Below are 72089 nucleotides of genomic sequence, written 5' to 3'. Positions count from 1 at the left end.
ATTTTAACTGTTTCTGTTCAGGTGACCAGTGGGCACCGTTCAGCGTAACTATTATCCTTGTGCCGATGTTTATACTACGAAACAAAGATATTAATCTTTTTTTAAATCAACGAAGAGCGGTCCTGGTTACAATTTAACTTAGTGTTGTGCAGACCAGTCAAAAGTTAACTTAGGAACAGGTCTGGTTTTGATCGGATTTGTCCAAGTTAACTTTGTGGCAGGACCGGTTTCCAAGTTAACCTATGTTAACTTTATGACAGGACTGGTTCCGAAGTTAACTTATGTTAACTTATGACAGGACTGGTTCGAAGTTAACTTATATCAATAGCGGACCTGTTTCCAAGTTAACTTTTTGGCAGACATAAAACAGTCCTAGGACCAAGTCCGCTTTTCAAGTTAACTAGATTTTTATGACGTCAACATTTAAGGGAACTTTTGTGATGTCCACGGCCAGTAATGACGGACAAATAGCGAAAAGGTGTATTGGCAATCAGTACACAAGATTTGTCAATAAATTTTCATGTGATCGTTTTTAGTCCTCCTACAAAATACAACTATTTCCGTTTTAGATAATTTGCATAAAACAGTAAAGGATAAATCTAAAGAGTCACAAATGATTAATGTAAAGTCTAGAGAGTGAATGACCCATGAACTATGAACCGACCAATCACAAGCGGTTTTAAATCTTTCTGCTTCAAACCGGTTGTTGTTGTATTTTGTAGGAGGACTAAAATGAGAATATGAAAATTTATTGACAAATCTTGTGTACTGGGGGTTAGGGGTACTCTAAGGGTAAATACAATGCATATCATCTGAAAGCTAAACTTTTCATGAATCGAATGGTGTATGTTACAAAAAAATTAAGACTGAATTGACAGAGAAATAAGGGTTTTAAGCGGAAAGGTGAAAAAAGTAGTTGGGTACCTTCTCGTAAATATACGTTGATAGTGGTTCTTCCAATGGATAGAAACAAGTGCCTGTGGTCTCTTCCCATGGATAGAAACAATTACACCCAAGCCTCATTTCCTTCTTTTTATAATTTGTGTACGTAAATGCTGGAACATTAGCAGATTAAGGGGATAGACCCCCACATGGAGCTTCATATATGAGATAAATGCATAGACTATTTACAAGAATCACTCCAAAGGACCAATCACAGGCCCCCTTTTTTAAAACCTTGAAACGCACCTCTAGAAATATATGTATTGGCTCCGATTATGATTAAACACACAAAATGAATGCACAAGTTTCATCTAAACAGATTAATCGTTCTTACCAAGTGAGTATATACCGCGTAACAAACAGTTTTCTTTGCTCTCTGACTTTCCTCTTCGTTTCAAAATTCATGTTTTGGGTTATTATCTTGAATATTATTATAGATAGAGATAAATTGTAAACAGCAATGATGTACAGCAATTTAAGACTAAAAAATAAGTCAAAATGACCAAAATGGTCAATTGACCCCCTAAGAAGTTATTGTCCTTTATGATCAATTTTTCACAATTTTCATAAAATTGAAACTACACGGACAAGTTCATTATAGATAGAGATAATTGTAAGCAGCAAGAATGTTCAGTAAAGTAAGATGTACAAACACATCACAGTCACCTAAACACAATTTTGTCATGAACTGTCTGCTTCCTTTGTTTAATTCACATATACCAAGGTGACCGTGAGCGACACCGGCTCTTTACAGCCTCTAGTTTTACTCAAAACTCCTCACCTGCCTATTCTTTTTAAATTTCATCCTAGCCCCCCTCCCCCCCATAAAAATCAAATGGTAGCTCCCTAAGCTCTTGTTTGTGTAAAGTAGGTATGCAAGAAATCTATATAGAATGAAGATGTTTTATTAATAAAATTATGTTCTCTCTATTTAGCTTGCTATCCAAGCATCTTAAAAATAATTCATTATATTGAAATGAAAATTCAATGACTTTCTATCAAAGAATCTGGATCATATTCTGAGATTTAAAAAAAATGTTTCCTTATTAAAAATTCATTTTAAAGCAGAAAGATAAATTTGTCCATTTGACTTGGAGTTTCACAATTGTATGACATTATTTTGGATCTTTCAATTTAAAGATAAGTGGATATCGATAGGGGATTAATAAAGGAATCAAAAGAGTAAAAAAATATGCAGATCAATGTGCTTGATTTCGAGATATTATCCATTGAAATTTTGGCGGGAAAATAGTCTCTCTTGACTTTTCATAGCTATTTCATTGACAAGTTTACATTCTCAAAACTATCAAAAAATAATTTAAATTTTATAAAACTTTTTCAGATTGCTTATCATTATACATGTAAAAGATTTATAAAAAGATAAATGGGGGTCAATGCCATTTTTTAAGGCATTCAAATGAATAAAACCTGAGGTTTCCGAAAATCTGACAAAAAATCAAAAACATGGCAAGAGAACTGCAATGTGCCTTAACTAACCTCGATCTGAAGCTAAACCCAAGTTATAGATTATCGATCTTATATATCTATAAAATTTCTGAAAAAAAATGATTCTATTTATAATCAGGCTCTCCGACCAAACATGATCTTTTCAAGAATATACATGTATGATATCTTTAAAAAATAAACCTACCAGCCCCCCCCCCCTTTTTTTCTAACCTTCCAACCATAATATACATTATATATTACATTTGTTGAACCTTATGAATTAAGCAGAATAGAATGTAAGTGAAGCAAAGCAGTCATATTCCAATTTGAAAATAAACACCCTCTATTTATGTATTTTTTTTACATAAGTTTCTATTTATGCAATTTCAGAGTGGATGTTGCGAAGGATAATATGTGTTTCCGTGGTAACAATTGAAGTCAACAACACTTGACGATTGTAATTTAAAGTTTGCGTTAGCTTTTATGTATTTTTCTTATCGGTTATGAAAAATTCAGGACATTTGAGCTCTTAAACTGCAATATTCTGCAAATGAAAACTCCGTTTCCAAGGAAAAAATCGGTTGCTATGGTGATAAAACTAAAAAAAATCCCACACATTTTTCTATCAAATTTGGTAAAGTAGTATCCAAACATCATAACTACAGTACTAACTATTCTGTACACATTTGCACTTTTCTGAAAAACACCAGAGAAAATGTGGTAATTCAGCAAAAATCCCAATTTCAGAAAAGTTGAAAATATACATTTTTTCACAAAACTTTATAAAAAAATTACAAATTTGATTGACATGCAATCTTCACTAAAATGAAGCTTAAACCAAGTTCTATTAATGTAAGATATGAAAATTAATGAAAAATGCACGATTTGATTCATATTCAGGCTCTGAAATGTGGTGATTTAGCTGATTTTTGAAAGATTTTACCATGTTTAACAACCAAAAAATAGAGTGTCCGTTACCATGGCAACCACTTATATTTTCCCACTCAAAATTTTTTTTCAGCATTTTTCATTTATTGCTTCTACTAGACCAATTTTAGAAAAAAATCTGAAACCTTCATGTATCGCACTCTGCCTGGTTCTTACAAAGAGCTGTACGTAATATTGGAATGTTTGCTAAAACAGCTAGTTGATACATCTTTGTATAGATAAAGTAGCTAAAGAATGGTGACTAATATTAAATGTCTGTTAGATTGATGAGTGTAATGATTGCAAAACTTAAAACATGTAGTCATCAAATAAATCAATAGTAACAGAATGAATTAAATAGGGGAGGAAATCACAATGTTTTATTACATATAAAAATACCAGACTATAAAAATATTAAAATATCTAACTGAGACCTTTTATTAAAGCGGGATCGAAACTAAAGTCAATTATGGTCGTCAAAATTTAACATTCTAATATAATAATAGGAAGTATAACAGCAAAGTCACCTAAATTCTCATTATAAGAAAATAAAACATGTCTTAATTCCTTCTATTATATATCATTAATCATATTCGATTTTTTTTAAGGTATGATGTGTTTAATATTCACATAGATCGTTATCTATGACCAAAAACCAAAAACAGTTCATGACTTTCGTTTATAAGTATTTTAAATCATTCGAACCTTAATATTAAAAAGGAAACTAATTTTGAAGTACACAACTTATTGAAAAATTAGCATGAAATTTTTTGTTTGTTAAATCTTGAAAGAGGGACGAAAGATACCAAAGGGACAGTCAAACTCATAAATGCAAAACAAACTGACAACGCCATGGTTAAAAATGAAAAAGACAAACAGAAAAACAATAGTACACATGACACAACATAGAAAACTAAAGAATAAACAACACGAACCCCACCAAAAACTAGGGGTGATCTCAGGTGCTCCGGAAGGGTAAGCAGATCCTGCTCCACATGCGGCACCCGTCGTGTTGCTTATGTGATTACATTTCCGGTAAACAGTCTAATTCGGTTAGTCAAATTCATGAAAGGGAAGGGGATTGTAGTTAAGACGTAAGGAACATATCCGATATCATTTGTGAAACGGTTATTCCATAACGGTCAACCAACTCGTGATGGCGTCCGTAAAATTTACGAAGGGATGATTTCAACTTCACCATTTGGAACTCTTGATTTAATAGCTTCCTTGTGAGCAGTAACCCTCTATCAAGAAAATCATGATAGGAAATGCAAGCACGGGAATATCGTATCAATTGAGAGATATATACCCCGTATGCAGGTGCTGCTGGAATGTTGCTACTTAGAAATGGAAAGTTCACAATTGGAAAGCTGAAATCATCTCTTTTGTCGTAAAGTTTTGTCTTCAACCGACCCTCATTGTCAATTTCTAGATGTAAGTCAAGATATGAAGCTGACTTAACTGTATCTGTAGTATGTATCCTTTATCTCCAATTCGATAGGATAGATGCGTTCCACATAGTCACCAAATTTTGAATTGTTTAGTGAAAGAACGTCATCTATATAGCGGAAAGTAGAGTTAAAGGATATTGCTAACTTCTTATCTTTCTTCCTAAGAAGTTCCTGCATGAAGTCAGCCTCATAATAATAAAGCAACAAGTCAGCAAGTAGAGGGGCTCAGTTTGTTCCCATTGGGATGCCGACAGTCTGTTGAAAAACACGTCCTCCGAACGTAACAAATATGTTGTCAATCAAGAAATCAAGCATCTTGATAATATCGGTTTCAGAGAATTTTTTGTTTTAATCAGAGTGGTTCTTTACAAAGTAGGATTTATCCCTCCCTAAGACAAGATACTTGTATCTACGTTGGCCATTCTTTTTTATGAAGCAAAGTAATACCAACTCTTTTAATTTGTCTTTAAGTTTGGAATGTAGAACACTTGTGTAAAGAGTAGAGAAGTCAAATGTTTTAATACTGTTACAAGATGAAAGAGAGTTAGATTGTATGTACTCTAAAAGATCTTTGGAATTTTTAAGTATCCACATCTGATTCACGCCACCTCTAGAATAGGCAGTTTCACAATAACTTTGAAGCCCGTCTTTGATTGCTGATAAAATGGATGTTAACAATTTAGAAAGAGGTTTTGTGGAGCACTTGGAAGACCCAGCAATATACCGCTGTTTGTAAGGACACTTATGTAGTTTAGGTATCCAATACAGTGATGGAAGATCCAGTTCTTCATCTTTGGTTGAAATACCAAAGGAACAAAGAACAGACCTATGATTATCCAGGATTTTCTCTTTGGTAAGTGTCATGAGGGTATATGTTGAGTTTCCAAGTGAATTGTCTATACCTAATTCGTTTATCAAGCAATTAATGTAATGACTTTTACAGACAAAAACGATGTTATTTGGGGCTTTGTCTGCGGGACAACAACATATTTATCATGGAGGTCGGATAGGTGTTTAGCAACATTTGGGTCTTTAAAGATTGACGTAGCATAGGCATTGATGGACCCATTGAAGTTATACAGTATTATTTATTATCGGACAAGTGACAGTTGATACGATCATATAGCCCAAATCACCTATAAAAGTTATTTAATTGGTTAATTAACATTTAACAGTTATCCACAAGCACAGATCCAATTAATACTGTTTGATATGTTCCATGTTTTTCTTGATATTTGTTTCAAGCCTTTAACTTGTGCACTTAGGTTAAATAAGCAGATATATATTAACATAGGACATAAAATTCTGCATTGATATCTAAAGATCAAATAAAAGTTTACTTTTCTTACTAAACAACCTAGAATCAATTGATAAATACAAGTAGGATTGAATGACTCTACATGTCTACGAAAATTTGGAGCGTTTGTGCTATGCAATTTGTTAGTAAGTATGTTTTGTACAAAAAGCCATCTGTTGTTTGTAATAAAAAATGACACATGATCTAATTATCATTTATTTTGTGTTTCTACCTATAAACTGCATCAGCATAAATAACAAATGTTCCAACAAAAATTCAGAATAATCGAAAATCTATAAGTAATATCATAGATAGTACTTCAAGCATAGTTCAATCCGAAATATTCCTTGATATTCATATAAACATATTTGGTTAAAGTTATTAACTATCAGAACCCTGCAAAATATATTGGCAACAATTAATGAAATGTAAATCAAATCAGATTTAAAGTATCAGATAAAACATTATTTACATATAGATTAAAAAGGTCCGGTATTTTGAAACTGCTTTATCTAACTTAAGTAGAAATTGCATCTAATGTTTCAACATATAACAATGGTTTTTTTTTGTATCTTATAACTTTTGTGACTTTTAAAACAATTTGTTAAGTTTAATCATTATCTGATAAAACATACTTTGTTTAATATTTTATACTTTGCACAGCTGATAATTTATAATATGCTACTAAACTTTTTTTAGTCAAAACTGTAAACATAATACCCATCCGTTGGTCAACGCAAAAGCGTGCGAGCTTTGAAAATTGATCTTCGTATTATAAATAAGATTTGAAGACATTAATACCACATTTATAAGATTGCAAATGGAGAATAATCTTCAGAAAACTACGACTGTAGGGCACCACATATTTTTTTAATATTTAGCCTTTACATAAGCATCATTCTCGGAGTAAAATCGATGGCGTAAGTTAAATATTGTATATATATGTTATAGTACTAATGACTAACAAATCGACAAAATTGCACCAAGACGGAAAACAATGTCTTGAACATTTTTTATTTGTAAAGCTGTCACATTTATAAATAATAGAGGATTATTTAGCTTATGCTTATGCTATACAGTCTTCCCGTGAATTTTATTGGATTCGTAATGCATTCAAATTGTTTGCCTTATTTCTGGAGACCCAATAAACTCATCATAAATACTAGGATTGAAATTGCAACAGACGTGCTTTTCGTCTACAAAAGTCTCACTAGTGATGATCGAATAAAAATGTTAAATAGACCAACAGTACGAAGTAGCTAGAAGAGCATTGAAATCCCCAAATTCCTACAAGTTTTGCCAAAAACGATTAAGATAATTTATTCCTGAGGTAATATTCCTGGTAGTATATTTTAAAATATATTGACTTGTTTGAATTTTAGTCTTGTGATGTCGAAATACAAATCTGCAGCAGTTGTTTTAGCAAACCATGATACATTGAATTTATTTAAATAAGGCACTGGTAGTTGATCGATTTTAAAATCTCAGTTTGTTCATTAAGAAAACAAATCAGACAATAAATGCAATAATTGATAACTACGTCTTAAGTTTATAAATGATAATAATGTTTAATAGGGACAGAGAGAAGAACATGATTAATATCTGTTTTATTAGTTTTGTCTGTACATATTGTTTCCTTATAGAAAGAATAGTAAAAATGAATAAGGTAAAAAACCTTATCTGACACCACTCATTTTCGAAACATTTCTTATTTCAAAATTGTTTGTTGTGTTGAGAGTTTTTTAATCGCAGTAAACATAGTTTTCATTGGAAAATGACCATTGTTATATTATTGTTTGTTTCTGTGTGTGTTGCATTTTAGTGTTGTGTTTTTGTTGGGTAGTTTTTCTCCTCTTATATTTCATATTGTTCCCTTAGTTTTAGTTTGTAACCCGGATTTGGTTTTTTTCTCAATCGATTCATCGAACAGCTGTATACTACTGTTGCCTTTAAATATATCTCATAAGTAATAAGAAGGCATCATGTTTGAAAACTAGATACCTGAAAATTTATCCGTCAGATGAGATGATACTTTAAAACAATATGCAGTTTTGGTAGCATTGATTACGTAATATGTCAAAATTAAACATTTTTTTACTGATCAATTGATTTATGATGTCAATTTACATAATTGCCAAAATTTATTTCAAGGTGATGTTACGACAATAAGGACGTCCAATATTGATTAATATATTCTATATAATCGCCCCATTACAATTTATGGGATTATATCCCAAAGGAGCAAAGATGCAAATATTAATAAAAAGATCGATATTTTTTCTTTATATTGATTTTTTCGGGTGGATATTATGTTTATAAATATAAATAAAATGATAATATGATTGCAAACAAGACATCTCTCAACCGGAGGAAATCAAAGAGATTATCAACTATACCTTAAAAAATTAGCAAAATTACGAAAGGACGAATGCTAAACAGTTGAAAAGACAAAAGCATTTATAAAGATTGATTTATGCACAAACTATAAACGAAAACAAACATATGATATACAGAAACAAGAAATAACTATATTAAGGGGCTATCATTGTAATCCTAAGCGATATTTGAGTCCACTCATCATTTAAAGATAAACAACATGTTTTGAGTTCAAAAATTTTCTCTTTTTTTTACAGGGAAGCAAATTTGTTGCCAGATGACAATGATTTGTAAGTTCACTGATCCACATTAATATTTACGTTTTAAGATTGAGTTAAGCCTTTCAATTGATATTTTATCGTGTGCTTTTCTATGTTGTGATGTTATACAATTATTTTTGAAAAATGGAGAAGGCTTGGTACCATTTAAATGTTTAATCACACTGCAAATGGTTGCACTTGTCCTAAGTATGGAATCTGATGTACAGTTGTTGTCGTTTGTTTATGTTATTTATACGTATTTCTCTTTTCTCGTTGTTTTATATAGTTTAGACCGTTGGTTTTCCCGTTTGAATGGTTTTACACTATTAATTTTGAGGCCCTTTATAGCTTCTTGTTCGGTGTGAGCCAAGGCTCCGTGTTGAAGGCCGTGCATGGACATATAATGGTTCACTTTATAAATTGCTATGTGGATGGAGAGTTGTACTATTGTTTGTCTGTTAGTCCTTTTCATTGTTAACTATGGAGTTGTCAGTTTATTGTCGATTTATGAGCTTGACTGTCCCTATAGTGACTGTCGTCCCTCTTATGTCTCATTGGCCCTCATACCACATCTTCTTATATCTAATTAGTAAGAAAATACATATCATTATTTTGAACACTCATTGTACTTTCGATATTGACAAATTATTTCTACCATAAAAAAAAACCCAAATGCATTACGATATTGAGATGTGTTAAACTGTACATCTATACAATATAAGGTCAGTTTCAGGACAATATAAATGTTTTGTATGAGACTGAGAAACTGGAGAAGGAAAAGGTTCTACCGAGCCATTCTTCAGTTTTGCATATTTAAATTAAAACATTGATAACTTTTTACATCGTAACACAAATGTCAAACTTATTTTCATCCCTTAATTGACACCTGCTTGTGGAGAAAGTATTTCATGATGAAATTGACATTATACAAAATATAGCTATGTTGCTATATTTAGGAAAAAAACACAGGTAGTTGCAATATGAAAAATGAGGCATGTGTTATGAAGGAGAATCAGAAGATAACAAAGTGACATTCATACTCATCAGTGAATGACAACATGACAACGCTAACGTAGAAACAAACACGAAAGAGACAAACAACTGTATACAAAATAGAGAATCAAAGAGCAAAAGTAACCCCTAAAAAGAACTGAGGTGATCTCAGATGTTTCGAAAGGGTAAGTAGATCCTGATTCAAATAGGAAATCAGTCGTGTTGCTGTGAGAAAATACGTTTATGAGTCAAATCAATTAACAAGGAACACGCGATATCACTTAATGTGTATTCCCGTTTGAATGGTTTAACACTAGTAATTTTAGGGCCCTTTATAGCTTGTTGTTCCGTGTTGAAGGCCGTACATTGACCTATAATGGTTAACTTATTTTAAATTGTTATTTGGTTGGAGAGTTGTCTCATTGTCATTCACACCACATTATTCTATATTTTGAAATTGAATCACATTTTGTAATGGCACAGAAGAGAATAAAATAAACAGTGACCGGTAGATGTCATAAAGTCATTTAGTTATGTGGTTGTACCCTGATCATATGTTATCTATTTATGCCCCATTGATGGGCATTCTGTTTTCTGATCCGTGCGTCCGTTCGTTCGTTCGTCCATCCGTCTGTCCTGCTTCAGGTTTAAGTTTTGAGTCGAGGTAGTGTTTGTTGAAGTTGAAGTTCAATCAACTTGAAACTTAGTAATCATGTTTCCTATGATATGATCTTTCTAATTTTAATGCCAAATTAGAGATTTTACCCCATTTGCACGGTCCATTGAACATAGAAAATGGTAGTAATGATTGGGCATCCGTGTACTTAGGACACATTCTTATTATCTTATTACAGAATTCACATTATAATTAATTCCCATCGTCTATTCGAACTTTTTATTCAAACAATAACTATAAGTAGTTTCAATCTTACATATAAAATTAAGGCGATAGTAATTTGCAGATTTTCAAATCAAGCAAATCAATAAAGAAAAGACACGTAAGATAGTATATAACCAACAGCTGCTATACTCAGACGGTATGGATTCTTGACGTATTTGATAAAAAAAACTCATATCAACAGTGAACACATCATACTTCAAACCATTAATGCAACAATACTTAATCTCCTTATTTTAACTTTAGTAGGTTCACTTGCTAACTGAAAAATGCAATCATTTTTTCAGATAAATGTAAAAATTAAAATTAAAGTAAGAGGCAATACATTTGTTTTACTGTTTACATATTTATAACTGCACAACACAATTACCAAAAAAATTGCTCGACATTTTATTAATCATATCTCACACAACTTTTTCAGGCCATTCATTAACATTGGACGAACAATGTACGTATGTCTAATGTGTATTAAGTTTAGTTTTGAAACTTATTGTAAACACTTCTAGTATTACTATGCAACGTTTTAACATGTTTTTAATATTATCAATACAAAGATACAAATAACGAGTCTACGTTAATATGTTTGGCTTATTTGTGTTGAAAAGTTGTTGTATCATTGTCGAACACCAGATATCTCCATTTATTAATAAAAAATGATGAAAAACGCTGTTAAAGTATCGTGAAAATTTTAGTCAGCATTGTTTATATCAACAAGACAATAAATCTATTAGAACAGTTTATCATCTAGACTAATTTTGTGTACAATTCGTTCTCTTTTCCTTTCATGTAACCGAATAAGATTTATCCTCAAATTTGTACTTACTCGACAAACACAACGGATGTCACACATAGGACGGGATATGAAAACCATTTTGATCGCATCAAGATCATCCTCACATCTATTTACGCCAATTAAGTAATGATCAGTCGTTTCGCGTACAAATTCATTAGCATCTTTCAATTGATTAATCAAAACTATGATATATTTTCATCTTATTCAACATTTTCAACAAGAGGATAAATCAAAAGCAAAATTTGTCGCAGGGAAAAATTCAATATTTTTTTTGAAATTACTATTTTGTATTCGAACATTTAAACGGTGCTCGAGTAATTGAAATTCTGGTTGTTATCAGTATATATTGACAATAATAATTGATACAACCATGACTCAATGACACAATTCAATTCAATATACAGCCCTTGCACGGTCGGGGTAAAGTAAATAGAAATTATGCATTAAACATTTTTTGCATTCTTCATGAAATGGTCAAATGTACAACATTATAATTTTCAGATCCCCTACTAATGATTCATCCGACATAGATTTAGAGGACAAAAGGTAAAACATACTTAATATAATTTACGTAAAGTGTTCCAAGAGATCGACTAAATATAACATGGCTTACATCAAGGGATAAGGAGACGATTTTATAACAGATAAACAAATAAAGTAACTAATTGCCTGATGAAATTTAACAACCAAATACCACAATATAAAAAGAAGAAACGGTATGAATGCCAAAGAGACCACTATTCACAAGAAAACAAAATGACATTGAAATTAATAATTGACGACGTATACCGCTTAGTCAGTTATAAAAATCACCCAAAATGACAAATGTAAAATAATTCAAACGAAAGAACCAACGGCCTAATTTATGCACAAAAAAATAAAAGAAAAACAATATGTAACACAGCAACAAATAAAAAACCACTTAATAATAGGCTCCTGGATTGTGCCAGTGTCATCAAAACGTGGAACAGTGGGCTAACCGTACAACATAAAAACAAAATAAAACAATCAGTTGAAAAAGGCTTAGCTCAACATATTGATACAAATAGAAATACATCTAAAATAATCACAGAGTTGACATGGACAGGTACTTGTACATTGAACAACAATCGGACAGATATGAGAGTGCTAAAAATTACGGACAGCTAGTTTTAAGCCAATAACAACTAATTAAAAATCATTAAGTTAAGAATAAATTGTCAATCCGTTCACATCCAAAATCCAATGGATTTTATGTTAAGTAGTTATCAAAAGTACCAGGATTATAATTTTTCACACCAGACGCGAGTTTCATCTACATAAGACTTATCAGTGACGCTCAGATCCAAAATTGTAAAAAAGCCAAACAAATACAAAGTTGAAGAGCATTGAGGACCCAAAATTCCAAAAAGTTGTGCCAAATACGGCTATGGTCATCTTCTCCTGGGGTTTGAAAACTCAGTTTTTCGAAAAATTCAAAGTTTTATAAACAGAAAATTTATAATATGACCATATAATTGATATTCATGTCAACACCGAAGTGCTGACTACTGGGCTGGTGATACCCTCGCGGACGAAACGTCTACCAGCAGTGGCAAAAGACGTCAAAGACATGACATTGTATACCTAATATTTATTTTGCTGTTCATTTACTGATAAAAAAATCAATATTAATACCAATTAGAATAATATTCAAAGATCTCAATGTTTATCTTACATACATTTGCTTCTTACTATGTGATGTACGACTATATGATTTTCTTAATGACGAATTATTAATCTCTATTTCTGAAATTGTGTAAGATCTGGATATTACTTAAGAATATAACAATGCGTCATGAAGCCAAGCAAGGATAATCACCCTATCCTGTGATTCGATTTATATTCATATTTTTTTTCTTATTATTGTTCATAACTTAACTTATAAACTCAGCATCAGTACACTACCTGCCAAAATAAGGTTACCTTGATGTCTGTTTATTTTTCCCTTCCTGATATTTTTTTTAAAAAGATTTTGGCTTAACGTAAAGGCCAGGTGTTCATGGTAATCGTATAGGAATCTGACAACACTATTTCAAGTATTGATGTAAGCAACTTTATTGAACACTTCGATTGATACAATCTTTAAAAAAATAATGGAAACATTTTTCGTTAACAATATAAAACATGGCACGTTGTTAAATCCTTATAAGAGAAGCATAGATGAAGAATCTGTAAGTTAATTAATAAAAACATCTTTTAAAAATACGAAGATTAGGTATAATGCCAATTTTGAGAGTAATCTCAATCCATGTGTTCGTAGATAGTAGATGTTTTTGTGTCCTGTTAAATTGTTCCTTTTAAAATTGTTATACGATGATGACTGATGTACCCATATTTTGACTATTTTATTAATTGTGACTGTTTATTTAACGCATCATGTAAATGTAGCGGAATTTGATGAGACTGTTATTAAAGTGAGAGGGTTAGTGCTATAGAACCAGGTTTAATCCACCATTTTCTACATTTGAAAATGCCTGTACCAAGTCAGGAATATGACAGTTCTTGTCCATTCATTTTTGATGCGTTTTGTTTTTTGATTTTGCCATGTGATTATGGACTTTCCAAATTGATTTTCCTCTGAGTTCATTATTTTTGTGATTTTACTTTTTTCTCAGTTACTGAAACTGAAAAAAGAAATTAAAAGAACTTCCTAACTCCAAGGTTAATTTAAAATGTGGAAGTTCATAAAACGGACAAAATCAAAAGCAAGTTAAAAGCCAATAACAAGTAATACTTGTTGATGGCCGTATGGTGACCTATAGTTGTTAATGTTTGTGTCAGTTTGGTCTTTTGTGGATAGTTGTCTCATTTGAAATCATACCACATCTTCTTTTTTATAATAACACAGTTCATGTATCTAAGACTAAAATATCAATCAGTACACATCTAACTTCAACTGATTATTTAATGGGAGAGCTAAGTTTGCTAGAAACCTATCAAATGTTTTCAAAAGACTGTAGCTACGTACAAAAATTAGAATAATTTACCTACTAAATTTTAAACAGAATATACTTTCAGATTAGCTCCGAAAACAGCCTTTAGTAGACAACCATTTTAATCCTAATTAAAAGAGTCATTTTAAACAAAAACCTCAGTGTTCAGCTACATTTAAGTACGTCATTGTACAGTCAGTCTAATGTCTTGTCATATTTTATTTTAAAGCATAAAGACAACAATCAAAGCTGCTGGTGCACTAATTAAAGTTCCAAAAACGATTGCAGATTCAATTAAAATCACTGTTTTAGTTGAAGAAAAAGAGGACAACAACACGCTTCCAGATGGTTTGTCTTGTGAGCAACGTATATTTACTGGTCTTTACACTGTAAATGTAGAGTATGCAAATCAAACAGTGCATGGTAAAGAAGAAAATCCTCATCAGCCAAGCGAAGAAACTATAGACGATTTCGTAACGTTTCAAATACCTCTTTCTGAGGAGAACCGTACATGTGCAAAGTATTATAAGTTTGCGTGTCTCTGTAGAAAACAGAGCAAATGGTATTCTGTTGCAGCTTACTACAATGAGGTATTTCCTTTTAAATAGAAATTGTATGTATACGAATAAAAACATAACAATCAACTACATTTTTCAAAAGTAATAGACAACCATCTTTACAAAAGTCATCAAAGGTAATTTAGCATTTGGCACAATTTTTTTTCAAATTTTGGATCATCAATGCACTTCAACTTAGTACTTGTTTGGCTTTCTAAATATTTTGATTTGAGCGTCACTGGTAAGTCTTATGTAGACGAAAAACGCGTCTGGCGTACTAAATTATAATCCTGGAACCTTTGATAACTAATCAGTGGTATATAAAATGATTTTAAGATACATAAGCAGTAAACAAATATAATACGTTGGAGATACTGTACTAGTTTTAATTCACATCCGGAATGATTGAGAACTTAGGACGAGCCCTTAAGTATTAAATAAACAAACATTTTATTAATTGCAATAGGTACAACCAACAAATCATCTGCCGCGTTTCAAAGTTGTTGATGAATATTAGAACATTGAAAACAACACGTTTGTTAATTCCTTGCGTCCGAAGCGCTTTTCTGGATTTACTTTCATCAGGAACGCTCAAAGCCAAACATTTGAAATCCGAAGATGTATAAGCACCAACATATGATAGAGGATCTACCAAAAAATAACTTACAAATTAGATACAAATAAAGGACCCAATGCGATACTCTTAACAACAAAAGTCTAAAATTAAACATGAGCATTTCAGTATGACTAACGCTCAATTTAAGTCGTAAGATTTTTGGAAAAGAGTCCCTGACTTTTATATAGGGACATTTGTTGCATAAAACACTCATTTCGTTTTAATCTAAATAGCCAGTAAACCCAAGGACAAAAGCCTACATGTGATACGGTAAGCACAAAATAATCGTTGTGTTTATAAACGATTCATCGAAGAAGACTAGATTACGACTTGGACAATAAAAAATGACTGAAACACGTACAACAGTCCTTAAACAACAATATAAAACTTTAATTTGAGTATAATGAATTCTATAATGTCAATTTCGAGGTAAAATCAAGTGTTCTGGTATGAGTCTGTTTGAAATTAAGCTCCAATTATTATGAAGGAGGACTGCGTATGTTTTACAAACATTTTTAAGAGTAAAAATATTCGTGAGTCATACACAAATCAGTATAACATTATAAGTGATTTTGTTAAAAGAGTCGCAGATAAGCTGGATATATATAACTTTGTAACGAATAAGGCAGATATTCCAATATACCTCTTTGTATGCAAAATATTCTTTCATTGAAGCTAAGATAGGAAACAACCCTATACAACTTACTTTTTGAAACTTTACCACGATACCAAATCACATATTTTTGTATTAAAATATTTGAAAGTACTAACATTTAAATTCGAAATACTTTTATAGACTAGGAGCTTTTATTAGCATTAGTCTTTGAGACGAAACGCGCGTCTGGCGTATATACAAAATTTAATCTTGGTATCTCTGATTAGTTTATTTAATCATACAGTTAGATATGTTTTGCAATATATAAATGTTATTCCAAAAAATACGTTAAGTAAAATCTTGATTTTGTAATTAATGAATTAATGTTAAAAAAAGAAGTTTCAACGAAAGCTTCTTGACAGCGGTCGTAGGGGACCTATTCCTGCTATTCCTTAATCTAAATAAGATAGGGTTTTTATAAACATTAAGCTAGTTATATTCAGGTAATTATTCTTAAAACATCATGATTTTCATTAATGTGTGATTTGAAAATACTCTTACTTTATTAAGTTGGTCATGATAATGGAATAACTGATAATATACTTCGAAATACTAAGAATTTTCTACCCAAGAAGAATAGATTATTAAAGCTGTGTTTAGCAAACTGAATTTTGAGTAAATGCTTTTCAAGTTTTTACGTTATTCAACTGTAAAAAAAATCATTCAAATGTCTGTCGTACAAAATATGTATTATTTTATAAATGATAATTTAATTTCATATCGCTTATGTTTCCATTAACCTTCATCATTGAAAAATTAACCAAACTGCTGTAAATATATAACGCTAAAATTATCAGAATTTGCCGCAATATCCGTCTTTATAAAATAAATTATCTCAGAATAATAAGTTTTGATTGAGCAACAATTGAAAACTTTGATAATTACAATTACACTTTGTTTGTTTGCAGGATGTATCCTTAATCAATTGTTACACTCTAGAAATATGAGGTTAATTAACCAACACAGAAATAATTATCTGCAACTATTTTTATGGTTAACAGTAACAGTTACGAAATAATATGCATACAAACTTGCCTTGAGGTACAAAACAGTAAACTAACAAACATTTGCGTGCTTTTGTCCATCGGATTGTCATACAAGTGAGAGGTTTAGCTAGCAATAAAACCAGGTTTAATAAACCAATTTCTTCATACGGGAATGTCTGTACCAAGTTAGGATTGCTTTTTAATGTGTTTTTTCCGATTTAACCTTATGCTTTTGTTCATTCTCCATAAAAGTAATATGAATGGTTTTCTAAACCAACAAATTACCTTATTAAACGATATTGTTCTTTTTTAGTAGAACGGTAATGTGTATTATGAAAACGTACGGATAGCAAACAGATACCGAATAGCAAACAGATACCGGTTGTACATACATTACCTTTGCTATGTGTATACATAAATATCAACATTTCAGGATGGATTTGTGGAATTTAAAAGCAAAGGGTTCCGATTTCAATCTTTCTGCATCATTGGACAGCCAAGGGGCGATAGCTTTGTTATTCCTAGCACTGGAGTCAGATTTACATCACGTTTGGACCAAAGAGTTAAAATAAACTTCCCAAATGGATGTGTTACTAAGGATACGTTGGTTGATATTAAGGTATCTTTTTGTCTAATCACAGAATAAGTGATATCAGGTTTTAAAATAAAATAACTTTTACTTTAAAAAAAAAATGCGCACCATCATTTTCGCCTATTTTTGGAATAAGATTTGTTTTTTAAAATAATCATCCTATTTTTGATATACCTATAATGTATGTTTGTTTTGATCACACATCGTTGTCAATATAATGGAATTTATGCGACTGTCATAAAAGAAAGATGTTTAGCTAGCTATTAAACCAGCTTAAATCCATCATTTTCTACATATAAATGCGTGTACCAAGTCATGTATGCATTCGTTTGATGTGTTTGTGCTTTAAATTTTGCAATTAAATTAGTGATTTTTAGTTTTGAATTTACTTCAGATTTCGGTATTTTTTTATTTTTGTTTTTTAACGTAAATAAACAATTTTACTGGTACGAAGTATATTTTACAATCGTTTATGTATGCAAAGGGGCAACATTTATAAGTATTATCTTAAGAGTTAAACCTATCGACGACTACACAGTTACTGAACAACATCTGGAAACGTAAATAACATGTTTGCATTTCAAAGAAAAATATATATGTTATGTTATTTCTTCAGGTATTCCCGTTGCAAAAAGATATTTTACCAAAGCTTGACAAGTATTTCCTTGGGGAAATAAATTTCGTAAGCGTAAGCGACTGTATTGATGTCGAACATGCAAAGGGCTGCTTTACTGGGACCCCTATAGAAATTTGTCTGCCATTGCATGATCTTCCATTATCTGAAGGAGACGATATCGATCAAGGTGACACCGAATATGTTTTGTTTGAAGCTCCAGCTAAATCATCAGATCTCAAGCAGACAACTCCTAAACAACTGACAATGCTGGACGATAATATTGTTTCATTCGTGGTGACTGGCTTCTATCGGTATATTATCATGATTTACTTTTTAGCTTACCTGACCCGAAGCGCCAAGTCAACTTTTCTCATCACTTATCGTCCACCGCCTTTCGTCCGTCATCCGTCGTCCGTCGTCCGTCGTTAACTTTTACAAAAATCTTTTCCTCTTAATCTACTGGGCCAAATTTGACCAAACTTGGCAACAGTCATCATTAGGGTATCTTGTTTCAAAAATGTGTCCGATGACCATGTCAATTAACCAAGATGAAATGTGTAAGGTGTTTAGTGCAAAGGAGTAATATGTATGGGGTAATGGCAAAGGGCAAAGGGTAAATGGTATAATATTGTATGTATATGCCTGTCCTAAGTCAGGAGGATGTAATCCAGTGATTGTCGTTTGTTTAAGTGTTACCTATTTGTTTTTCTTTTTTTTTTTGTACATAAACTAGGCCGTTAGCTTTCTCGTTTGAATTGTTTGACATTGTCATTGCGAGGTATTTTATAGCTGACAATACGGTATGGGCTTTTCTCATTGTTGAATTGAAGGCCGTACGGTGACCTATAGTTGTTAATTTCTGTGTCATTTTGGCCTCATGTGGAGAGTTAACTCATCGGCAATCATATCACATCGTCTTTTTTTTAATATGGTGATTGGTGAAATGGTGTGTGGTTTTGGTAAGAAGATTACAATATCTAAGGACTGTATTCCTGAAAACAAATATCTAGAGCAAATTTGACATAATTATAATTGTTTATCAAGTTATTCGTTTTTGGGATGATGTCCCTGAATTGGTAATTTTAAGAAAATATTGCAGTTTTTGGTTATTATCTTCCATATTATTATAGATAGAGACTAACTGTAAACAACAATAATGTACAGCAAAGTAAGATGTACACATAAGCCAAAATGATCAAAATGGTCAATTGACCCCTTAAGGAGGTATTGGCCTTTTATAGTAAATTTTAAACATGCATGTTTCGTAAGGTTAATGTTTGTGCATATTTACAAAATCTTTCCCTATCAAACTACTGGACCAAGTTCATTATAGATAGAGATTAGTTCGCCATTTCAATCCCTTAATGTTCAATATTATTAATTATATTATCTCTAGTCGTCAATCCTCCATCAAGATTTTGAAAAAAATAATCAATATTTTCCCTTTTTAAGATTTTGTTTTCTTAAATTTTGTTTTTTTAAATTTGCATCTTCACAGCTGATCTACAAATGATCTATAATCTGATTCTGCGAAAAGAACGTATTTGTGGTGCCTTTTAATTGATTTGAAATTCTAATGATAATTTCCTACCCGGTTGGTCGAATTCTTGTCTGACTAATAATTGCAGTAAGCACACTAATGGTGTCATTATTATATGCATACAGAAGGGTTTATCTTGATAAAAAGAAATCCAAGATTCTTGCAGGAGACAAAAACAAATCTAAGAATTGAATTTTTGTTCTTAATTCAAATTTCATCTAACCGTATCAATTTGCAAAAACATCAGCTTTAAACTTTTAAGGTTCATGTGGTTCCCTTGGCTAAAATGGCTGCTTTTTTACCTCAAAATTAAATCTGAGAACAGACAAACATGCGCATCTGGAAATATTTAAAAGCATAGCATGCCCTAGATAAATGATTTTCTAATGCATTGTATGTTTTTGAAAATTTGAAACTGAACTCTATTTGTATTACATTTTTATTCGTCCCTCCAGAAGAGGATAAAATAAATAAACAGTTGAGTTTCATTTGATATGATGCAATGGATAATCCGGTTAAGTTTATAATTTTGAAAATTATATCTAAAGTTTATTGATCAAGGGCATGCTATGCCTTAATACTTTCCAGATGCGCAGGTTTGTCTGTACTCTGAGTAAATTTTGAGGTGAAAATGCATTGTTATTTTTGATTAAGGGTTCACCTGAACCTAAAATGTATCAGAATCTTTGAAAAAGCTTAAAACACAGTCTATACCACTTTCGGGTGATGGTCTTTACAGGATAAATGCTCATGTTAAAATTATGCTCGATTTTAAGGCTTCATACAACATATAAAGGTGACCGCCTGTAAACCTGCACTATTAAAATTCACCAGGCGTTTTCGAGATCGTCATTATGCCGGATAAACTGGAAATAATCTTTGTTCCGTAGGTCTTAAACACAATTCCCTTATTACAGCTGTGCCAAATCAGATTAATTATCAATAATAAGAAATTTAATTTGCCAAATAATTCATGCAAAATAGCCTCATATTTTTACAACCGCTCGCTATGAGAGCTACGAGACGAGAACATAAACGCACAAATGATGTTCACTTAAACAATAGTTTTTGACAGAAATGCAACGAATTTGAAAATGGTCTATTGGCATACATTGAGAATAAAACAAAAACTAATCGAATATTTACCTGATTGAAGAACTTGGTTTTATGTTATGTTTTGTTTATATTTATTTTGTTGAATTATCGTTTCAGCAAAATTCTTGTAAAGAAAAGGAAAGAGAAAAGAAATGAAGAAATTGTGTCAAACAACCTACGAACTGCTTCTGGTGATATGGCTATATGTAGAGTTTTGTGTTATGTGAATACAGGAAACAAGAGGAATGGTTCGATTGAAGTTTCCCTTGAGATTGTTCGGTCTTTCGAAGCTGATGATGTTGCCGATGACCGTTTGAAAAATGGGCTCCGCTTGTTACTTGAATGTCCCTGTAGTGATATAAAACTGCAAAACAATAGCAAAATTCGAGTTAAGTTAAGTGGCATATTTACCCTGAAAAAGGGAATTGATAAAAACTACCTAGTCATGCATTACAATTCAGCATCTAAAGTTAACATTCGAATGTTTCCATTAATCAAAGTTCAAAAAATAGACGGCAATCCAGATGGAATAATTGAGATATTCCACCACGTTAAAAATCAACTTTTCCATATAATCACACTAGATCCATGGGGGCGAAAAATGCTTTTGCTACAAAAACAGGAAAGCACTATATATAAAAGGTTGCACGAAAGGAATGAAGACAAGGAAAGTCCGACCAAGGAAAATTCTGCTCAAGGTAAAAATTTGAATTTTACTTATGTATTAATTTTGTGTTGTATATGTCTTCTTGTTTTGGTTTTGAATTAAAAAAAGTCATTAATGATGTGTCTTTTGTAGACTAAACGCGGTTGACTTGTTACAAATTGTAAACATGGCATCTTTTCAAATATGATATGTGTTTAACTAAAGCTGTTTAATGGTCGTTATTGTGCGACAAAAATACAAAAAAAAGCAATTAAGGCTACAATTATGTTATTGTTTTGAACAATCAACTCGTTATATGTTAGTTATAATACACATATAGGATGATAATGCTTAGCAGTTCGGATCAACAGATTCCCAGCTGTACAATTGACTAACGCTTACGGATATGGTTGAACAATAAATATTTAAACACAATATATCATCATTCCAAATGAACGTTTGATAAAGATTATTTATTCAAGCAAATATGATTATAAATGCAGGCAACATTGTCCGCCCGCGGCTCCATGGAATGTGCGTTTGTATTTAGAATGCAAATACGTCATACAGAAAAGCAAATGGTTCCAATGAGTAACCTTTCTAAGTTTTCTCCTTACAGTAATGATACGTCTGTTTCTGTAACCGTTTTTGCGAATTTTCCGTTTTTGAGGCTTTACAAGTACGTTTTTGGATTGGCCTCCATGCTGACATACGAACGCCACTGATGAGTCCTGATGACTTTGATTTTCTTATAAATATCAATTTCAGTATAAAAAATCGATATTTTGATAAATAAGTGTTCATGACAACACAAATTTGATTTATTTCATATTTTGAAATAAAAAAGTAGAAGAAAATTGAGAAGTTATTAACCATGCCGTGATTCCTTTTTTGCCTTTTCTGTCTTAATGAAATGATACTTGTAAAGAAATTTGAATAAAATATCTTTCCATGTTTTTCATTCAAACAATATTTTCTTGATTTTTTTCAAATTTCAGTCGGTAAATCCCAGCAAGACGAATATTTCGATAGAATAAACATCGCTGCCATCGCCGATGTTTTAGATGAAGATCAAATATACAGCATTTCAACCCAAATTGGACTTCCACATGATCAGTATGAGAATATGACAAAGGAAATTGGATATTTAACACCACTTTTCAAGAAAGCAAAGTATTTATCAACAGCCTTACAAATGCATGACGAATCCAAGGTACAGTTGACAAAGTTGAGAGAGGCTTTGTTTGCAATCGATAGAGAGAATCTAGCTTTGAAAATAGAAGCTTTGTATTGGAGATCAGAAAAACTGTCCAAAAAAGTGTTGAAGGGTCATATTTACTGAACATTTAAGTTTCTTCATTTACAAGGGATAAAATAAGTCATTATTTTCATGCTTGTTTCGTAATGAACTTAAAAGACTGTTAATAGATTCAAGTTCAGTTCAATGTACTATTATTTCACAACTCACGAGGCTTTCAATTGGTAAATGGCATTCAACCAGCTATGGTATTCTCCTACTTTTGTTGGCGCCTTTTACAATATATTTGTTGAATGTTGACTGTTTGAAACCTAAGTCTGTGAGGAGAACATGATCTATTTATTTATTTTGTTTGCCTGGAACCAACTTTCATTGACTATAAGTACTCTTAGAACGATACTTTATGTCTTTTATATTTGTGTCTGTTGTTTTCGTGCTACCGACCAATTAGATGAACAAAAACCATGTTTATTGCTTATAAGTGTATTTGTACACCAGCTAAGGTGAGGATTGCGCGCTCAAATATTTTTAACATCAGAACATTCTATGTAATTATGTGTATGTCCCAAAAGAGGAGCATTTGATTGTTTAGTCATCGATAGTTGCTGTTATACTTGGTTCGTTTTTGTTTTCACATAAAGCTTTGTTGGTTGGTTGATTGCGTTTGAATTATTTTGTTAGTTACAAAGTTTACAATTGTTCCAATAGTATGGTTCATCACTTCAATTACATTGAATATCGATCGAGGCGAAGCCAAACACAATATAAATTCTATTTGGCTGACAAATTCCGCATTTTCACAATTGCACACTGTGTAACGAATTTGACCTGATTTCGTTTTATCACCATTTTTATATTCAAATTCAATTATTAGGACAATATTCACCAAAAACATTTAGATATTTAATTTTAAACTGAGAAAAAATCAAAATATTGGGACTGCAAAGCAAACAAAACAAGTATTTGTCCACGGATTTCCCACTCGCACTATCATTTTTTATGTTTAGTGGACCGTGAAATTGGGATCAAACTCTTATTTGGCACTTAAATTAGAAAAGTCATATCATAGGGAATATGTGTACTGAGTTTCAAGTAAATTGGACATCAACTTCACCAAAAACTACCTTGACCAAAAACTAGACTGCTTTGAGGGTAAAACATTTAGAAATAGCCCTACGGAAGAAATATACGACACTGTTTTATATTATAACTGTCAGAAAGTGTTTTAAAAGTGTCACAAAAACTGTAATACAGATTTTACAAAAAATATTTAGATCGACCAAACGGTGTAACAAAAATAAAATATTAGCTGTTGTCACATTCATACGGAAACAGTATCTGTAAATGAATAGTTAGAATGTCGTTTCTTAAATTTTGACAACGAAACAATTTATTCAATATCTAGCTGTAGATATACAATTTCTTGTAAAAACGTATTACCAGAAAAGACATACAGATTACAATTGTTACAAAACAATCACATATAAGACTGTTATGATTATCAGTATTTGCATTAAATAGTTGATGTATGTAACAGAGTTCAATTCTTGGTAGTTTTTGGTCATAAAGGTCATGAACTATTTGGTTCTCATGTTTCTAATGCTTTCAAATATTCGAAGTTTAGCATTCCTGACGAAAGTTCATCCAGATATGTGCTTCGGGCACATGAAATTTGTAATATATACAAATTTGAGGATAAAAAATAATTTATTCTAGTAATGAATTTTGTTAATCTACTTTTCTTATATTGTTAAAAGTTAATCTTTGTACATTTTAATTGTATGAGACTTCGTATCAAAGCATTTTATACTGTAGTAATGGTTTTAAATGACTAATGAGTACTAGTTTAGTCACTTTGTAACTGTGTCACGTGTGGGAAGAAGATTAATTAATGATGAGAGCATTGGTTAAATGTTGAAAGATTTTAGTGAATGATCATCGAAAGGAAACACTAGACTTTTCATCGAAAGTTTGTTTTTATATAATTTTAATTGTTACAATAGTTTCTTAATATGCACCACTTCTAATAAGCGATTTGCGTTTTTTTCTCTAATGAACTGATTTCATATAGAACTTTCAAAGAGAAAATAAAAACGTCTTTCAAAGTTTGTTAATTCATTTTTAGATATTTTGATTATGACAAATTGGTCGCTGAATAATAATTTGACTCTACGCTTATATTTCTTTTGCCCCAAATAATATTGTCTACGTTTTGTTTACCTTTTGAGAGTGATAATCAAGGGCTTTATTGAATGGTTAATACATTTTTCAATCGGATAATTCTTCTATGGTAATGCATTTCCATCTCGACAAAATGACGTTTAACGAAGAATATTTTTAATCAACGTTTCAGATTTGACTATAGTGCAGCTACAGTTGACTTTTTCTAAAATCGACCCAGTGGTTGAAAATAAACTCATCATATATACCAGGATCACATTTTGTATCTACGCCAGACGCGCTTTTTGTCTACAAAAGACTCATCAGTGACGCTCGAATCGAAAAAAAAGTTTAAAAGACAAAATAAAGTTAGAAGTTGAAGAGTATTGATTACCACAATTCATAATTTTTTTCAAATACAGCTAAAGTTATCTATTTCCGAGTTAGAAAAGTCTGAGTATTTCAAAAATATAAAACTTTGTAAACATTAATTTATAAATATGACCATATCAATGATAGTTCATGTCAGCACAGAAGTGCTGACTACTGGGCTGGTGATACCTTCGGGGAATTTAAACTCCACCAGCAGTAACGTCGACCCAGTGGTTGTAAATAAACTCATCATAGAAACCAGGATCAAATTTCGCCAGACGCGCTTTTCATCTACAAAAGACTCACCAGTGACGCTCGAATCCAAAAAATAATAATTTAAAAGGCCAAATAAAATAAGAAGTTGCAGAGTATTGAGGACCACAATTCATAAAAGTTTTGAAAAATACAGCTTAAGCAATATATTCCTGAGTTAGAAAGCCTTTAGTTAGTATTTCAAAAAATCTGTTTTTATTGAAAACAGTTAATTTATAAATATGACCATATCAATGATACTTCTTGTCCGCACATAAGAATCCACTAGCAGTGGCATCGACCCAGTGGTTGTAAAAATACTCATCATAGATACCAGGATCAAATCATGTATCTAAATTACTCTCTATGTAAATATAATACAAAAGGTAATTGATGACCTCAATTTAGTATTTGTTAAAAAAAATCTTCCTATCTGTCACAAAAAAGAAGTGCATTTTTGAGATTTCATAATGGCAGCAAACTTTAGTATCATTATTCTTTCATACTAGTACTTTTTTTTTTTTTTAGAAATGACTCATTTCACATTGTGGGATTGTGCGTAAATCACACATCTTACTTCTGAAGAAATAGAATAAACACTTGAAAAAGGTTGTGCATCCGTCGCGTTTTTTTCTTTACAATCAATGTTGATAAGGACGCTCAAACCTAAACATCCGAAAAGGCTTCTGAAGACGGTTTGTTTGTTTTTTTCTTGTTTTTGTTCCTTGATGTTGCTTTTTCTAATTTTCTTTTTTAATTCTCCCTTTGTATCTCATCCCTCTGTTTTCTTTGAAGTTTATAATGTTATAGGAAATCCTTAAATTTCAATTGTTTACAATTCTGACCAGTTTGTACTAACGACGTGTTAATGTTGACGTTATATCAACAAATTTGCGACATGTACAAGATGACGATAAAGATCTGGAACAGTAGAAATTACATCATTTAACTTGAGGAGATATGGTACATTAGCTGAAAGACTGAATCATTTATTTGACCATAGTGTTAAAAAACTAACAAACTATTCAAGACCATTATCCTTACGATTGGAATTTTCACCATTAAGTAAAACAAAATGGACGAATTGTTTCATAGATAACAATAAAAGTATACCCGATAGAACAATTATAACTCATGTTTTGTCATAAAGATATTTTGGAATTCAAGGTCAAATAATTTATAGATGTTGAATTATTTTATCGAAACCCATTGAAATTATATAATCATCTAGTGTTACAAGATATAAAATGATAAAATTTCATTGAATATAAAAACACTTTTGTGTGGAAGGATTGCCATTGCTGTGTACGTCCACAGAAGAAAAAAAGAACAAGATAGAGATGTGAATAAGATAAATTGAGAATGGAAAAAGGAATTTGTTAAGAAGAACAAAAACGCTCAAAGAGCAGTAAAACAGTCCAAATCAACATTTACCAATGAGTCTGCAACACAGCAAGCGGGCTTCAGTTGGCCTATAACAAAATGTGTACTAGTTAAGTGAAAATGGACGTCACACTGAACTCCGATACATATAAATAAATAAAAATTACCAAAAAAACCCACACAAGACTAAATAAAGTAAAAGGCAAAAGTATTCATCGCTGTTTAAAAGTCACAAATCGATTAAGATCAACTATAAGAGGAAACAAAATTAACATCAGGAACACTAAACGTCTACAAAAACAACCGCTTACATACATAGAAACGAAATATTTGATAACAACTGCCATATTCCTAACTTAATACAGGACATTTTAAGAAGAACCCGAATTTATGGCTAGCATTATCTCCAGCTTATATGAAAACCCATTATGTTTATACTAACAAAGTCCAGAGGCTTCTGACTTAAGAAACATGTCTACTACCACCAACACCGTACAGTGACATTCAAACTAAAAATGTCCCTAAAGTATACACTTTATGTTTTTTCATGTCATTGTAACATGACTGTTCAGAATGGATTCTACTCATTGTTGAAGGTCGTATGGTGATCTTGAGAGTTATCTTGATTTAAGTTTCTAATTCCTGTTGGAATTTTATCTCATTGCATTTGTACCATATATTTTGTTTCTATACCAAACAAGAGTTTTAAAGCTAATTTTAAGAGGATATAACATCTATACCATCACGCAGAATAATCTTTAGAAACTACAAAACAGGGATGTTCTACAGATGTTTTGAGTGTAATTAATTTACTAAATTTTACAACAAAAGTATGTGCTCGATTGTTTAAGTGTAAACTTTTTATTTAAATGTAATACCAATCTACAAGCACCTTCTTTTAGAAAAATAAATCAACAGGAATCACAAAAACACTCGGGGTGTTCTCATGTGATCCTGAAGAGAAATCAGAACCTGATCCACATGTGGCATCCACCACATCACTATTAAAGGTCTAATTCGGTAGGTAAATTTCGGGAAAACAGACGAAATTGTATATACAACAATTGACACTTATCCTTCGTCATCGGTACAACAGATGTTCCATAACGGCCAACCAACTCTTGATGGTGTCCATAATTTACAGGTCAAGCATAAAATACACCGAAGAATATATCACTGCCATGCTGGACTTTTTAATTGACAACATATTTGTTGAATTTGGAGGTTTGGTCTTCCAACAGACTATTGGAATCACGATGGGAACCAATTGTGCTCCTCTACATACAGAATATTTGTTTTTGCATTCCTATGAAGCAGAATTTATACAAGGGCTTGAACAGAAAGGAGAAAAGAAATCATCCCAGTCTTTTAATTTCACCTTTCGGTATATTGATGATGTACTGTCTCTTAATAATAATAGATTCAGTGATCATTTAAATTTAATATATCCAAGTGACATTGAAATTAAAGATATTACCAACACAGATAAATCTGCTTCATAATTAGAACTTTTTTTCGAAATGACTACTAATGGTAGGTTAAACACCAAAATTTATGACAAACGCGATAACTTTAATTTTCCTACAGTCAACTTTCCATTTCTGTGTAGCAAAATCCCAGCGGCACCAGCATATGGAGTATATGTGTCGCAATTGATACGTTACTCTAGAGCTAGCTCAAAGTACGTTGATTTTTTTGAACGAGGAATACTGCTTTCTCAAAAGTTGCTTAGACAGGGCTATGAATCAATCAAATTAAGGTCATCACTCAAGAAGTTATACAGTCGCCATCACGAGCTGATTTGCCGTTATGACAAAAGAGTGTCAGAAATCATGTATGATATTCTTCCTCAGTCATAAAAATCTTCCATCATTACCGAACTGTACAAAGAATAAACACGACTGGTGCTGTATACGGTGTAGGAAATGCTTACCCTTCCGGAGTACCTGATTTCACTCCCGGTTTTTAGTGGAGTTCGTGTTAATTGTTTCTGATTTATTATTTTTAACTGTTGATATAAATGTCCTTTGGTTATGTTAGTCTTGATTTACTCCTTGGTTTTGATTGTTATTGTCTCACAAAGGTATGATTTCATTATCACCACATGTAACTTCGTTAAATAATTTAATTGTGAGCAGCAACTCTCTATCAAAAAAAATCATAATAGGAAATGCAAGTTCTGGAATATCGTATCAACTGTGAGATAATACTTCGTAAGCAGGCGCTGCTTAAATGTTGCATTTTAGAAATGGAAAGTGCAGAATTTGGAAGCTGAACTCATGTCTTTTTTCTTTTGTATTATAAACAGACCCTCATTGTCAAATTCTAATAAAATTCCAGTCATCAGTTTTTAAAATATTGTTGATGCTTACACAAAACGTATTGAAATAAGGATTTTTGATATTGAAGTTCAAATTATTAAAAAAAATATACAGCTGTCATCATAATATTGTTGATTGATATCGTATACTAATGTTACAGATAACTTCGGATATGTTTGTAGATATCTTTATCACTCAGCGGCTTTATTCTGCGTTTGAAATGAAGGTGCCACTAGTTAAGCAAAAACTGTTTACCTTTCTGAAATTAAGCATTGGTTTTGGATTTGGTAAATGGTTCCTAATTAGGAGTGTATCGTTACATGACTATTTGTTCGCCTTTTTTTTCGTTAGATGCTATTGCTTTTGTCTGTTTTTGTTTTTTTAAGATTTAGTCTGATCTTTTTTTTGTTGAAAAAGCTAATGATTTCTTTGTTTATAGTTTGAAATAGTCCAAGTTATAAAGTATGTTTTTATGTCGAAAAGATATTTGTTAAATTGTATCTTTATAACAGTTGTAATGTGAACAAAGCCGGTCCTGGGGTATACGAGAAAACAACCAAACGTTAAACACACGTCAATTAGATTGAAAAAAAACCTACAGAAATCGAGAAATTGTCCTCAATAAATCACAGAATATAGAAAAATGAAGAACCCCCTATCAATGATGTATTCGGCATAGGCGTGACTTTAATCTTCCGGTAGATAGCGCTACATTGATATCACAAATGTAAGCTCAATCTGCCAAGGGTGAAGAGAACGGTGATGGATCGTAACCCTTGGCTAGCAAAGATGTATCTGAGATAACTTGATTATGGTTGCTGGTTTTACCCAAGTAGTTCAAAATATGGTGTCAAGACAAAGATCATAAGAACATCATTGTTTAATTTTAAAACAATTGAATTGCATAACAATATTACAAAAACAAAACCCAGAAAGCACCCTTTTGAATGTTGCATAACATAATCATATCAATCATTTAACAAGATACAAATAACATCTGCCTAACTCACTTACATTTCATACACATTGCAACTATTTACACACGTATTCATAAAAAGAACAATCAATGAATAAACCGTTTAAAATACTAGATAGAATTTTCGGTGAATGGAAGGTTACATTTTATTCAAAAGCTTTCTTAACTGGTTAAAAGTTAACGTTACTATACACAGTTTCTCCCTCATTTATAGCTAGTCTTGTTCGATTATGTTTGTGTCAGGTTTTACATTTTCAACTATTATGAGTGAAGAACACGAACATGTAAAAGGGACCTAACTCTTCCTGAGAAAAAAAATGTTACACATGACTGCGCATCTCAAATAAACCTATATTAGTTTTACGTTTTGACTGTTCAAGTGTTTGGGAAATTCAAATTAGTATATCAAACCTTTTTGTGAAGTTATAAAACATTAAAATCATCTAGCATGCACGGGAATGATCCTGTCTTACAGCTACTTTTTAGCTTCTCTACCTATTTTTTTTAGTTTAATTTTATCAGACGCAAAAGTTAGCATTGCAATTTAACATCAAATTGCGAGGCGATTCAACGGCTAAATATATTTTTTTTTCATTAAAAAGAGAAATAAAAATCAGCATATGAATAAATGGTTAATTTTAAATGAGTTTACTAACATTGTTGGTTTATATGAACTTCTGTAATTATCCGAACTCATTTAGACAAAATCAGTTTTAAACAATCTTAATTAATTTAATTCAATATCTTCTGACAGATAACTAACCTCATGAATAATATATTCATGGCAAGCAGAGACATATTATTCAACAAATATAATTTAACTCAATAGAACAACAACAAAAAAATCATCATTTGGCAATAAACAGATACAATAATGCGATCTATTTGAAAATGTCTTAAACTAACATTTACAACATATTTGCACGTCAACGAAGTATTAATGCAAGTAAGAAATCATGCATTATGCATACACATGTTCCTATGCAATAATAAATGGGATATCTAAATATTCGAACATCACTATACTGCCTTTGTCAGTCTTGAAAACACATTTGAATTTTTTTTTATTGATCAGCATTACACAACACAAAATACATGGCACTATTGATGAATTGAGGGAGTTGGCGGATTTAAATCATACCCTGTTACCATAAAAATGTAAAGACCTAAATAAATGTTTTAAAAAGTGTAACCATCACTATTAAATAAATAAAACAAATAATTCTACCAACAATTAAGTGCCATTTGAAAGGCAAAATGAAGTTTATTCTCTTCAAATCAAATAAAAATTATCGTGTGATACATATTCTAACGAAAACCTTGGTCAACACATGATGATGTTGTCTTAAAATTATAAAGTTACTATACAAATTTTCCGTTTCGTCATAAGAATGAATTATATTGGAATGTATCAGAGCTGGTTGCTTTTATACTTATGCCAGATATTTTTACATATTTTCTATTAAATGGTTACTATAATATTACTTAACAAAACTTTCATAACACTTGGTTCAATATTGACCTTTCAGAATCATAGTTCTTTGTTAAATTTTTTAAACCATTTACCCCCGTTTATTTACATTGTATCAAAACTTTAAATATAAATGGGCTAGGTAATCATCACTTTTGAATATTTGACAATAAATGTTGTGATTGCGTTGTCATTAACTACTTTTTTTTTCAATTATGTAGATATCAGGAATGAAAAAAGATATAAGTTTATGATTAATGGAATTGACTGAACAATGTGTAATCATGCTATCAAACGTAAACCAAATAATTGTATGATCATTACACATCAAATTATACACAAATAAATACTGCAGATTGGTCACAAAATGGTACAAGATTCAATTTCAATATCGAAAACAAAGCTTACGATTTATTAATTTACTAGCAAACACTTGGATACATACGTTCAAGATAATATTAAGAAGGTGGATTTTAAGAGCTCATAAATATACACAAAGAGAAGTTCTGATTTTGATCAGAAACATACATGAACGATCGTTGGTTTTGATGAATGGATGAATGCGTAATTATCTTTAATATTTCTTGCAAAAATGATGGTGTAACACCTTTAAGATAAAAAATGACATTCTTTTGAGAGGATTGTTTTGTAAATCAATAGTTAAACAATAACGGAACTAAAATAGAGAGAAAATATATAGGGTCCGTGTCTTAGTTTTTGAGATATAAGCCATTGAAATTTTGGCGGGAAATGATTCTCCATAAATTTTCATACACTAAACAATGGCATCATTTTTCTTACAAAAGTATGAAAAATGAAAAAAATACAAGGATTTATCTCATTATCAAATATAGCTTTTACATTATTTTTAATAAATAAATGAAACGAAAAGGGGTAGGTATAAGCAGGGTAAGTTGGTGATGACACAACATTGAAAAAAACCGGAAAATTCCGAATTACTGACAAAAATGTAAAATAAAGAGGAGCAAACATCCTTAATATTTGGATAGGTGAAAAAATGAAAAATATAATAACAAATACAAAACAAACCAAACCATCAAAAATGTGTGAATTGTGAATGACAGTGAGAAAGACTAATGTTTATAGTACTATCAAAAATTATAATGGTTAAACTGCCAATGTTGTGTGACTATCTGACTGTTACACGCACGCATTATTGGACCCTGGCCATCATGATCTAGACAAAATCCACTTTTTATATGTTTCAGAAAGCCACTCTGAAAAAAATAAACGTTCAAATATAAATTAATGAATATTATTTCAGTTTCGAAAAATGATTGATAGTATTTGAACAAGTATCGACCAAAATAGAAAAAAAAATCATAGTCTAATAAATGTTTGAACATTATTGAGATGCATTTTATATGATTAAAGTCAAAGACATGATATACCATAACCGTATAAAACCCGATTTCAATTTTATCTACGGACCATAATTATTTAAGACCTCAGACGAATCACGATAAGAATATTTTGATTAATCCCGATAATTTTCAACCAATTTGACGCTATTAAATGGAAGCCGAAAATGACCATTTGATGCATGACGGTAAATGGCATTCCCTCATCTATTACGCGACAATAATGAACCAAAAAATCTTCTTACATCAGAATACTAGCCTCATACGCGGATACCAGAAATAAGAAAGAAGACTGATCTGCTGGGAATCAGAATAATTTGTCCATGTAAAATAACATATCTTCCTCTGGGTTGTAACCTTGCGAACTTTCCTCGTTCAGATTTGAATTAACTTAAATTTCTTTTGATTTTATCCGCTTATGAATGTTTGCATTAGCTTTTAAATTTTCAAATATTTTCTTGCTTCTTGCATCATTGAAGAGACATTACTCGATCTGGTGCAGTACAATAAGTACCAGAATAACGACATTAAAATAGCCCAATTCATCACCCGGTCTCAACAAACGGTTGTTCCTTTCATCAACGGACCTAGAATATATATATTTGTCCCATGAATTATCAGGGCCTTAAATACGGTCTTTTTACTTCGAAATTGACCTTATATGGTCAAATGTATTACGTGCACCTTCATTACTGTATTTTATCACCAAACTACTGACCTTTGTATGGTCCCATTGATCACGTGGACCTATAATGCAGTCTTCTAAAATTGGTCTGGTATTTTCTTGCATATCTTTTACAACTACACACTGTAACGATGTTCGAAGAAGTTTCTCTTTGGTCCATGAAAATCCCTGAGTTAGGTTTAAAAAGTTAAGGTACTAGTATGTATCAAAATCGATATGAGTCCAATTTTAAAAAACTACAACATAATCACTTAACCGTGACAACAGTTGTTGGTGTCAAAGTACGGTTTTCAAAAACATATATATCTATTTAAGGAGGTAGACCTAGGTTAAGGGAAGTAACTCTTAAAATCATCAGTACGTTTGTGTTAACCATTTTCATACTTATATTCTAAGCTTCTATGTTACATAGATTATTTCCAATCTGTTTCAGGTAAATGCTTAAAATACATTGATTATACTTGACTTTTAAAAACGCATAACTGATTTAAAGAGTTATCTCCCTGAACCAAGGTCTATCCCCTTAAGGACTTTCCAATCAAGGTATTTGGAAAAACATTAAGATTTTTTGTCCTTGAAGCTTTTTTATAGACTTTTTATAAGGTTTTGTGCTCTTTTAATTCGAGCGTCATAATTGATACATTATAAACTACATGCACGTTTGGCGTTAAAAAAAATAAAAACCTGGTATAAATGACGAGTCTTTCTATACAACAACAAAAAAAGCATCAAAAGATTCGATGCTAGAAAATTGTGTGAGCCAGAAGTGTTTCGTCTACAAAAGACTCATCAGTGATCAACGAAGTCAGTTCTAAAAACATTAATATGTCTTGGTCAGCTGTGACAAAAGAAATAGACTTAATGACGAACAATCAACTAAGACTGGAGTCCTTTGCATCACTAAACTGTTCTTTAACTATATAATATCACCAGTAAAAGTAAAATGAATTCATGATAACCATTCAATATTTATAGTCAAACATTATAATCAATTGGAAACTAAAACTAATATGATCATGCAAACTGACACTCTCTACTATTATTCCACAACCTCCAAACGAATATACCAAATATTAATAGTTAACCTCTATATATTCCGAATTTTGTTCAAATCTTATAAAATATACTAAGGTTTAATTATTAAAAAAAAAAAAATCCCGATAGTTACCTATGAAATTAGACTTATTACCGGGTGTGTACTAACATGAGCATTACGACGAGTGTCACATGTGGAACATGATCTGCTTACCATTTCAGAGCACCTGTGATCACCCCCTGTAGGTTTTGTGTACTGTTGTTTGTCTATTTATCGTGTTTTTTTCTTAAAACATATTGAGTGTTCCCCTGGTATCGTTCGCCTCTATTTCTTAAGCTTCTTGTAATAAATCCGTTGCAGCGCATTTCCTTCTATCTATATTTTGATGTTTTACCTTTCACCCTCAGTCATGTTGACACGCCTTAATACTGTGCAGGACAAGGTCTATTTAAACCACAAAAAAAACAGTCACACATAGCGAGTGTGTATACAAATCTAAACGATTCGATGCTAGAAAATTGTTTGAGCCAGAAGTGTTTCGTCTACAAAAGACTCATCAGTGATCAACGAAGTCAGTTCTAAAAACATTAATATGTCTTCGTCAGCTGTGACAAAAGAAATAGACTTAATGACGAACAATCAACTAAGACTGGAGTCCTTTGCATCACTAAATGTTCTTAAACTATATAATATCACCAGTGAAAGTAAAATAAATTCATGATAACCATTCAATAAATTTATAGTCAAACATTATAATCAATTGGAAACTAAAACTAATATGATCATGCAAACTGACACTCTCTACTATTATTCCACAACCTCCAAACGAATCTACCAAATATTAATAGTAAACCTCTAAATATTCCGAATTATGTTCAAATCTTATAAAATATACTAAGGTTTAATTATTAAAAAAAAAAATTCCCAATAGTGACCTATGAAATTAAACTTATTACCGGGTGTGTACTAACATGAGCATTACGACGAGTGTCAAATGTGGAACATGATCTGCTTACCATTTCAGAGCACCTGTGATCACCCCCTGTAGGTTTTGTGTACTGTTGTTTGTCTATTTATTGTGCTTTTTCTTAAAACCTATTGAGTGTTCCCCTGGTATCGTTCGCCTCTATTTCTTAAGCTTCTTGTAATAAAACCGTTGCTGCGAATTTCCCTCTATCTATATTTTGATGTTTTACCTTTCACCCTCAGTCATGTTGACACGCCTTAATACTATGCAGGACAAAGTCTATTTAAACCAAAATAAAAACAGTCACAAATAGCGAGTGTGTATACAATCTAAACGCTAATGCCGAAATATTTTGATTTTCCAGCAAGGATCAGGGAAATATTAACAGTGTTACCTGAGTTGCTAGTTTGTAATGGCATATTTCCACATAAAGCGCTTCCGGAGCTTGAAATAAGTAGCTATGATTGTCTAAACATTGATTGTTCTGTAAATTGCGTGCCTACAAACGAAACAATAGAAACTAATTTTCATCAATAATTTTTTTTCATGATTTGAATATTTTTAACCAAAAAAAAATACAGGAGCATGTTAGTCGGTGGTTGTCGTCGGTTTGCGTCTGACTATATCCGATGGTCGTTTATTTCAAAGTATTATAGCATAATTATCTTTTTCATGATGACGTTTTTTTTAATATTTACTATCATGTTTTGGGTTTTCTCATTGTTAGAGGCCAAACCGTGTAGTTGCTTTCGCCCTTTTTTTCTTTTTTTACTCTGGTTGATAGTTGTTTCATCGGCAATCGGACATCATATCCTTATTTGACGACGACGATTACGATGGTAATGGCGGAGAAGCAAATAATGAAAATTTAAAAGGCAATTCTACAGGGGATTAAACGAACAACCTTTTTATCGTCACGATAATAATCGAAAGTAAACTTATTCATCTTTCTTAATACAAATAAAAGTAACGTATATCGACAGAACGTTCCGCTACTGTACCATTATAATAATTTTAAGAGGAAATCCCGTTTTTCTTTTTAGATTTCCGAAAAGCATATATACTGCAAGGATCATACCATATGTCACCAATTTCAGCATGAGCTAGTATTGCATTTACTAAAGTTTTGTTTTGTTCTTGTGGTAGTTCAGATTACAATATTGACATTGCTTCTATAGGTCATACTGTTGTATATCATTTTTCGGAAAACCTTTGTAACAGATCGTGTAGTCACCATTCGAAAATCTTCTCTTACTGATAATTTGTGAGTTTTATAATGTCGTAGAGTAAGACAATTATTACAGCGCTTTTGTATGAAATGTAGCCATTAATGATTGAATTTTAGGAGTAGTTACACAAAGGTTGTCACTATTTTAGGATGAAACTACTTAGGTTTTTTTTGGACAGCATGAGTTCTGTTTCTCCTCTTTTTGTTTTATTTGTGTAGTGATTTGGACAGCGATATACTACAAATGCCTTCGAATGAAGTTTGTGTTATCTGTGTTTTGAAGTAAAAGTTTATATATCTCTCTGTGGCTTATGCACTTTGATTGTAACCTTTTTACTTTTTTCTATGCATTTTTTGGCTAACACCTGCAAAATACTTACCGATCCCCAAGCAAATACATTATGATCAAAGATAGACAGTTCCTGCCAGACATTCGTAATAAACCAAGTGAAATTTTTACACTGTAATTTTTCCTTCAGCTTAAATCGCTCCGTTAAATCACCAGCATTAATAGTCTGCAATGAAAACAGAAAGAAATTAAAGAATACACGGCCAACCAAATCAATTTATAAAAAGAGTGTCATTATATAGGTTACACAAACATATATTTGAGAATACAGCATATCCTTTTGGAACAAACAGATTATACACAAAAAGAATGACATATGTATCATTTCAATGCATGCTTTTGAAAACTCATGATTTTTATAAAAATAAACTCTTCATGGGTAAAATCATTTGTAGGTCGAGTTCTGATTTTTTTCATGTTTTTGTGAAAACTTAAGATAACTGTTTACTTTTTTAAATCATGATATATGGTTTGCGATTGATAGGTAGTGTTCTGATTTTGTTTATGTTTTGTGAGAACTTTAGTTAACTTTTTACTGATTTAAATTTTGAAAAACGTGTGCGCGCGATAATTCAATATAGAGACATCTAAATTTAATCATACCGCCATTTCGGGAAAATGATCATAAACAAACTGTTTGTGATTTGGTTCCATCCACACTTCTACTGCCCGTTTGTAATTGTAAACCTCAATATTCCTTCTACCCCCGGGGAAGTCATAGGGCTGCACACGTGCTATATGTCCGAGATGAGAGCAAGGGAGATGAACAAAACGTCCACCACACATCCATACCTTAAATAATAATCAAACCTCTATAAATAAACATCTATATAATGATAAGACAAATTGTTAATGTATTATATATTTTACAGTAATTGTCATTCATATTAACCAGCGTTGCAAAGATAAGAAAGCGTCGATTAGACCATACTACCCGATTGGCAATGTCATTAGAACATAGAAGTACTCGTAAGGCCTGTATCTGCCCAATAAAACTTTAAACAAAATACATGTATGGTAAAGAAATAAATGAGACAACAAAACAATACACTTTTGTTCAGTTTCCTTGGCAATTTGTTCTAGTATTGTACATATAGACATCATATTTCTTACACTCTGCGTAATTCCTATAGGGATAAGGAAAATATAGTCTTCACTTCAAACATAATTAAAAATGTGTGCATATCCAATATACAATAAATACATACCCTCCAAGACATTTCTAGATTTTCACCACCCCATACAGTCATGCCTTCATCATAAGCACCAATCTCACCAAAATATTTACTGTCTACGGCATAAGCAGCACCAACCATTACCGTACCTCTGCAATATATTTATTAGAAGAAAATGATAACTAAATGCAAATTAATTGTTTTTCGTAAAATTATACTCAAAACATAGGCAAATTAACTCGTCTCTGATATGTTTTAACGATTTGACATCCTTTCCTTTGTGTTATGGAGTAGAAAGTCAAATAATAAAAATACCGAAAGACGTTGAAAATTCAAAACCACATTCCTTTCCTACGATCGTTCTAATGCTAATGACATTTACAATTTTAAAAATACACAATTAGAAATGTTCAAGCATAGTTTGAATGATAATATATTTAATATCATGTACATGCATTACCTAAGAACCCTCACCAATATTGAATGTTGTTTTTACCTGTTTAGTTGGTTTTGCTCTAGTGATAATGACATGTACAACTACAAAACGTACCATGAGAAATGACCAAGCTTAGTTTAGATAACTATATATTATATATCTTGAACATGTATACATAAAAACAGCAAAAATTGCTTATTTCCTGCGTGAGTGTTAATCTTACATTAAGTGAAGTTGTAGATTGTTTTGCAGTTGTTTTGCAGTAAAACTGATATTTCCAATTTAAATTTATTGTGAACACCATTCACGTTTCAGAGCACTGGCTACTAAGCGGCTTGTTATGTCGAATGAAAGTAATCAATCATATTTTAATTTAATGACTCATTATTTTATTTTCAGAATTTATCAGAAGTTATCTGTCTAGCAATTCCATTGTTTAGCCTTTCAGAGTTTTAAGAGCCGTTGTAGAAATTGTAATAAAAAAATCATATATGATACATTAAATTGACCTGTAAATTGTTCTAATACATGTTAGGATAATATAAAAGATAAATCTTAAGTTAAAGTACATTTCCTGATATCAAAATATTTACATACGGCCTTACGTCTTCCTCTGTTGCTCCAATCTGATCCTGTCTGAAGAAAGTTTCGAAAAACACAAGTCTCCAATCAAAACCATATCGAGTCATATAACCCTCGTTAAAACGATATTCAAAACTTTCCGCATTCACATAATCAAGTACACCCATAGCTATTGTTTTTCTGTCCTTTTTTACCTCTGTAAGTAGGGGTTGTAACCTGAAATAGAATGATTGATATAATAAGAAAGAAAAAAGGAATTTCAAGGAATATCACAGTAGTTTTCCATTTATTCCTACGATTGAAATAGATATATATAGTCAAGCGTTTGGTTTTGTCAGGATTTATGAATTTTCCTCATCTAAAAATACCATTGAATTAATCATATAACCATTATACAAAGGAAGTGACATTTTCATTTCTATTTCTACTCTATTTGTAATAGTAATAAGAATTTTCTAAGTCTTAAATCCAAACACTAGGATTGTTACTAAATACATTTACTAGCAAGTTGTGGTCATGACAGGGTTTCCCAATGTACAAAGTAACCCCTGGAACCTTATCATACTTCTCACAATGCGAACTTAAACGGTACTACAACTTAAAGCATTACCAGTTGTAAGATGTTCATAAACAGAATGCACCAATGGTGTTCTTGGATTATATTGTAAATGATGCATGAACACTTTGAAATTTCATAACTTCTGTTGCTTCAAAATGTAGTCGATTTCAACAGCTTCCATATCCGTCTTTGTATTTTTATACATGCTTACCATCACTTTATATTGAATTATTATACCGTAGTGCCACTAGTCTGATATAAGATTTTTGTATAACTTAAATATGATTTAAATGCTAACTTTGTAATAATCTTACCAGTCGATATTAACTTCCATATGACTGTCAAAGAACACAACAACTTGTCCAGTAGATTCCCGCCATCCTTTTAACCGAGCCTTGATTAACCCTAAACGTGAAGGGTTGCGTAAGACCTTAATTATGCCTTTCGGAAAATTGTCATTGATATACTCATCTAGTGGCCTTTTCAGCTCAGCTGTAATATTAAATACTAGTAGTTATATCACATGTCATCTGTAATTATCATCATTCGCTAAGGTTTTCATTTGTTAATGACTAAAACGTAAGTAAGAGAAATATCTAAATGAGACAGTAACAAAAAAGAAGAAAATATAAAAAAGATGTGGTATAACTGCAAAAAAAACACACTTTTCACAAAAATTGAAATCACCAAAACACTGAACTCGGAGAAAAATTCAAAACGGTAAGTCTATCCCTAATCAAATAACAAAATCAAAATCTCAAACACATCAAACAAATGGATAACAGCTATCATATTCCTGACTTGGTACAGGCATTTTCTTATGTAGATTAAACAAGAGACCAAATGACACAAAAAAGATCACATATAGGTCACTGTTAGGCTTACAGCAATAAACAAGAAATAAACCCCTGTCCATTAGAACATCTACGGGTCAAATATGCTATTTAAGTAGTGTTTTTATTGTGTAATTTATTTTAGGGGGAGGGCATTTTTGTTTTTATCTTTATCCAAGATTGATCATATAAGTCAACAGATGCATTGCTAAATTGCTAAGTTACTGCTGAATCATGGTTGTAAAAACGAACAAAAACTTTTCCTTTATTCTTCCCATTCAACAAAAATATTTTTATTATCAACTGAATGTTATTCTTTGTTCTTTTTAGATTTTTAGTTAGATATATTTGACAACAAAATATCTACAGACATTTCAACATAGCTAATCTACCTCTCAAAATAAATATGCAGCCTAAAAAAAAATACAAACAATTGATAAAAACCAAAATCGGTTGGTTGTTGTGTTTCATATCCCACAAGATAATTTCAGTGTCGAAAGGGAATACAAGGAATACACATATTTGTACAGAAATAGTGTAAAATAATTATTGAATATGAAATAATAATGTAAATATTTGTCTTATTTGTGACCACGTCTTATGTTTGTTGACATTGTTAAGTCTGGTTGTTTTATCTATGGTAACACTTCATTTTTATCTTTGAACAACCTGTCTCCCCAGATAAAATGTGTAAACGAGAAGATACAAATCTTAAACTAATAATGACATGCGATTGGAGAATCGATATTTGGTTTATTAAAATAAATAGTAGACTAGATTTTTTCAACCTGTGATACTGATTTATACTAACAAAACTCGTAATAAAAAAAAATAAAAAAATATTTGTTCTCATTTAAAAACAACTAATTCATTATTATTTAGTCAGACAGTGAGTCCAATTATAAAACAAAAATAAAGCAGCATTATATTAACATCTCATATTTAATTGCGTCCCCCCATGAGACAAAATACAAATGGGAGATGCGAAAAATCATTTTTATCGTCAATTAAATGTTAGAAACTTATATTTGTAGATGATAGTTTGTTGAATTCATTGACAATCTTTACAGACTGAGAAATACCATATGAACACCTTAAACTGTTTTTGTGTTTGGGGCTATGATATTGACGTGTACCACTTATTTGGTTATCCTCAAAACATGCACAATACATTCCAGATGACAAAATTAAGCCTCTAAAATGGGTTCCTGCAAGCATGGTCGTGTTGAATTGAAAAGGTGGTTTTGTGCATATATGCTAATGAAAATGTCTTAGAAACACTCAATGAAGATTTCCATAAAGGATGCGCTAATCTTATCAATTTTAAATTATAACATATGAAAAAGTTTGCCTCATTTTGTATTGGTTATCACAATTCTATGACCACATCATGCAATGATAAAGGGGTGGGTGTATTTACCACGTGCAGATATGTATACAAAGGCAATCGCTTCTCGATGAATATCTTTAAATATATATTTTGAATTCAAGTAGATAGTATTCGATTTACGAAATTTTGAAAAGAGTTATTTCCCTTTAATTGTTATGATGGAGGTCATCATCATTGCTATTGTATGATGGAAATTTTTATAAAAAAAAATCGTTTCTATGTTTGTTGGCGTTTGTTTTTGTTGCACTTCGGTGTTACTGTTTTTCGTTTATTTTCCTCTTATATTTTAGGTTTTTAGCTCGGTTGTGTTTTTGTACCCGAATTTGTTTTCCCTCAACCGAGTTATGACTTTTGAACACCGGTATACTATTGTTGTCATTATTTATCATCAACATTTAAATCAACCAACCCATCTGACTGTTGTCATCTACCAATATAATCTCTTGAAGTAAATGTCTAGGAGTTCTGTTTATAATGCTGTATAACGTTCGAATTAAAATCGATGGCCATTCGTCATAAAATGGAATTATGATACTTGTTGTAGGGAGATCATGCGCGTAAGTCCTATACTTACATCTGAAATTAGAGAAAATAAAAATCGAAACATGTTACAAATATTACTTATACAGTTTGATTTAGTTTTATTAAAGTTTATCTATGACGACGGTGCATCATAATCCATATGTCAATAGAAGATACGGTACAAAAAAGGCAAACACTGTAGGCGGACACAAAGTCAGACTTTACATGCGTTTTCTTAAAGTGCGAAGCGATCAATGATTTGTTTCTTTCTTGTCGTTACTCAGAAAGGAACATTTGAAATGTCAAGTTTTAAGACAAGTACAAATATATAAGTCATTGTTTGCTTGTGGATGACAGAATGTCACAAAGACACGATTTGTTGTACTTCCGAAAGACAATAGTTAAATGTATGTTGCATTTTTTTCCACCATTTTCTACATTTGAAAATGCCTGTACCAAGTCAGGAATATGACAGTTCGTGTCCATTCGTTTTTGATGCGTTTTGTTTTTTGATTTTGCCATGTGATTATGGACTTTCCAAATTGATTTTCCTCTGAGTTCAGTATTTTTGTGATTTTACTTTTTGTTCAACTTGAAACAATCATAATATCAACAATTTATCGTGTTGTTCTATTGATTAAGTTATGTCGCTAACATTTTTTTCAAGCAATTTCCCTGCGTCTTTTACTTAAAAGTAAATAACTTCAGTCAGGTTGTTAATGTTTTGTCGATCTTTGTCAATATAATGGAATTTGAGGCAACTCTCTTAAAAGTGAGAGGTTTAGCGCTTTAAAACTAGGTTCTATCAACCATTTTCTACATTTGAAAATGCCCGTACCAAGTCAGGAATATGAAAGTTGTTGTCCATTCGAATAATGTGTTTTAACATTTGATTTTTCCATTTGATTGGGGACTTTGCGTTTTGAATTTTCCTCGGAGTGAAAGAATGAAAAAAAAATACAAAACTCATCACAGATATAAACTTTATAGTTTTGTTTACCCGATGTACATTTTGATTACAAAAGACTAATGACGCGAGAATAAAACGAGTTAAAAGGCAGGAAATGCATTTCCAAAAGAGAAACATTCCTGTAAATTTCTTATTACAAACATAGTATGACCTACCTACTAGTTCAGAAAGATCTTTTGAAACAAATTTAATTAACTTTTGAATTGGGCTGTTTATTCAGAAATATTAGTTCGTTACGTAATACAAATTATATTTTGATGAGGCTTTAACAAGTTTGTAATCCTGCAGTATGACGTAATATTAGTGGTTGCTCAGCAAACATAGGTCTTTTGACATGTAATTGACAGATGACATGTTTAAAAGAGTGTTCTTTGCATTGAACCACTACATATCTATATCTGCGTTCCACACGCAAGTCTAATATCTAAAATACTTTCCTGACGTATACGATATGGCTTTATGCTTGTTATTTGGTTTTTCTATCGTTTATAAAATAAAGAACATGACTGAAATTGAATTTCATAACATGTTTATTATCTATATTTACGTGTTTTAACAATTAACTGTACAGTAGTTTATATTGAACAAGGAGGTCAAACACACATTGAACCAAAATACAGACATTTGTTATCCTCTCTTTAATCATCAAACTATGCCGTCAATTGTTTTTATTAATAAAAAGAATGCATCTTTTGACGGAGAATGTGTCTGAGAGACAATAACCCGACCGAAGAGCAGAAAGCAGCACAAGACCCCCAATTGATCTTCAACACGGCAAGAAAATCCTACCCTGTTGTTTCTTCAAACTTTGCTTAAACAAATGCGCTGGTAGTTTCCCCCAACTCCCGGTAAAATTTCAAGAAATCTAAATACAACAATGAGCATACCAACAATTATAAAGCTATATAAGTACACCAATCTATCTTACCTCCTAAACATTTCTACGAATATGATTGGTTAAAATGGACCTCGTGGATACCGTGTATATAAAATATTAGGTTAGTAGGGAGGCGGGGCTTATTTCATACACGGTCAGTAGTGGTGTTACATCCCTTTATAAAAGCAAAACGGTACTGAGAAAAAAAACTTAAATGTTTCAACAGACGAAGAAGTTGATGATTAAGATTGACATAAATTCATAAAACACATTCAAACCTAACAGGTTGTTATTGTTTGCATCCGTTTTTGTAGGATCAATGGAAGTAAATTCTTAATGCTAACAGTATTGAAAATTCTGAAAGGTCACTAGTCTAAATTTCACACGTAAAGATAGTCGGTAAGATAAGTTCATTATATAGTGTGCTAGTGACCTAATACAGTATATATGTGGTCAGTAAATTCCATATGGAGATTCGAGCTTCGCTCTTACCCCTTATGGAATTTACTGACCCCGAGGGTATCACAAGCCCAGTAGTCAGCACTTTTCGTGCTGACATGAATTGTCATTGATATGGTTATATTTATAAATTTACTGTTTACAAATTTTTGAATTTTTTGAAATACTAAGGCTTTTCTACCTCAGGCATAGATTACCTTAGCTTTATTTGGCAACACTTTTAGGTATTTTGGTTCTCAATGCTCTTCAACTTCGTACTTTATTTGGCCTTTTAACCTTTTTGAATTCGAGCGTCACTGATGAGTCTTTTGTAGACGAAACGCGTCTGGCGTATATACTAAATTTAGTCCTGGTATCTATGATGAGTTTATATACCATATAAGGTCACAAGCACACTACGTAACTAATAATATCAAGTAAGATATGCTCTCTTTCTCTCTCTCTCTCTCTTTAGTTAATTAAAAGTTATACGAGGTGTATGATTACCATTATAGTGTACAATGTAATTAAGCAAACCGGAGGTTTAATATAAACAACACTAGTTTACAGATGCTCAAATCAAATAAAGCGAATTAGAAGGCTCATCAAAATATCAAGCTAAAAACGTGAAAAATATCGCTTCAACACCAAATTAAACGAAACCTGATAGTAGAGTGTGCTAACCGATGAGTACAAAATTCCAAAGCTGGAAACGCAAAAATAAAGTAGAAGAAACAGAAACAAAGACCGAGACTAAGGTCTTTTGACTAACTGTTAGATGCTATTTGATTGATTAACAGTACTTAAATAAATGTTTGACTGGCATTATTTAAGTCATCTTATCATTTTTCATTTGTCAAATTTGAATAAATCAGTATAATGTCAGGATTTATCAATTTCCTTTTTTATGTGTAATTGTTTTGATCATTTAAAATCATCAAAATAAATTACTTTTTATATTATAAATCAAATCACTAACATATTTATAAATGAAAAGGTCATAGTATGTGTGGGAACATTTCGTGCCAAAGATAAGGGATTATCTGAACATTAAACTCCCTGTGTCTTATAAACTAAAACAGCAAATATGTCCATGAAATATAATGTATTCAAATTTAAGCTTACACATATTAAGATTAACGAAACGATTATTCTGCACCATATACGCATATATTTTGATTCGAGCCTCACTGGTGGTGCTTTAGCACGCAAAACTAGCGTCTGTCGTACATAAGTTTTAATCCTGGATTCTACGATGAGTTGAGTTTAAATTCCCTTTTCAATTAAAAGTATAAGTTACATAAATTTCGATATGTTGACAGTTTGATTTCTATACCTAATAGGCACTTGAAAAAAATGTATTTTACTTTCAGATCTCTTTTTGCATTACTGTTGACTTATTTGTTGACTTTATAGTTTAAAGTTTACCATCAATACACTCATCAATCAAACAGACATGCTTAATTGTCACCTCCTTTCCTCAATATATTTATCTATAAATATCTACAAACAGATGTATCAACACAGCTGCTGTACAAAACAATAACATTCTAATCGGGTGGGTGAAGTCAATCTTGAAATTACACGGACGAATAAATGCAACAGTAGTATACCGCTGTTCGAAAATATGTTTTTAAAAATCTATTGGTAGTTGTATTTTTGTTGTTGTTTAGGCATATAAAAAAGAGATATTGTATATGATATCATAATAAATAAAAACAGAAGAATATAGCAAGCATAATATCTGGCATTTTAAATGGTCATCATTAATCACCAAAAGTGTAATTAAGGTTGTCAAAGACATTACTAGTACTTAAAAGAGCTTTGCTTTTTTTCAATTTACATGCAGCCAAAATTGAGTCCTTTTTGTTCGTATAGCACCGTTCTTATTTATTTATTTATACATCCTACGCTTTCTAATTCGATCTTACATCGAGAGTGTTTATGAAAACTAATGTGCCCCTCGAATGGTAATGAAGAATTCTAAGAGAAGAATATGAGATTATGTTCATGACGAGACGAACATATCAGTGATAATGCATCTGTAACACAGATATTCCATAGCAGTGAAACATACCCTTCTGACGTCTGTTTGACTTTCAAATGGATGACTTCGACTTTACCATATTTAAACTGAAATGCAATAACTTTCGTGTAAATTTTTATCAGTACCAGGATTATAATTAAATACGCAAGACGCGAGTTTCGTCTACACAAGACTTATCAGTGACGTTCAGATCAACTGTTATAAAGTACAAAGTTGAAGAGCGTTGAGGACGCAAAATTTAAAAAGTTGTGCCAAATACGGCTAAGGTTTTCTATGCATAGGACAAGAAAATACTTATTTTGTCGAAGAATTCCCAAAATTAAACAAAGTTTTGCTAAAAACGGCTAAGGTAATTTATTCCTGGGATAAGAAAATCCTTAGTCGTAAAGCAATGATTATCTATTTAAATAATCTTTTAAAGACACGTAAGCCCTTCAATTTCGTACCAATTTCAAGATACTTTATATACAAACTCCGTTTGAATGTTAAGTTGAATAAGTACTAGTGTAACTTTTTTGCGTCTTTCAATGTTGCCCTATTCTTAGTATATTATGATTTTTTCTATAACTAGAAATGTTGACGTTCTCAAGTAGAGCGATGCTTGCACATGTTTCCTTCATATATTAAACAATTTTGATACAAACAAAGCAATACAGTTAATCAGGTATCAAGTAACATAAATTGTTTGATTTCAGAGTGAAAAAAATCAGGGTTCATGTATGTCCTAAATAAATACCACAAAATTACGGAGGAAATTCAAAAAGGAAGGTCCCTAATCACAAGGACAAAATCAAAAGTTTTAACACATCAAACGAATTGATAACAACTGCCATTTTCCTGGCTTGATACAGGCATTTTTTAAGAATGAAGTTTTATAAGTCTAAGCTTACTACGATTTGTTTTAATGTATAAAGGATAATTTGTACATAGATGATCAAATCGAACTAGCATTTTAAATCTATGCCTATGTATTTAAATTATTATTGAAATTCATAGATAAAAAGATTTTCCCCAAAGTTGTGCTTTTTATCAAAAACAATTTTTTTACATCGGGTGTTAATTTTGAATATCATATTGCACTTACATATAAATATTTTTGTTGCAATCTCAGTAAAATTTGATAAATTGAAATAAATTTAATTATCTTTTGATTTGGGATAATTATTCAGAAATATTGGTTCATTACGTAACAAAAATTATATTTTGATCAGGCTTTTAAAACAATTTTGTAATCATACAATATGACGTAATATTAGTAGTTGCTCAGCAGATACGGAACTTTTGACATGTTATGGACACATGACATGTTTAAAAGAGTGTCCTCTGCAGTGAACCTCTGCATATATATAAATATACACCTGTATTCCTCACGCAAGTCTCATATTTGCTTTCCAAACGATTTTTCAAAGTCCAATAACAAAAATCCTATCCTGACGTACGTGATTCTACTTTGGGCTGGTTATTTTGTTGCTATCGTTTTTACATTGAAGACTATGAAGACCATTGAAAGCATTTTAAAGCAGGAAAATGAAAATAAATGTAGATTTATTATAAATAAATGGGTTTAATTAGTTTAAAGTTCATCAGATTTTGTCATTTTAATGGTGGCCATACAAGGGTTTTCCTTATAGGAGTTGACTCCATTGTCCACATCTTTTAATGTCAAGTGTATTATTGCAATTTTAATAAAACATTCGGTTCGTACTTTTTTCCAATAATAATATATATAAAAAATTTAAATGCTCAAAAAAATACACAAACACACAAACATAAGTTAAGAGCTATATACATCTACTTGTTTTTAAAAAAGGGTGTCGCACGTTAAATTAGATAAAACGTAAAACAACAAACAAATACCAAAATCCAAGGAAATTTTAAACGTAAAGTTTCTTAACTAATGACAACATCAAACAAAATGGACACAACTGTTTTATTTCTGACTTGGGACAGGAATATCTTTATGTAGAATATGCCCATTTAAACCTGGTTTAATAGCTAGCTAAACCTCTCGTTTATATGTCAGTTAGAAAAGAATAGTTTTAATTTACTGTAGCTTTGGCGGTAAACGGTGACTCTACCTTACAGAATATTTATGAATTAAACGGACTTGAACTGTGTAGGAAGTTTTCGTGCCAAAGATAAGAGATTATATGAATATTAAACACATCATATCTTAATAAACTAAAACAGCGAATATGATTCATAAAATATGAAAGATTTTTTTTTATGTGCACTTATATTACTATGACATTACGCACGGTATTGGTGCAACTTAGCGACGTTCCTAATAAAACAACGATTTTGATCGCATTGTTCCACGTAAAGTTTCAAACGTAAACCTTATATCCTATACTCATGTGAAAGTGCCGCTTAAAGTAAAAAGATGTTCGAAGTTGCTTCTTTATAAGGTTTTATTTTTGCAAGCCGGTGCAAATGCAAAATTCCATTGAATTAAAACAAAATTTTAGATACATGAACAATTTTTAATTTTTGCGAAAAATTGTCTGCAACAATAACACAAAATGACAATTTGATGTCTTGTAAAATAATTTAAATATATATAAAAAGAAGATGTGGTATGATTGCCAATCTCCACAAGAGATCAAAATGACACATATTTCGTTTTTTGTTTCTGTCTCTTTTCCCCAGTTACATGTTTATATATATGTTGGTTGTAATTTGGTAATTTCTCTCCCTCGATTAATGTTTATATTCAAATTCTTCTTGATTTGTCTTTGATTATATGTGAAAGATGAAGGTAGTATATTGCAAGCTATTTTTCTTTTCATAATCTACTTATTGTATCAACGTTTTAATATTGGGCTTATATACTACACGCTAATATAAAAGTCCCATTATTTGGTTTTATTTAATTTTTCTAAGGTGTACTTTTTCTCATAAACTTTTTCTGAGAATTTTCATTCATGTGTATAGCTTCGACTCTTTTAATAGCAACGCTAGGAACTACAGATACTACATGTATCTGGCTTAGGAGGATAATTAAGACGATCTCACTTTTGATCGCATATTCTTTTTCAATGTATCTTGCTTTTATAAAGTGGGAGTGTGGTCACAAGTAAGTTATCTCTGTGTTATACCTTCGGGGCATTGCCTTTGTGAAATATCGGAGTTAAATATTTCGACATCCGTTATATGAATGAATTAATGCAGATATGTATTTTTATGCATATTAAACGAGAACTTTATTTTATACAGATCAGACCATTTCATGAAATTATGTTATGATAAATATGCAAGAAAATTCGTATACAGGTTAACGTTATGATAACGCGAACGTTATATTAAGGTTACGGGGACATTTCATTGGACATCTTAGATCGTTTTGGATTTTCTACCTGCAACTCAAACAAAAGTTCATATCATATCATTTTAAAGAAAATCAAATGTATTTTCCATTCATATCAGTTAACAGGTGTTAAAAATTTGAGATTTAGTAGAATTTCGTTTGATAAAAAGCTCTGAATTATTCTTTGTGCTATTTTGTCCATCGGGAAATTTTATTGGACCCGGGAAAAATGACTATGTTTTTAAAATAAGACCGCAGTTACATAATGATGACTTCAGATAGCTTCTATGGGACATGTATTATTTTTCTGATATTATTGAAATCCATTTTCGACCGTTACTTTGTAAGTACACGTTATATCTTATGAAAAAGAAGACAGAAAGTTTTTTTACGGGTTGAGCAGCTAATTGGGACATTTTTTCACATTTTTATTTAAACTCTTCTGACAATCTTCCTTCTATTACAGTAAAAAACGTCTTTTACTTCATATAACGTATAATGTCAACAATACATTTGTAAAATTTTAAACCGTTCTTCTTACTAATGAATCCGCACTGGGATTTCAAAGACGCACATAAAACAAAATTGTAACAGCAGGACACCATTAAAATGACGTTATAGGCATCGAAATGAGCAAAGTTTTTCATTAAAAAATATCAAAAGCACAAAATCATCTATGTTATTGATTTCTATGGTTCATTTCCTTTCGATTGATATGCATAAAATGGCTATTTATTGTATATGATAAGAGATTTATTTTGAATAACCCGCCTTCTAATCCATATTTCCAAAGTGACACCAATATCGTGCGCAACGTCTTTGCGGTTGTTGTTCGTATTGTAACTGGATAATGTTATCTTACGACAACCGGTATTAACTTTTGTTTCAATCCAATTTTCAATCAAAAGCAGCTTTAAACTTTTACCCAAATTTCAATATTTCCACATTTTTCTCTTTACATAATGCATATAAATCTTTGAAAACATTTTGATTTACTTTCGGATTTTGTTTTCTTTTACAACATTGTACATGTATTGACCTTTTTGGTGATTTAATAATTTACGGTTTACCTCATTGCACCCATCAATCAAACAGCCCTTTAATAATTGTCACCAGTTTTCAGTTTATGTATTTATACGCAGATGTATCTTCACAGCTGTTGTATAAAATCTGATGTTCAATTTAGTCTTAGAACAAAATTAGCATCAACAGATGCATCATCTTTCGAATTAAAAAATCAAAATATTATCAGCAAAAAAATCAGTTTCATTGCAAAAGACATGATAACAAGAATGTGTCCATAGTACACAGATGCCCCACTTGCACTATAATTTTCTTTGTTCCGTGCACCATGAAATCGTTTTCAAAACTCTAATTTGACATTAAAATTAGAAAGATCATAAAAAAGAGAACATATGTATTAAGTTTCAGGTTGATTGGACTTCAAGCTCATCAAAAAGTACCTAGACTAAAAACTTTAACCTGAAGCGGGACAGACGGACAAACGAACGGACGAACAAACAGATGCACAGACCAGAAAATAAAATGTTCCTCTACTATGAAAGGTTGGGCATTCCAATCTCTGTCCTTACTTGAGTTTCCGGTTAGCATTATTGAGGAAGATATATATGAGAAAATAGCTTTTATCATAACGAAAAAGAAATATCATTTAAAACATACATTATTATCATGTCAAGCATATAATAAAGGAGCACACGATGTTTAAATAATAACACCTGTGACACTACGTTATCAGGTAAATTTAATTGACTTATATCTAATTGACTTTATCACAATGACCAAGTTCATACATTCTACCAAAGATTAAAAAAAATAAAGCAGTTTGTTTACTTTAATGTGTAAACAAGTTTCCGGACACAGAACATGCAGAAAACAACCCGCCCTGTCATTCTACTAAATTCCAACAAATTTGATTCAGGATTGAAGAATTTTTTCAAGCATTTTCAAGTTGACTAGATTAACCTCTCCAATTAAGCTACAACACTAGGAACTTCTGTAAATGTTCTTAGTTCCAATTTTATAGGTATATAGATTTGCCTAAAACATTTTTATACCAATATCTAGATAGTGATAAATGTCTTTATGATGAATTGGGGATTAGGATAGTTCCGAAACGGAAACGATCACTGTACATACAGATTACATAATTTAGATACATAGTAGGTCCCGAAAAGAGAAGTTTCGTTATCCAAATTTATATAATTAGCCAGTCATTTTTTTTTCTTTGGGTTGGAGGGGGGGGGGGGGGAGCGGGGGTATTTCAAAAACGAAGTTTTGTTTATTTAGTTGAGAAGAGACGGGAACGTTCACTGTATATCCCACAAAACAACAGCTGATAATACTTCTTTCCGGATATTCTGTTTCAGTATAAAGGACAACTTTGTAAATGATTACAAAAGTGTATATCGGACCAGAATATTCATCTTTCATGTGTGACAAGATAATTCATTTTGAACTAAATGGGGGCCATCCTCAGAATCAAATGATTGTCGCCTTACATATCAAACTGATTTTTTTGAAAGTTTATGTTAAACTTATATGTCAATTATATACTGAATATTAATAAATAACTTAACATTAGTTGTAACATTAAGTCAAATAACATCATTATGTAAAACAATAATGTCTCCAGCATCGACTGTTAGATTATAATTACAGATCAATACACGGAAGTGTTAACATTTGTACAGGAAATATGTTCAAAACATTTACAATTGTATGTGTGATAAGACAATATTATTTATTTCTAAGATCTGCTAGGCTTCCACCTCAGAATCAAACGGTTGTACTCTTACATATCACGAATCTGATTTCGTTAAAATATATAATAAACAGGTCAATACAGTGGCAAAATCCGTATCGCATGCTGTTAATAAACTTTGAATTTTTCGAAAAACAGTAAGGATTTTCTTATCCCAGAATTAGATTACCGTAACCGTATTTGGCACACTTATTTTTTAGAATTTTGGGTCCCCAACGCTCTTCAACCTTGTACATGTTTGGCCTTAAAACTGTTTTAATCTGAGCGTCACAGGATGAGTCTATGTAGACGAAACGCGCGTCTGGCGTATCAAATTATAATCCTGGTACCTTTGATAACTATTAACAACAATCAAATGAATTCTGCAAGTGTCTATGCCATATGAGATAAGCACTCGGGAATAGGCCATGTAGGCAGTTTAATAAGTGAATAAGTTTGACAAGTATGTATATTCCCGCGGGTGTTTACAGTATATTGACCATTATTATGAAGCAATGAGATTCGTAAAACTATATGGGTATCGGGGATAACCTTGCATGCATGAATGATTTCACACATAACTTGTGAAGATCAAAAAAGTTGTTGATATGATAATTTCGAAAAGTGTCAACTGGTGCAGTTAAAGAAAGATTTGGTCACAAATATATTCGGACACCTTTTTCGATTCATCATACAGGTGCATGTTATAAATGCGAGTAAAACAGTCCCAGCGGTGGTTCATAGAGATGAGATTTTGTATTTTGTCCATGGATTTATGATTTTTGAACAGCGGTATACTACTGTTGCCTTTATTTACCGCAAATAGAACAGAAGCAGAGAATACCTAATGTATCGGCAAATATTATAATATCGTGTTTATTTTTACAATCAGTTTTTTTTTTAAATTAATGTATTAAATTTGGTGTGACAGTTGCATGCCTTTCTTTTTGAAAAAAAATAACCGTCTTCAAAAATGGAAAAATAACACGTTTAATAATTTATTGCGTCCGAAGCGCTTTTCTCGATGTACCTTCATCAGGATGAATACCAAAATGTATGACAAACGCGCCGCTGATTTTAATTTTCATATTGTCAACTTTCCATTTCTATGTAGCAACATCCCAGCGGCACAAGCATATGGAGTATCTGTGTCTCAATTGATACGTTAGTCTAGAGCTAGCTCAAAGTAAATTGATTTTGTTGAACGAGGAATACTGCTTTCTCAAAAGCTGCTAAGACAGGGCTATGAATCATTAAATTAAGGTCATCACTCAAGAAATTTTACGGTCTCAATCATGAGCTGATTGGCCAATATGACAAAAGTGTGTCAGAAATCATATCTGATATTCTTCTTTAGTCATAATTACCTTCCATCACTACCGAACTGAACAAAGAAATAACACAACGGGTGCCGTATTCTTCCGGAGCACCTGATATCACCCCGCTTTTTAGTGGAGTTCGTGTTGTTTCTGATCTATTATTTATAAATGTTGATGTAAATGTCCTTTGGTTTTGTGAGTCTTTGTTTACTCCTTGGTTTTGATTGTTCTTGTCTTATATAAAAACGAAAAACGAGAAACACGTATGTACCACATAAACAGACGACAACCACTCAACATCAGATTCCTGTAAACAATTGCAGCGGGATTAAACGTTTAAATGATACCAAACCTTCGCCGTGCATTTATGATTGTTATACACCGTTTTGCGTGTCAGGGCATTTATTAAATTGTTACAACTTTCAAATAGTGGTAGCAGTCGTACTATAACTGTGACAGCTATCTCTAATCGTTGTTGCAGTCGATTTATGTTAGAGACAAACACTTTTAAAGTTTGAACAGTTACAAAATAACTGCAACAGTGAAATTCAACAACTGTTACAACATAAACAAACATTTTTAGTCTTAGAACGACCGTTACTGGCATAGACAGTTGTATTTTCGTCCAGAAGTGTATAACAGATTGATGAAGCAGCGAATAGGTCAACTTAGTACGATCTTCAACACGGAGCTTTGGCTCACACATCGAGGGCCCAAAAATTACTTTATAAACCATTCAAACTCGAAAACCAACAGTTTCATCTATATAAAAAAAGGAGAAACGAGAAACATTTATATAATATGAACCAAACCACCAACCCTAACCACTGAACATTAAGTTGCTGATCAACAAATGCAACGAGTTTTAACGTTTAAAAAGGTGCCAATAGACTACAATAGCATTTCATCATTTGCATCTTACCTGTGAGGTCTAGAATCCGGAACGAGTCTATTCAATGGTATTATATCACTAGCTAGAACATTAATTCGGTGTTTCTTTAATAATTCCGTAACTTTTTTCTTTTCTTCTCCTACAAACGTAACCCCTCGGCCGTTTTCTCCGTTATGCATATTATTATTACTTCCATAGTTATCTATTAAAACATTTCCTGTTTTAATATAACTATATTTCCTAAACTCTTCAGCAGAAATAGTTATCTTTTTCAAATTTCTTAAAGTCGCATTCGTAATTAAAAAACTTAAGTTTTGAACAACTGATTTTTTAACGGTTCGTAAATACTCCTCTTTTGAGATTCCTTTTTTAAATAAAATGTTGACTTCTTCCAAATAAATCAAAGATTTAAATGATACAACTAATATGAACGTAATGATAAAAGTCCCCAAGTAACGAGCACTCAATCTCATTCTTACACTCGTATACTAATATCAAAATTGAACATTATGTGTTAAACGAAGTGTTTTATTTAAATTAACATGTATGATAAGTATTGATCAAACCAAATCAATTTTACAAGCTGTCAGTCAAAGTAAAAGCAATTTTTATCAAAGCACGAAGTAAAAAGTTAACTCCTACAAATGTTTTGCAACTGTTAAAGTATGAAGCTATTAATCTTTCCCATCGAATAGCATAAGCCAGGCACACAGGAACTTGTCTTGTCTTTTTCTGAGACAGGTGCATATGGGCAAATAGTTCACGCTATTGTAATATAAAATATGTATTGCAAATGTAAAGTATTGAATATGATTCTTTTCAGAGGAAGTATAGATAACATTATGTTCATTGATGTGTTATTCTAAACTGTGATATATATATTCCAAGAGTCAATATAATTATAACTGTATATAAAAAAGTTTTAACGTTTTTGCAAAAACAAAAGAAATATGACCCAAATTGCTATAATGTTTATTTTTACAAAATATCACATTTAAAAACCACAGACAAATCACTATAATTTAAAAACTATCCATAATTTCTGAGTAGCACTTTATCATTGTTTTCATTACTGAGGACATGTCAATGAATGATAGTCTTATTGCTGAACAAAGTATTAATGTTCAGCAAAAATTATCTTACAAAAAAGAAACTGAAATACGGAAATACATCGGATGTTGGTCCTGTAGTTAGATATTTTATTTATACGAGTGACGCGTAAATTACACACTGGGTTGCATTTTTTTCTTTCTTTTTTTTTTTTATCTTTAAATGAGTGTTTTTAAACGTAACATAAAATGTTAAAAAACGATCGAAAGCATCTACTGGAATTTAATGCCGGCGTTGTACATTGGCGTATAAACCGGCGTGCACCAAACGTACAGAGAAAATTGACAAAGTCGGTAAACCTTAGTTACACACCAGAGGAACGCTAAGCAATCGTTAAACGCGCGTTGCATGAGTTTGAAGTATGTCGAAATACAAAGGTATACGCTTGGTGAACGATACTACTCGAGGAATTTTGAATGCAGCTTAAAATTTTTGATCCAGCTCAAGCGTGTGCATAGCGTATGCCTGTACGCTACATGCACGTAATATATACGCTACATGCGCGTTGAAGACACGTTTAGTGCACTTTGTATACGCTTCAAGATCGTTTGGCTTTAACTTACTTTGTAACAAACACCTCATAATGAAACGTCCAAGATACAACCGGGACGCGTCTCAAATACGTTCAAGAAACTTTTTTCCTTCGTAGCGTACGTTCCATCTACGTTAGACAAACCAGGCACACACCAACATACATTGCTTGAACGCCCGATAAACGCCTAGGAACGCTTCTCGTACGTCCAATACACGCTAAAAGCTTGGTGTGTACACGTTACAGATATGATTGACATGTTGAATGTATCCAAAATGACTAGCGTATTGCCGGCAGCGTACATGATTTTTAACATGCCAGGCGTGCGGCTGATGTGTGAAGCCGGTATTATTTATATACAGTTTCTTTTATCTAAAAAAAAAAATTACGCATATAGGCTAATATCAAAATCCTGAAATGCTTTTCAAATTAAATTAAGAGGATCTATTGAGCCTGTGTCGCTCACCTGGGTCTATGTGCCTCTTCTCTATCGAGCCTGTGTCGCTCACCTGGGTCTATGTGCATCTTCAACAACGGATTCTCTTTATCTTTGTGGACTAGTAAGACTAGAATTCATGAAAAAAATCTCTACTTTGATCATCATTTTTGCTTATTTAAGTTTAAATTTCTATCTGTATAATTTTTTTTTAGATAAAAAGCAACAACGCAAAAAAAAATAACAAGGATAAAAAATAATGTTATAAAAGAAAAACAACTCCAGTCAAGTAGTATTCAGAGAACACCTAACAGGATAGTGGAAATACTTTTTACAATTATAAATCATCCGATGTGAGAGTAATATTTCTAACCTACTGTGCACGTCAGGTCATGAAAAATCTATGAATTGTTCGGATAATCATGCCTTTTATCTAATTTTAAGCACATATTTTTAGATATTTATGGTCTAAGTGAATACGGTCAAATGTCCGATACGTGATTATTCGTCAAAGAGTCAACTGCAAAACAATGACAAATAAATCGTCAAGGATATTTCATGATAAAAAAAAATGAATGAAAAAAACCGTTGCAGCTTGAAAACGGATGAAGACATCAGGCATTTTTGTTTACTTGACATCTGCTGTCTTAAATTAAAAGAAACATCAACAACAATAATTAGTGTTAGAAAAATGTTGCGTTAGATATATTATAATCAAAACTGTAACTGTGTCATGAATTTTCGTTCGGTATATTTAAGCTTTTGAAGTTGAAGTACGTACATTGACCTATAATGGTTTACTTTTATAAATTGTAATTTGGATGGAGAGTTGTGTCATTGGCACTCATACCACATCTTCCTTTATCTATTTTAAAGAAAAAATTCAAAAAAAGTCTAAAGTAAATTTCATTTAAATGCCAGTATTGAAGTGGTCAAAATTTTGAAAGCAATCAGATATATGTCTTCAAATTCAAAATAGATAATTATGAAGCCTCGTTTTGATTTGTGAATAAATATCTGCATCAAGACACCCTCTTCCTTTGATGATATCCGGTGGATATTTGTCGTCATACTATCATCTGATATCATTATTATTTTTGGTTGATTGATTAATTGGTGCATGTGAAACACAACTTTCGGCTATTTTGTGGTGGCTGAGAATACCCGAGTGCCCGGATGAGTATTTACATCTCTGAATTTTTATATACGGAAACTAAAATCTTCTATTATCCATGAAATGTTTTTAGTCAAACAATTTTAAATTCTCTTTAAACGGGATTTCTGCAAATGTTTTCTTTAAAGTTTTTTTATCTATAGTTTTGACAAATGTCACGTTTAATTGGAAAACTCTTGAGGTTACGTAACAAATTTGAAAGAACAAAAAAATTAACTGATCAATGGTTATTTACGAATAACATGACGTAACATTCCATATCTCCCAGGTAAAGATGAAGTGAACTTAGAGACAGGTTAAAAAAATGTTAGATAAAATTTTATTTAAGTATGTACATTCTGTCGTGTCATTCTGTCGTGTCATATATATAAATACATCGACCATGAACACATGGAACAGTGCAAACTTCAGTTGCAGTATGTTCTAAAAATCAGAGAAAAATGACCGGCCATTGCTTTATCCATACATGTATGAAATGTAACAAGTTTATTAATAAGCTTAAAGTACTTTTATCTAGTGACAAGTACGTTACATCCTCCCACACTATACAGTAAACAGTTATAACTTTAATTGCAACAGTCAAAATCTTCAATAAAACTCAATATGTATATCGCAACAAAAATATATGGGTTAATTCAGATATCGCACAATACCAATTATAGTCGAAAGCATAAATGCCCGACGTAAGGGGTTAAACCAAATATGTACAGATATGGTTCATTGGATGATGGATGTGTACTGGTTGATATAATTTAGTCTTTAGATGCATGATTGTTTTTTAATTGTTGTTAATGGCTTTGAACTATCTGTCAGTACCTGGGAGTAAGTACTCTCAGATATGCACTAAGTGTCTTTTTGTTGTTGGGATTTACAAGTACCCGGTCACGTCTACTCTGTGTATTATTTGTATTTGTATCAATCTGATGAGTTTAGCCTTTTTCAAATGATTTTTATAGTTCGTTCTTATGTTGTACTGTTATACCACTGTCCCAGGTTATTGGGAGGGTTGGGATCCCGCTGACATGTTTAACTCCGCCACATTATGTATGCATGTGCCTGTCCCAAGTCAGGAGCCTGTAATTCAGAGGTTTTCGTTTCATTTTGTGTTACATATTTGTTTTTCGTTATTTTTTTTGTCAAAAAAATTAGGGCGTTAGTTTTCTTGTTCGAATTGTTTTACATTTTCATTATGGGGTCGTTTATAGCTGACTATGCGGTATGGGCTTTTCTTATTGTTGAATGCTGTACGGTAACCTATAGGTGTTAACTTCTGTGTCTTTAGGTCTCTTTTCATACCGGCATTACCGTGGACTTGAGAGTACTTATCTTTAAATGTCTATTACAAACACATATACATTATGAAAAACGGAGTTGTATGATTGCCAATGAGACAGCTAAGCAACAAAAAGTTAGAGGACAAAGATGTAAAATTGTTTATGTGAAGTATAACAATAACTTGTATTTATAACTCGATGTAAAATTTTAAAACATAGACATACTTAAAATAAGCCGTGGTGCTGTTAGGGATTTGTGTAACAATTACAATCGCCTTTTTGTTAAAAGTATATTAAACGCTAGGACATATCGATATATATCACCATAAAACAGGATAAGTATATTGATTAAGAAGTTATTTCCTTATGTTTAGAATAATTTGAATGCGCATTTATTGGAAATTAGTAATAATTTGTCACATTTATATGCGAAATACTCAAATACTATAAGTTCACATTTTTATTAAATATTTTCGTTCGTATGGGCTAAAGTACACTTCTTATGTACTTACAATGCTCAAATGTGCTGTACTTGCACTTTTTTCATTTCGAATTGTTAAACCTTACTGTGTAATGCACTATAGGCATTGACATATTTTTTTTTATATATCTCGTAGCTAGTGCCCCTTTAAAGGTAATGTTAATATTATTACAGAATGGATATTTCTTTCTTGTTCATATTAAATGTCATATATTGTTTTAGTTATTCCTGTTGTCCTTATTATAATCTATTTTATATTTTATTGTCAGCTTAATAGATGGCTAAAACTTTCGATATGTGAGGATAACGAATTTAGAAGGAAGAGGGGGAGTCGAACCTTAATTGGGACTCCGGGATCTGGCTTTCTAAGCTCGGGATCTCGGGATTGATCCTTTCAGGACCCGGGAATTTTTTTTTCGAATTTTGGGATGACGGGATTAAGATTCCTTTAAATTCGGGATCTCCGGATTTCATGATCAGGACCCTTCCGGACCCCCCTCCCCCCTTTTCCCACCCTTTTTCGGTGAAGCATATCGTATGAACAAATTAAAATAACAATACTCCATCCTATCATGTATTCCTTTAAATTGTGTAGAGAAATGGTCAAACGTATTTACTCCTTCTCGTCTATTTCTTTATCACAGATAAGTTTATGTTCAAATAAAAGATTACGTGAAATAACGTAACTCGTATATATAGACTAAGTTAGTAGGTGTTGAAGGTCGTTTATACGTAACAATAATTATAAAACCACCAATTCACTTTAATATTTAAAGATAATTTTATCATACATGTCGATAGCGACTTAAGTGTATATATACGTACATGTACTATATATCTTTGAGGGCTATTACAACTAACAAAGAAAACATTCTTTTTATTAGTTGTGTCCGAAAGTCAAATGTTTTTAATTATGTACTTGGTTCGTCGAATACCAATACAAATAATTTGTTGAATCCATTAACGATTAAAGGGTCACTCTGTTTAAAAGCATATACAGGATCATAGTAGTTTTACTATCGGACCGTAAATGCAATTAAAGTCATATGAAACTTCAAAATTTCTGTTTTGCCTTCTCAAGCGCGGGTGTGTTTACATTCTTTCATCACGGCTTTCCCATCGCACTTGCGCTGATCCGAGTACACAGTTATTTCGTAGTTCGCTTTCTCAATAATAATTTCACAGTGTGGTGAACTACTTTTGGGACAAATTATATCAAAATTATAGAAAACTTCATCGGCTCTAACTCAAAATATGAACAATTTTATGTTCAGGGGGTCTTGAAATCTTTTGACAGCTTCCGAAATGCTTAATTTAAACTTTTTCAGCTAGACCAAATCACTACTTTACTTTAAGATTCATGAATCAATTTTTTTCTAGTGTAATTTTATCCCCCTACTTGCTACTTGAGGCATAAAACATGAAGAAATAAATTTGGAAGAGGTATAAAAAAAAAAAAGATTGGCATGTAACACACTGTCCACACTAGGGACTATATGGACAACGAATATCAAGGGACAATAACTGTGTACTTGGACCCGGTGTGCGCTGGACGAAGTTATAACACGAGGTATTGTAGTTTAAGGTCACTGCATACGGGAAAATATTGGCGAATTAGTGTTTTGGAGGTTAATAATTCAATATCGGTACATTAATGAAGATTTTGATAATATAAAGGATTGCCTTTACAAAATGGTCTACGTTCAATTCTTTCAGAGTAAAGCTTAGCCATACAAGTATATATAAACGTGCTGATTTTGTTTATATTTCAAGTTTCGTATGTGTGAAAACCTGCTGTATTTTTAAAAGGTGGAGAAATTTAGGAAACAGAAAAATCTTTGTCAAATTGATTCAGCTTTCTTAAAAAAAGTTGCGCACTAGATTAAAGAAAAAAAGAAAACTTTTCAAGGACACAAAAAGGCGACACTCAATCCAACGATTGTGAAAAGAATACCTTTTTGTATCTTGAAAGTTCACATTCCAATATATCATGATAAATTTAAAACCTAATCCTTAGTGTGTCAGATAGAAATATAAAGTATTGTTATCACTTGAAGAAGTTCATATTATTTCAAGAAGTATAATCTTCATGATTTTTATCAAAATTGATCGTGAATGATTAGACAACGCATTATTTCGATCGTGAACGAAAAGGCGTGATCAGATTTAATATAAGAAAACCAAATTTCTTCAACCAAATGATATACTTGTAATTGCTTGATTCGTAAAATTAATCATTACTCAGAACGTAAATTAATGCTTTAATTTTTGGTAAAACATATGTTGGACTCTGAACCGGGATGGTACTAAGAACCGCGATGGTCACGCTGAGGTCCGATGGGTTGAAGCTGAAGTGCTTTTTCAATCACGCTGAAGTGTGATCTTGGCATATTGACGATGGGGGTAACGCTGAATTCGCGATGGTTTACATAAAAAATGTTTGCCATGATTTCATATCGATGTTATTTTCCAGGTTTTTAAGTTAATAATTTCAAAATCTTCAAAAGGTTCTGTTTTACGTGTATACGATTGGGCGCGACATTCTCTAAATACATAAGGCCCCATAAGAACCAACAGACGAACGCTCTTCTTTATACTATAACGATAAATGAGGAACTCATTAGAGGAACATTATTTAGATAAAATGCTAATTCATAATTATTTCTACATGTCGAAAATCAGAGAGGACGATTATGTAACATGCAACTGTAACTAAGGACAGCCATAGACCATGCATATTAATGTAGGTAAATTAATATACTAGCGCTATTAAAAAAATACTTCTAATGATAATTGCACATCTGTAGGCTTTTAAACTAACAACCATGAGACAAATAGACCATCGCAGATCGCAAATTAGCTTACGGAGCATCGCACCTTAGCGTAGACCATCGCATTTTAGCGTGACCATCGCACTACACATTCCCCATCGCAACTCCGAGTCCTACACATATATTCATCAAGACCATTCTGTAAAACTGTTTTCATTTAAGAGGCAATGCGATTAAGGCATCAAAGATAACAAGACTTCAAGGAGCGTAAATCTTCGAAAAGTAAAATTCTTTGTATTTATAATGCCAAATGCATCCACGAATGAGAGAAACGAGGTGGTCTTCCTCTTTAAACTTTTTAATGTGTATGTTTTTGTTTCCATCAGGGTTAGATCAAAGAACTGAAGAAGCTAGATCGTTTGATTTGGTATACATCATTACATGTATATTGAAGATGTTCTTTCCATTAATTATACACACTTTTCTGATTTGGTCGTATTAATACTCCTTAACTAGAGATTACAGGCATTACAAATACAGCTTACTTGGTATAATTCTTATACAATGTATACCCGAATTTGACTACAGCGGTCATTCCAATACCAAAGTCTTTGACAAACGAGATGATTTCACTTTTGAAATTATAAATTTTCCTCAACTTAGCAGCAATTTACCAACTTCATCCGCGTATGGAGTATTATACATTACTCTACTCATACGATATTCAGGAGCTTACATCTACTACTCAGAATTTGTAAAATGTCATCAGTATCTGAGTTAAAAAAAATAATGAGCCAGAATTAATGCGGTAGTGCCCTCGTCTATCCCATTTCCACACTTCTTTTTTGGAAAATACCAAGACCAAGTAGATATAATATATTCAGTGTCTACTTCAAAAAAAATACTTGATGTTCTTCAGTTATTGGTTGTTCCTCGTGCAGATGGCGATTTTGCTCAAATCAGGGTCGCGTTTAATATCGTAGCGGCTACATAGGGCTACGTAGATTGTTGTCTACTGAACGAGTAACTAGCCTAGCTGCTATCAATATGCTAGCTACACGTTTAATAGTCATAAATTTAAGTAGCACTACGTAGCATGATTTAGCTGCTACGATGTTGAACGCAACCCTGTTCTACATAGATATTGAACGCAATGCCAAAATAGAAATTGTGTTATTTAGCGCATTTCTGTGGACTTTGTTTTCACTGCTTACGTCTCGGCAATTTGTGTTTACTGCATACTTTTAGCACTATAAATGCATGGTATTATATTTGAACAAGGAAGACAGAATTTTGAGAAAATTATCGACAAAAACATATCTTTTGTGGTATGCAATGAATCATCATAAATCGTGTTCACCAAAAAAAGATAAATTATAAATGTGGAATGATCATAAAGATTCTGAGGAAACTTACCCGGGAGGTCTTGCATCAGGAACTAGTCTGTTTAAAGGAATTATATCACTGGCTAAAATATTAACTTGATATTTTTGCATTAATTCAGTCGCATTTCGTTTTTCTTGTCCAACAAACGTTACACCACGTCCTTTTTCTCCATTTTTCATTGGATCGTTTTTTCCATAATTATCAATTAAAATATTGCCAGTTTGGATTTTATCATCTTTCCTAAATTCTTCAGCAGATATAGACACTGTTGGCCCTTTTCTTATGTTATGAACTAATTTAAAAGTTACAGGCGCATTACTATCTGATAAATTAACTTTTTGTACAAAAGTTGATTTCATTTTTTTAATATAATCCTGTTTGGATAGGAGTCCATTGCTTATTAACCATTTTGTATCTGCAGAATACACATATACTTCATATGTAAGTAGCATCAGAAACACGGCTACTCCTGCCCCAATATATCGGGTTCTCAGTCTCATTATTAAAGCAGAATATCACAAAAGTTCTACAGTAGAATCGTATTTACACTAAACAATTGTAATTTATATATCCTATTGCACACCTGAATAATGCATGCTCATTAAATCTCCGTAATCCTTTCATCTTTTATAAAGAATTTAACATATGAACGGATTAGCGAACGTAAATCAATCGTTATCAGGTTAGAATGCAGCAAAAATAATGTTGTCACTTATTAAACATGTAAAATCCAACTCATTGAAAAGCTCCGAATATTCCGTACAGAACGTGACCACATGTCTTCGGAAGTCAGGTGTTGATTTCTCACGTTCGTTATCATGAAAGTGACAACACAATTGTTTCCAAAGGTTGGATAATACGGTACCATCATTATAATACCCTTTTAAGTAATAATTTGTGATTGCAATGCATTATTATCACCTGCAAAATGACATACTCTTGTTTTAACTGATAAAATCAGGTAGATTGTCCAGGTAAAACTATTTATATAAACAATCCTTTACTGTGCCATCGTCCTTTATTGATTTTACAAAGGGTCAACCATGTGTAACATCATACTATTTAATTTGAAATTCGAAAGCGAATTAAAAGTTTTTTCAATAGGCGATTGTCATATACAGGAAGGGAGGAAAGATCCGTCCTTTTTATGATACAAAAGGGTAATTGACAAGTATTTTAACGATAAATGAAAACAAAAGAAAAATAATCCGTTTACATAAATAATTTTTACATTTGCAAAAATGTTAATGCTTTTATCAATACGCTTACAAGCATTATCATCGATTCAATTCCGGTGTTGGAAATACATTGAGGCTTCTTTTACAGTTTCTGTAATGTAGAAAATACATCTTTTTTTAATTGGGTAACATATAATCACAGCACACGACAGTCGTATAGTACATCAACTATTAGTGAGCAAATATTAAACTTCAAGGGGTGGGGAATCGGGGGGTATGTTTTTTTTGGTCCGAGTAAGAAAATTGTTTTCATGAAAAAAGTGAGAAAATTTTAATGAATTTGTTAACGCTATCAAGTAAAATTATTTTGTTCAAACGGTAAAGATTCAGAATATATTGTTCTTGTCCTCTGCTTGTACAAAACAAATATCTCATCAATTTGGGAATAAGAATATATTTTTTAGCAAAAAAAAATACCCCTCCCCTAGGCCTTTTGAAGCTTAAAGGTCGTTCCCGGCTTTCTACTGAGTTAAGTTTATGGTATGATTTGTGGTATCTTTCCATGTGGTCTAGAATAGAATTCGGTTAAGCATAGGGTACATGAAAGACAATAACTCATCTGTATGTGTACGAGTCAAAGAACAAGTATAATGCTACCTTAAGTGAGAGATTACTCCTGTTTAAAGCCGAGTACAAATACAACTGATATATTTAAAGACCCTAAACAGTTTATTAATTTGAGCATTTGTTTTTGCTTTGAAAAACAGAAACACTTATATTTATAGCATTTATTTTCGACTTAAAATATATTAGTTTTTATTCGAAAGCGAGATAAATTGTCTTATTTGATGATACAAAAGGGTCATTGGTTAGTATTTTAATCATAAAAAACGCACTTAAGAAATGTGTATCCGTTTATCTATCTATATGGTTGTGACCCGGATTTGTTTTTACTAATCAATTTACAACTATCGAACAGTGGTATAATGTTGCCTTTATTAACTCTTTAGGTAGCGTATTTAATATTGTGAATGGAAATGGGTAATATGTTAACATGGTTAAAGAGACAAGAGCATACAACAATCAAAGGCCACCAATGGGTCTTTAACGCAGCGAGAAAATCCCGCACCCGGAGGTAGGCATTAGCTGGCCTATAAATACAATTGTATACATGTTCAGTGAAAATGAACGTCACACTAAACTCCAAAAACATATAAATGAACTAATTTAAAAACAAAAATAAAAGACCGGGTCAGAGGCTCCTGACTTGGGTAAAACTCAGTTGATAAGAAGTTCGAGTCCGATGTCAGGTAACAAAGGAAAATATGCAAAACGACAATGATAAAAAAGACTACTTGCAGTTAATGATATGCCATCTCGAAACCTCAATTAAACTGTTTTGAACATTTTAAATTAATATATACCAATACAGCTATCGAACTTTTCATAACTTTCTAAGTATTATTCAGTTTCATACAAGAAATTATAACACCGACCATGCAATTTACTTGCATCGGAATATACGGTCATTCTTAACCACCTCTCCCTCAACATACATTGTTTAGTGAGGAAAATAACAGTGCATTTGCCTCAGGAAGACACAGTTTTCTGTTTATTTGTAATTTGAGGTCAAACATTCAGGTGAACAACAACACACGTGTTATTAAGCACATGTAGCCATTCTACTGTCAAGGTAAACTGTTTTAAATTATGTCCACATCATCTAACCTACAATAGTATTGACCCTGATACTTGTAAAAGCATTTATTATTTTGATATGTCATAATTATGTCAAAATTCAAATGAAACAGGCAAATTGCTTAAATATAGTTGCATTAATTGATTCATCAAAGACAAATACATGCATGTATGATGTGACACCTAACACGAATTCACACAAATACACATATTCACAAACTCAAAAACAGAACACTATATTTAGGCCAAATAAAAATATGTGTGGTTCCAGTTACCCTACCTATCCTACTTTTTAGTCTTAATAATAGCCTACCCTTAAGATTGTTCGGTCATTTTTCATTAAACACTGTTAAAGTCAGCATATTGCTCTCATAGACTAAAACAACAATATACACACAAAAAAAATACAAAAAGTGCCTACCACCCTACCCTCACTTTTTTTCAGATGTAACTGGAACCACACATTCTATTTTATATGGCCTCGCCACTTTATTCTAGAAACTTCAAATTCATGTCAAATGATTTAGTGAGAAATTAATATGATAAGAGACGATATAAAGCATTATTAGCTTTTACGAACTAGGGCTCTTAAGAGCCTGTGTCGCTCACCTTGTTAAATGTATATATTAAAAAAAAGACACAGATGGATTCATGACAAAATTGTGTTTTGGTGATCGTGATGGGTTTGTAGATCTGACTTTACTGAACATTCTTGCTACTTTCAATTTTCTCTATCTATAATAAACTTGACCCTTGAGTTACAGAGTAAAATATTTTGTAAAAATTTACAAAACATTACTTAATTATTGAAAATTGTCAAATATTGACTTTAAGGGCAATAAATCCTTAAGGGGTCAACTAACCATTTAGGTCATGCTGTACTTATTTGTAGATCTTACTTTGTTGAACATTATTGCTGTTTACAGTTTATCTATGTCTATAATAGTATTCAAGATTATAACTAAAAAGGGCAAAAATTTCTGTAAAAATTACCAATTGGGGTGCAGAGACCCAACAACCAGTTATCCAATTCATCTAAAAATTTTACGGCAGATAGATATTGACTTGGTAAAAATTTATCTTCTTGTCAAATTAGCTCTAAGGCTTTGATTTTGAGTTAGTAGCCAAAATCTACATTTGACCCCTATGTTCTATTTTTAGCCATGACGGCCATGTTGGTTGGTTGGCTGGGTCACCGCAACATTTTTTAAACTAGATACCACAATTATGATTGTGGCTTAGTTTTGTAAAATTTGGCACAGTAGTTTAAGAGAAGATTTGTGTATAAGAGTACACAAATTTACGAAATATTGGTAAGGTAAAAAATGACTATAAAGGGCAATAACTCCTTAAGGGGTCAACTGACTATTTTAGTCAAATAAATTATTTGTAGATCTTACTTTGCTGAACATTATTACTGTTTACAAATTATCTCTATCTATAATAATATTCAAGATAATAACCAAAAATGGCAAAATTTCCTTAAAATTACCAATTTAGGGACAGGAACCCAACAACCGGCTGTTTGATTGGTTGGCTGGATCACCGCACACATTTTTTATACTAGATACCATAATAATGATTGTGGCTAAGTTTTGTTAAATTTGGCCCTGTAGATTCAGAGGAGAAATGTTTTGTAAAAGATAACGACGACGATCGACGACGGGCAGCCGACGCCAAGTGATGAGAAAAGCTCACTTGGTCTTTTAGGTCAGGTGAGCTCTTTGTGCCTGATGAGCTAAACAGACTATATATCTCCTCGGTGGAAAAATTAACCAGTCGAGAGTTATCTTACATTAATCACAAAGAGGTGCAAGCAACCTCGAGCTCTTGGTCAACAAAAGTACAAAGTTTGTGATTCATTATTATAACACGTATTTCAACAGTAAAAAGAAATAAAATATCATTGTCTGAATTAAGACAAAAGTGTATGATTTGAAGAGTTTAATTATAATATTTATAAAAATTCGCGTATCTAATCAAAATAATTTGCCAAGTTACCCATCGTTATGCGATATTGCGAACATGTGTTTTCTACTTTGATTTTCGCAAGTTCAAGTTATAATGAGGGTTATCCTGTTGGTATCTAGATTTTATAGATTTTTATTGTGTTTTCCTTTTACGACAATGTAAGGGATTGTTTATGTTCACGTAAATCAAGTAGAGCTGCACCATGTGTTGTGCCTGTAAATAGATCTACCAAGTAAGACTGTCTGGCAATTGACCATGTGCTGTTTTGTCTTTGTGTCTGTGTCTGTCTTTTTGAGGAAAACTAGAATGTTGGAAGACGGCGTTTTAAGATGAAAATTCATATACTAATTTCTAAGAGATTCTTGTTTACCTATTGTAATTGTAATTTGGGCAATTTTTACATCAAAATTATTAAAAACAAAAATTAAGTCTGTTATCATAAAAAAAATACGTTCTTTCAAGGTTAAACTCCAATGGACTTTTTGTTTTGAATTTCATTCTGGCTAATTTGTTAAGACCATGTTCTTTCATCTTTTACGCAGCAGTATAAGTACAAAAACGTGTGTGTACAAGTTTCTTTTTCAACAATGTAGCCAAGGAATACTAGTACAACTTCTTCATTATGTACAATCCAGTCATGTGTTTCAGTATATACTCTATTGAACTTTACACACCCGTGAGAATGGTGTTTGCTTGTTGAGATTGACTCTATGATACGAGTAAGTTGATGCAGCTTGAAATAATAGCTGCTGTTCACCTAATTTTGACATTTTTATCTGTTGTGTTTGTTTGTTTTGTTCACAAATCGTTGTCAATATAATGGAATTTTATCCGATTGTCATACAAGTGAGAGGTTTGGGTAGATATAGAATCAGATTTTTTTTCTGCACTTTTTACATAAGAAAATGCCTGTACCATATATGCATGTCAGAAATAGGACAGTTGGTATTCATTCGTTTGATTTGTATTACCTTTTGATATTGCCATTTGATTAGGAACTCTCAATTTTCCTCGGTGTTCAGTAATTTTGAATTAGTATTGTGGCGCTAATAATTTCACAGTCTCTGAAGTCTCTAAAAATTAAAATAAAGTACACAAAGTGCATAACGAACAATAAAGCAGTAAATTTGAGAATCATTAGAACACAAATGGCTTTATAAATATTTGCGTTGTTAATGTAAAATGAATGTAGTTTAAAATGCCAAAAAAAAAAATTTTTGAATACAATTATTGCGTTTAATTTGTAATGGTAGATTACCGAGACTATGTTGACTTTGTCATGTCGGATGTCGGAACGAATATTATCGTAGTATATTCATGATTATCCATACAAAATCTTGTTTTGTGAAGGCATTTTGCTAAGAAGTAAAGAATTCTAACAGTTTCAATGCATGGTATAGGTGATTTTAGGTGTGGTAACAAGTTTATACTTTAAACATCATATCATGGATCTATTTGGTTAAAAGTTAAAGATATTTCGTTTTTGTTATGAATAAATTGTTATAAGTTTTGACAACCTATACACATTTATTCATTACAAACACTTCCCGTTTACGACTTCTTTAACTGAAAAGGACAACATACATTGCGTATAACATTTCTTTCATTTATAACAAAAACATTCTTTATGACTTTTTCAACAAAAAGGCTAATGTATAACAATTCATTTATAACATACAATTCCTTTTTACGACCCCCTTCAACTGAATACATTTTATCTGCATGATAAGATTTTCAAATTATAATCAAATCTGTTACCATTTCTTAAAAGCACATAACATGCATTCAAATTGTTGATAATACTATGTTGATCAACGCTGTTTATTTGTAAATACGAACAGTTTATGTCTGCTGAGATAGCCTTGAAATCCTTAAAGTCATAAAAAAAAAATCATGAACAATACTTTAATGTCAATGTGTTTGACAAACGGGATAACGTATCAAATTAGAAAGATTCTTGTGGCATGTGTTCTACGCTATAAGACCACTATCCGTATATATCTATGTAAATGTATGCGATCAATATGTTTTGTAACGTCTCTACATGAATTCGCGGAAAACAGTACTATTTATTCTGCCATAGACGACAATACCAACATTTTCCAAATTTACCACATTTTATAATAAAAACCTGGATAAAACAGTTATGTTTGGTGTAAGTACTTTATTATTTTGTTTTAAAAATTGAAACCGAATGGTATCATAGCTAACTGCCAACGAAGCTTGTTTATGTTATCCATGCCCATCGTTATTTAACACCAAATTTTTGAAATTTTGGAACACTTTTTGGATAATTCTCTCGAAAATATTTCAATAGGTTTCACGATTTATATTGTAAATATACACAATTGCGGTTATTCATAGAAACATAAATAGATATATATTGTACCCTTATATCCATTCAATTGGGTTAAAAATCTAATTTGGCAATACAATTAGAAAGATCATGTCATAAGGAACATGTTAACTTTTAAGTTTAAAGTTGATTGG

At 31.7% G+C, this 72089-nt stretch overlaps 2 protein-coding genes across 2 annotated transcripts; one reads left to right on the top strand and one right to left on the bottom strand.

Annotated features, from left to right (window-relative positions):
• The first annotated feature begins 20753 nt into the window (after positions 1-20753).
• Positions 20754-23384, top strand: LOC134716710 (uncharacterized). The gene is made up of 3 exons (XM_063579714.1): positions 20754-20785; positions 21112-21692; positions 22639-23384. The coding sequence occupies exons 1-3, from the start codon at positions 20754-20756 to the stop codon at positions 22980-22982; spliced, it is 957 nt and encodes a 318-aa protein (XP_063435784.1). The 3' UTR covers positions 22983-23384.
• Positions 23385-30248: 6864 nt separating this feature from the next.
• Positions 30249-65775, bottom strand: LOC134715664 (polypeptide N-acetylgalactosaminyltransferase 1-like). The gene is made up of 10 exons (XM_063577990.1): positions 64783-65775; positions 42865-43031; positions 40547-40724; positions 39689-39889; positions 38689-38806; positions 38084-38272; positions 37512-37646; positions 36298-36402; positions 33934-34068; positions 30249-33071 (listed from the first exon to the last, which is right to left on the bottom strand). The coding sequence occupies exons 1-10, from the start codon at positions 65250-65252 to the stop codon at positions 32946-32948; spliced, it is 1824 nt and encodes a 607-aa protein (XP_063434060.1). The 5' UTR covers positions 65253-65775; the 3' UTR covers positions 30249-32945.
• Positions 65776-72089: the final 6314 nt, after the last annotated feature.

This window comes from Mytilus trossulus, chromosome 4, assembly GCF_036588685.1.
Source record: "Mytilus trossulus isolate FHL-02 chromosome 4, PNRI_Mtr1.1.1.hap1, whole genome shotgun sequence".
NCBI lineage: Eukaryota > Metazoa > Mollusca > Bivalvia > Mytilida > Mytilidae > Mytilus > Mytilus trossulus.
Note: the sequence above shows the minus strand (reverse complement) of the source record. Positions and strands in the feature narration are given on the sequence as shown.

Coding starts and splice junctions, on each gene's coding strand:
- LOC134716710 (XM_063579714.1), top strand. CDS start 20,754: ATGCCGGATAAACTGGAAATAATCTTTGTTCC. Junction 20,786..21,111: donor CTGGAAATAATCTTTGTTCC/GTAGGTCTTAAA, acceptor TTATCGTTTCAG/CAAAATTCTTGTAAAGAAAA. Junction 21,693..22,638: donor CAAGGAAAATTCTGCTCAAG/GTAAAAATTTGA, acceptor TTCAAATTTCAG/TCGGTAAATCCCAGCAAGAC.
- LOC134715664 (XM_063577990.1), bottom strand. CDS start 65,252: ATGAGACTGAGAACCCGATATATTGGGGCAGGAGTAGCCGTGTTTCTG. Junction 38,273..38,688: donor ATCTAGAAATGTCTTGGAGG/GTATGTATTTAT, acceptor TTATTATTTAAG/GTATGGATGTGTGGTGGACG. Junction 33,072..33,933: donor ATCAATGGGACCATACAAAG/GTCAGTAGTTTG, acceptor TATTTTTTTCAG/AGTGGCTTTCTGAAACATAT.